General features: G+C 54.6%; 6 protein-coding genes across 6 annotated transcripts; all 6 read left to right on the top strand.

Annotated features, from left to right (window-relative positions):
- Window positions 1-280: 280 nt before the first annotated feature.
- On the top strand, window positions 281-4,944 carry KRT19 (keratin 19). Its single transcript, XM_045888050.2, has 6 exons — window positions 281-724; window positions 2,793-2,875; window positions 3,104-3,260; window positions 4,043-4,204; window positions 4,313-4,438; window positions 4,568-4,944. Exons 1-6 carry the CDS (start codon window positions 284-286, stop codon window positions 4,820-4,822), a joined length of 1,224 nt encoding a protein of 407 aa, XP_045744006.1. The 5' UTR covers window positions 281-283; the 3' UTR covers window positions 4,823-4,944.
- Window positions 4,945-10,090: 5,146 nt separating this feature from the next.
- KRT15 (keratin 15) lies at window positions 10,091-14,065 on the top strand. The gene is made up of 8 exons (XM_045888049.2): window positions 10,091-10,621; window positions 11,515-11,597; window positions 11,724-11,880; window positions 12,335-12,496; window positions 12,583-12,708; window positions 12,908-13,128; window positions 13,438-13,463; window positions 13,974-14,065. Exons 1-8 carry the CDS (start codon window positions 10,091-10,093, stop codon window positions 14,063-14,065), a joined length of 1,398 nt encoding a protein of 465 aa, XP_045744005.1.
- A 7,519-nt stretch (window positions 14,066-21,584) lies between these two features.
- On the top strand, window positions 21,585-25,621 carry KRT13 (keratin 13). Its single transcript, XM_045890220.1, has 9 exons — window positions 21,585-22,055; window positions 23,136-23,218; window positions 23,411-23,567; window positions 23,759-23,920; window positions 24,009-24,134; window positions 24,226-24,446; window positions 25,118-25,143; window positions 25,496-25,558; window positions 25,602-25,621. Exons 1-9 carry the CDS (start codon window positions 21,585-21,587, stop codon window positions 25,619-25,621), a joined length of 1,329 nt encoding a protein of 442 aa, XP_045746176.1.
- A 12,286-nt stretch (window positions 25,622-37,907) lies between these two features.
- On the top strand, window positions 37,908-41,350 carry KRT36 (keratin 36). The gene is made up of 7 exons (XM_045888051.2): window positions 37,908-38,366; window positions 39,032-39,114; window positions 39,278-39,434; window positions 39,975-40,136; window positions 40,240-40,365; window positions 40,541-40,761; window positions 41,155-41,350. The coding sequence occupies exons 1-7, from the start codon at window positions 37,908-37,910 to the stop codon at window positions 41,348-41,350; spliced, it is 1,404 nt and encodes a 467-aa protein (XP_045744007.1).
- Window positions 41,351-46,683: 5,333 nt separating this feature from the next.
- On the top strand, window positions 46,684-50,313 carry KRT35 (keratin 35). Its single transcript, XM_045888052.1, has 7 exons — window positions 46,684-47,154; window positions 47,961-48,043; window positions 48,239-48,395; window positions 48,593-48,754; window positions 49,047-49,172; window positions 49,655-49,875; window positions 50,166-50,313. The coding sequence occupies exons 1-7, from the start codon at window positions 46,684-46,686 to the stop codon at window positions 50,311-50,313; spliced, it is 1,368 nt and encodes a 455-aa protein (XP_045744008.1).
- Window positions 50,314-57,553: 7,240 nt separating this feature from the next.
- KRT32 (keratin 32) lies at window positions 57,554-63,938 on the top strand. Its single transcript, XM_045888054.1, has 7 exons — window positions 57,554-58,018; window positions 58,699-58,781; window positions 58,927-59,083; window positions 60,368-60,529; window positions 60,612-60,737; window positions 61,411-61,631; window positions 63,809-63,938. The coding sequence occupies exons 1-7, from the start codon at window positions 57,554-57,556 to the stop codon at window positions 63,936-63,938; spliced, it is 1,344 nt and encodes a 447-aa protein (XP_045744010.1).
- The last annotated feature ends 3,222 nt before the right edge of the window (window positions 63,939-67,160 follow it).

Genomic DNA, 67,160 nt, shown 5'->3' with positions numbered 1-67,160 from the left:
CCCGACTGGGCTGGGGTGGGGCAGTTCCCCGCAGGGCCGCAGCAAGGAAGAGCTGGAGGTAGAGCCACCAGGAACTGACCAATGGGGACAGTGCCCGTATTTGCACCCAGGAGCCTGCAAATTCCTCGGGGCTCAGATATCCGCCCCATCTCCTCCCACCTCTCCCCTTCTCCCTCCCCCTCCCCCGCCCGCCCCAGGCATAAAAGGCGCCAGGTGAGGCTCTCGCCACTCCTGTCGCCCACCGCTGCTCCTCTGACCAGTGTCGTCCGAGTCCTCCTTCGCCATGACTTCCTACAGCTATCTTCATTCGTCCGCCACCTCGTCCTTCGGGGCCCTGGGCGGCGGCTCCCTGCGCCTCGGGGCGGGAGGTGCCTTCCGCGCGCCCAGCATCCATGGGGGCTCGGGCGGCCGCGGCGTGTCTGTGTCCTCCGCCCGCTTCGTGTCCTCGTCCTCCGGGGGCTACGGCGGGGGCTACGGCGGGGGCTACGGCGGCAGCGTTGCCGGCGGCCTGGCCGGGTCCGACGGGCTGCTGGCGGGCAATGAGAAGCTCACCATGCAGAACCTCAACGACCGCCTGGCCTCCTACCTGGACAAGGTGCGCGCCCTGGAGGAGGCCAACGGCGACCTGGAGGTGAAGATCCGCGACTGGTACCAGAAGCAGGGGCCCGGGCCCGCCCGCAACTACAGCCACTACTTCAAGACCATCGAGGAGCTGCGGGACAAGGTGCGCGGCGGCCCAGCTGCGGGAGGTGCACCTGCCGCGCAAACCCAGAGTAAACCCAGGCCCGCGGGCCGGGCGAGGCCGGGGGAGGGACGGCAGCCACCCGAGCCACCACTTGGCGGGGCGGGAGCTAGCCCGTTAGGACGTGGGAGGGCCGCAGCGTGGGGCAGAGAGCTGTGGGCAGGTGAGGAGGGGCAGGGCGGTGGGGCAGGAAGTGGATGCCCGGGTATCGGGAAGGGGGCAGGCTAGTGGGTGGGGTGTGCAGAGGCGGCCGGGGCGGGGCTGGTGGGCGGGGAGGCCTGGGAGAGGGAGTCCGAAGGAGTGGGAGGAGATGGGACAAGGCTGTGGGCTGCCCAGAGGCCTTGGCCCGGGGCCGCGGTGGCAGCAGGGAGACAAGCAAGAATTTGGCCTGAGAGGAATGCAGTCCACCCCGGGCCAAACCTACCCTCCGCTGCCCCCAGCATGGGCCCCTCCGCATTCCTTTTCTCTGGTGGGGCAGGTCTGGTTTCCATCACGCTCAGGCTGAAACCCCTCCTGCCTGCCACACCGTACTTAGGAACTTCTAGGAAGAATGAGAAGGGACATATGCTAATGGCCTAAGGACCTGGTAAAGGCGGGACATAGACGCAGAGGACCGGCCCCCCGCCCCCCCCCCCCCCCCCCCCGTCCTTTTCGGCAATAGTTCTCTGTGGGTGGAGAGTCCTGGGGTTGGGGGTGCTGGAGCCATAGGTCTAACAGGGAGCCCCTAAGGGCATGCAGGGTGGGGCTTGGTCTCCACCCTCAGGGAAAAGCTGGGAGCTCTGCCGGGAAGAAATGTTATCGGAAGCCAGTGGGACATTTAACACGCAGCTCCCCACAACGTTGCCCAGTGCCTGCCATGTGGCCCGCACGGTGCTGGGTGCCAGGGGCATAGAGTAGAAAGACCAGACCTGTGGACAAGGAGGGACAGCTAGAGTTGTAAACAACAAAATAGAATACTGCTTACACACTTTTAAAAAAATTGTAACCTAACAAGAAATACATTTTACCATGTACCTTCACCCATTCTCTTTCTGTTATATACACACCCAAAACGGAAGCAAAACTTTATTTATTTATTTAAAGATTTATTTATTTATTTGAGAGAGAGAGAGAGAGAGAGAGAGAGAGAGAGAGTGCAGGGTGGGGGGAGGGAGAGAGGGAGAGGGAGAGAGAGAATCAGTCCTCAAGCAGATTCCCGCTGAGTGTGAAGCCCTATGCAGGGCTCCATCCCAGGACCCTGAGATTGTGACCTGAGCAAAAAATCAAGAGTCAGCCATTTAACCAACTGAGCCGTCCAGGCGCCCCACCAAAACTTTCTTGAAATAATTCTTACCGTACTGTGGGTGATCTCTTCTCATATTTTATATTCTGTTCAGGTTCATTAAAAAACTATGCAAATTATCTCCCAGTACAATGACTAATGAGTCATGACTTGCTCTTTGAAAAACATAAACCCAAGTACCTTAATCAATGGTGTGAATATGCCCGTCACAGCAGAGGGACCTCAGATGGGGGTGAACTTGGACAAGAAATCCTGAGCTTCATTTCCCGCCTCTATAAAATAGGCATACCCACTGACCTGGCATGAAAGATGAGGGGCAAAGTGCTTGTCACATAATTGATGCTCAAAAATGGGAATTCCCTGTCCTGAGGCAAAATGTGCTTTGAATGGGGCTACGGACAAAAGTACCCCAACACGTCATCTGGTTTGCAGATCACTAGAGTCTGCCTCCCCTAAGACCATTTAGAGTTTCCCTGGGTACAGGTCTCAGACACTTTCCTTCCAGACTTACCTCCATGCCCTCCCACACCCATGCCCTACCCCCTGTCTCAGCGTCCCTGACGATGGTTTCTCCTGCTCCAGCTCCTGGGCATGGACTGATTCCAAGACCTCCCAGAGAGCAGGCCAATGGACAGCTGAGACATGGCTGGGGCTTTGGTCTCTAGGGGGTAGAGGCATACTCATTTGCTCTCCTCTCTCTTCTAGGAAGAAAGGGGGTGGGCAGTGCCAAACTAAACTGGTGCCAACTTCCTGCCTCTTATCTTCCAGATTCTTGGTGCCACCATCGAGAACTCCAAGATTGTCCTGCAGATCGACAATGCCCGTCTGGCTGCAGATGACTTCCGAACTAAGTGAGTATGTGTTTGCCTCAGAGGGCTGCGGAAGCCAGGACAGGGAAGGAGGGGCAATCCCAGACCCTTTGGGGGCTCAGTGCAGTGGGGGGACTAGACTCTGTCCTCACTTACCCCAGCTGGCCCGAAGCAACCCCCTCATGGACTCCTGAACCCTGGGGGAGATGGGGGAAGTCTTCAGGGGTTCAGAGGAAATTCTGGTCTGACTACACCTATTTCCTCTGAAAGGTTTGAGACGGAGCAGGCCCTGCGCCAGAGCGTGGAGGCCGACATCAACGGCCTGCGCCGGGTGCTGGATGAGCTGACCCTGGCCAGGACCGACCTGGAGATGCAGATCGAGGGCCTGAAGGAGGAACTGGCCTACCTGAAGAAGAACCATGAAGAGGTGGGTTTCAGGCTGGGCCTTCTGTTCATCCCACCCCAACTTCCCAGGGCTAAGGACACTTTTAATTTTTTTTTTTTATTCTTATGTTAATCCCCATACATTACATCATTAGTTTTAGATGAAGTGTTCCATGATTCATTGTTTGTGCATAACACTCAGTGCTCCATGCAGAATGTGCCCTCCTCAATACCCACCACCAGGCTAACCCATCCTCCCACCCCCCTCCCCTCTAGAACCCTCAGTTTGTTTTTCAGAGTCCATCGTCTCTCATGGTTCATCTATCCCTCTGATTTCCCCCGCTTAAGGACACTTTTATTTTTTTTATTTTTTATTTTTTTTAAAGATTTTATTTATTTATTTGACAGAGAGAGACACAGCGAGAGAGGGAACACAAGCAGGGGGAGTGGGAGAGGGAGAAGCAGGCTTCCCGCAGAGCAGGGAGCCCGATGCGGGACTCGATCCCAGGACCCCGGGACCATGACCTGAGCCCAAGGCAGTCGCCCAACCAACTGAGCCACCCAGGCGCCCTTAAGGACACTTTTATATCCTGTATCCTCTTGACTGTGACCACACTTGCTGTACCCTTGATATGGCCCTGGGTGTGGAGCAGGGCTCCCAGGGCTCCAGCAGGGGATGGTGGCCACCTGGTCTATCTCTCGGTGCTGGCTCCGAGGTCTGCACCTGAACCAGCCCCTTTCCCGTCTGGGGGGTGGGGGAGTGACCTGGCCCAGGCCCAGCAGGCTCTGGGCTCTGACATGCCCATCTCTGCTGTGTCTTTCCAGGAAATCAGTGCCCTGAGGGGCCAGGTGGGTGGCCAGGTCAGTGTGGAGGTGGATTCCGCTCCGGGCGTCGACCTTGCCAAGATCCTGGGTGACATGAGAAGCCAATATGAGGTCATGGCTGAGAAGAACCGAAAGGATGCTGAAGCCTGGTTCACCAGCCGGGTACGTAGGGGGAAGTCCTTTGGAGAGGTGGCAGGGAGAGAGAGCTTCATGCCCTCAGGCAGAGGTCTGCCTCACTGCTTATTCCTTCTGCCTGCTCTCTTCTTGCAGACCGAGGAGCTGAATCGGGAGGTGGCTGGCCACACAGAACAGCTGCAGATGAGCAAGTCGGAAGTCACTGACCTGCGGCGCACCCTCCAGGGTCTGGAGATCGAGCTGCAGTCTCAGCTAAGCATGGTCTGTACCCCCGCCCTGTGGGGCGCACCCTGGTGCCCTCGCAACCTTGCGCAGCCTGGGCCGTGGCTGTGCCCTTGCCCTCTCAGGAACCAGTCTCCACTGAGTCTCTTTCCCTCTCCCTGCCCTCAGAAAGCTGCCCTGGAAGGCACATTGGCGGAAACAGAGGCCCGCTTTGGAGCCCAGCTGGCCCAGATCCAGGCTCTGATCAGCAGCATGGAAGCCCAGCTGAGCGAGGTGCGTGCCGACACTGAGCGGCAGAACCAGGAGTACCAGCAGCTCATGGACATCAAGTCACGGCTGGAGCAGGAGATTGCCACTTACCGCAGCCTGCTGGAGGGCCAGGATGCCCACTACAACAACCTGCCCACCGCCAAGGCTCTCTGAGTCCAGCAGCCTCCTGGGCTTCCTGCTCTCCTGCAGAGGGAATCCCCTGGGTAGGGCCATGGAGGGGAGGGACCCTACCCCTGTCTCTTCCCCCTGACCTGCCAATAAAGTTTTATGGCTCGAGGAAGGATGTTGGGTTTGTTTTTTCGGCCCATAGAGATGGTTCTGTTTGGGTTTTATTTGGATCAGAGTGCACCCTGTCCCAGGAGAAGGAAGAGAGGGTGCTCCCCACTCCTACTGGTAGGCTAATTCCTGTTTGCAGAACTCTTCGTTTATCTAACCTCTTCCTTAAAATAAGCTTGTGAAACAAGCATTGCTCCCCCCTCCTTTCTTTTAAAGATTTATTTATTTATTTGAATGAGAGAGAGGGAGAGCTCGAGAACAAGCGTGCACAAGTGGGGGGAGGGGCAGAGGGAGAGAATCCCCAAGCAGACGCCCCGCTGAGCGTGGAGCCCAACGCAGGGCCAGATCCCAGGACCCATGAGATCATGACCTGAGCTGAAACCAAGAATCGGAAGCTGTTGAGCCACCCAGGCGCCCCGCATTGCTCCCTTTTTACCGAGGGGTAAACTAAGGGTCAGACAGGTGAGGTGGTTTGTTGTAGATTTAACTCTTCTAACATGGCAAGGATGGGATTTGAAACTGTGGGTTTTTATTTTTTTTTCAGATTTAGTTTTCTCTCCACTTTACTCCCTCAAGGGTTGAAGTGTATTTGTGTGTCCGAAATTAATGTTTACTTGAGCACCTAGTATGCACCATTTGATCAAACAACCTTAAAAGCTAGTTAGTGTGAGTAACATCTTATAGAGCAAGAAACAGGTTCAGAGAGGTTGAGTAACTTGTCCGAGGTCACACAGTGACTTCATGGCAGAGCCAGGACCAGAAACTAGGTTTCCTGAAGGTGCCACCCTGTATGTACCCCATTCTCCTGGGATTGCTGCTTCTTTTTTTTTTTTTTAAGATTTTATTTATTTATTTGACAGAGAGAGACCCAGCGAGAGAGGGAACACAAGCAGGGGGAGTGGGAGAGGGAGAAGCAGGCTTCCCGCTGAGCAGGGAGCCCGATGCAGGGCTTGATCCCAGGACCCTGGGATCATGATCCGAGCTGAAGGCAGTCGCTTAATGACCGAGCCACCCAGGCACCCCAGGATTGATGCTTCTTATGCCAGGTCCTCAGTACCTGTCAGTCTTGCTCCAGGTGAGGGCTCAGGACTAGGATCCCCTGCGGCAGTTCCTTTCGATGCATTTCTCCACCTAACTGAAGGAGAGCCTGGGGCTTTGGGGGTCAGAGCCTGAGTAATGGGGGCAGGCATCCCACTCAGAAGGCTGAAGAGGGTATACCGGTCATTGTCAGTGTGTGTGCATGCACTAACACATTCATCCATCCCCGGGCAGCCCCACATAAGCCCCTTACGCCCACCAGCTCATACCTGGGCCCAGAGCCTGGAATGGGACCCAGCGGTGACCTGGACCTCCCGTACGGACCCCCAACCTGGCTTACCAGAGGCTGGTCCTAGGCCAGCAAAGGAATGTAAGTCCCAGCTTCCTGGTCTAACTCTGCCCTTGTGTGGGTATGGTCTTGCCCCTGTGGTTTACAGTTCAGCTGCCAAGAACTGAGGCCAATTAAAGATAAATAAGTAGTCCCACTTCCCCTTGGCTGAGAGGTGCAGGCTGAGTGGGTCTGTTAGGTCCCACGGATCTGCCTGATCCTGTGCTGGAGGGGGGCCAGCGAGGAGCACTCTACCCTGTGCCCCCAGAAGGACTGGAGGGGAACACGTGGCCGCCATGAGTGCCCAGCGCTGTGTGAAGGAGGCTGTGACCCAGTCATACCCTGTGCTAAGAATCCTGAAGGAGGTGCTCTTTCTGCCAGTTTCCTGTGGGTCTTAGAAACCTTCCTTAACTTGCTTCAGGTCACAGAACTGGGGAGCCCAGAGCACAGCGCTTCCTCCTCTCCCTGGGCTGGGAGCCCCTTCTGCCACCTCCCGAGCTATTCTGCTGTGGCCTCCAGCACCCACAGCCCCCCTCTCCCACTTAAATTTAGAGGCCTGGCTCACCCTCAGGCTGAGACTGCCCAGGGATTTTTGTCCCCTGTTCATGAAAGCCTCTGTTGTCACAGCTGAAACCCTCCCCTATGCCCCAGAGGCCCCTGGAAATGTGGCCATGGGGTGGGGTCTGGGCCCAAACAGGTGGGGCAGGTGATTGGGTCGCAGGTCTGGGTGTCAGGAAGGGAGCCTTCCTTTGTGTGTGTGTGTGTGGCATGGGGAGGCAAGGGCAGGGACAATTTTCTGTCTCAGGGAGCTGAAACCAGGGGTACTGTGTTAACAGAGAGGCTGGGATGGAGGAGAGGGAGAGGGAGGGAAGGAGAGAGAAGGGGAGAGGATTCACGGGGTGAGTCTTACCCTCCCTGCTGGTCCTTGTGACCACTTCAGTTCGCAGAGCATTTCCTGTCAGTCATAGGCACAGCTCCATCCCTGGGCGGCAGGCTGGGCAGGGGTTATTTCCATTTTCCGGATTGGTAGACTGAGGCTGAGAGAGGCGGCTGGATTACTAAGAGAGCCACATACCTAATAGAGGAGGAATTATCCAGGCCCCAGGGCTTGTGCTCGCTCCGCTCTGTCCCTAGCATCTCCCTGGGGAGCGGGGAGGTGAGGGGTGGATGTAGGGAGACCACACCCCCATGTGTCATCGGATGCTGTCCGGGACCCTGTAACAGGACTCAGTGTTAATGGCTCCATTTTTTTCTTTTTGTGTCTTCTGGTAAAATACACACATAATTTACCATCTTAGCCGTGTTTAAGTGGACCGTTCTGTGGCATTAATTCCGTTCACCTTATGGTGCCATGAGCATCACCACGCGTGCTCAGGACTGTTTCCATCTTGTAAAACCGAGACTCTAAATCTGTTAAACGGTAACTCCTTCTGTGATTCTGACTACTCTAAGTACCTCATGTGAGTGGAAAAATGGCCCAATGTTAAGTTGGGAACCTGGCTCAGAGAGGTCGAGTCACATCCAGAGGTGGAGTCCAGCCCAGGCTTTTCCACTGGGCCGCACATCCCATCCCATCCCAAGGAGAGAAGGCCCCGGGGACAGCCTGTCTGCAGCAGGCAAAGGACAGAAAATGGCACAGCGTCATGGGTGTGCTGCCCGGGGCAGGGCCCTGGGCTGCAGCCTGGGCCGGAGCCAAACAGAGCTGGGTCCCCCCCCTTGCCCTGCCTCCCCACCTGGTGCTAATGAGCAGGCACCAAGTGGCCCAGACCTTGAGCTCACAGGAGCTGTTTGCACTTGAGCTCACAGGAGCTGTTTGCTCACAGGAGCAGGGATTTGTGACTGGGGCAGCTGCTGCGCCTGCATGGGCCTGATAGCATATGAAAGCCACCCCTCGAGGGGCGCTGCAGGGGAGTCAGGGTGCAGAAGAGGGGCTGGCTGGGGCCCAGGCCTCCCTCAGCCTGGGGTGATGGCGTGCGATTGTTCCCCTGTTAACTGCTGGGGCCGTGATGTCTGCAGAGATTTTAATGAGCTGTGGCTGATCTGAGTTTGATTATTTTTCTTTCGGAAGAAAAGACAATACCCTCCTACCCACGAGCCGATCCCGCACTGTCTGTGCCCAGCACTCAGAGGCCCGGCTCATCCACCCCCATCCACCTAGGCCTTTGGTCCTTCTCGCACCACCCTGGCTCAGTGGGGAACCTCAGGTACTGAGCCCCACTGTCTGCTTCCTTAGAAGATGGGGAGGCAGGAGGAAGCAGGCTGGGGGCTCTCGGGCCTCGGGTGGAAGCTGAAAGTGCCCCTCGCCACGGGAACACGTCCAGGGTTTCATAGGCAGTAATTGACGGAGCCAGGATTTGAACCCGAGCCTGAGGGACTCCGGAGCTCCATTACCTCACTGTGATTCAGCCCTGGACTAGATATCCTTCTGACTCTCCAGATTGGCCTTGCTTCCCTTCCCAACCCCCCCGCTCTCCCGAAACCCTGGAGCCGGGGCGGAGGGCCAGTCTGTGTCTCCAAATGGCACTGCCTGCATGTATTACGTATCCCCAGAAGCCGGCCCCTGGGTTGGCGGCTGAGAGAAGGGCTCTCCTGAGTGTTCAGCTCCCCTCTCTGGCCTCAGCATCCTGCTCGAGAAGAGGTGTCTTCCCGTCTGTCTGCCAGGCCTCCCTGAATCCTCCTTCCCAACACTCGGGCTTGGGTCCCTCCCCGGCCCCAAAGCACTTGACAGGACAAATCGAGTTACTCTGGCCCTGCTCTGCAGGGACATGCCCTCTCTCTGGAGAAGGCAGGGGCTTTCTGGACTGTGCTCTGTTCTTATCTGCAGACGTTTGCCCCGACGTGTCCCAGGAGCAAGCAAAGGTCCAGTGACATGTGCATTCGGCGGCTGGTGGGATTATCAATCAGCCCCTTGTCAGCCCAGAGCCTCCTGGCCTTTGTGAGAGCGCCAGTGCAATGGGGCTGGGGGCTGGGAGGGAGCTGGGGGGAGGGGACAGTTGGGGGGACGGGGAGGCATGGAGGAGGAGGGTCCTGCCGCGTCAGGGAAGAGACAGACGTAGGCTTCTCTGATCACCTTAGCTGGAACTTGACTCATGACCCCCCTCTCCTGTCTTCAGCCTGTCCCCTGTGGGCCCTGCATGCCTCCCTGTGCCTCCGCCCCCTCCCCTCCCCTCCCCCCTGCCGAGCCATGGCTCTCCCCGGGCCCTGCAGGCTCACACGTGGGGTCTGTGAGTGGGACAACACAGAGCAGTGATGGGGAGTGGACTCTCAAACTGAGAGTGGGGAGCAGGCCGCCTTGGGGTGAGGGCCCTGGGCCGGTGGCAGCAGAGAAGTCCAGCGAGGGCAGATCTGTCTCGAGCTGCGCCCACCCTGCAGGCGGAGGCCTGGGAGCTGCGGAGTGATTGGGGTTTGCTCCCTGCTACTCTTGGTATTCTCCCAGAGCCAGAGATGAGCCTGCATTGGAAGTGTTAAAACCATGGCCCTGGGGCAAAACACCATTCATTCGGAATCATCTCTTTTGTTGCACTGAAAAAAAAAAAGAAAGAAAAGAGAAACTCCACACCAACCACGCAGAGGTGTGCAGGCAGTTGCGTTTGAACACAGGAGTTGGCTTCCCTGGTGGGGGGGGGGGTGGGGAGGAGGAGACGTGGTCCCACAACACCCTCGGAGGGGTATATAAGGAGCCCCAGGCTGGGGGATGACCGGCGTGCTAAGCGCTCAGCCCAGCCTGCGCTGCCCACCAGCACCTCTGTGCTTGCGGAGAACTCACCCGCTGCCCGGCCATGAGCACCACGTTTCTGCAGACCTCTTCCTCCACCTTTGGGGGTGGCTCTACCCGGGGGGGTTCCCTCCGGGTTGGAGGAGGCGGCTTTGGTGGGGGGAGTCTCTGTGGGGGCGGTGGAAGCCGCAGTAGTTTGGCTTCTTCTGCTAGGTTTGTGTCCTCCGGGTCAGGAGGGGGCTATGGGGGCGGCATGAGCTGCAGCTTCGGTGGAGGGGCTGGTAGTGGTTTCAGCGGTGGGGGCTTTGGAGGTGGCTTTGGAGGTGGCCTTGGAAGTGGCTTTGGTGGGGGTTTCGGCGGTGGCTTTGGTGACCACAGTGGTGGCGATGGCAGCCTCCTCTCCGGCAACGAGAAGCTCACCATGCAGAACCTCAACGACCGCCTGGCCTCCTACCTGGACAAGGTGCGCGCCCTGGAGGAGGCCAACGGCGACCTGGAGGTGAAGATCCACGACTGGTACCAGAAGCAGAGGGCCAGCAGCCCCGAGCGGGACTACAGCCCCTACTTCAAGACCATCGAGGAGCTGCGGGACAAGGTGAGTCCTCGGGTGTCAGAGAGACGGAGCAGGCGGCTGGTCCTGCACACGTCTGTAACATCAGTGCTCCAGCTGCCGCAAGGAGACCCTTTCCTGCCCCGGGCCGCGACTGCCGGTGTGTAGCTCGGAGAGCAGGGAATGCTTTCCAGGTGTGATGCCAGCACATATCCGGTCAACTTGGCAGTGTGGGAGGATCCTGAGATTCTGGTCAGGACGGGGCGGGGGGGGGGCGGGGAGGCGGGGGTTCCGAGGTGGGGGCAGTGACACACGCCTTGCAGGGCTCTGCATCAGGTGCCCCTTTGCTTCTTTTGCAAGAACGGTAAGTGTCACCTCAGGAGCCCTGAGTGCCAGGACCACCTGCCTCACCCTTTGAGGGTATCTTTGGTGCCAAAAGCAGTATTGGGACTCAGGACACCTCGAACTCATGATGTGCTCTGCCAGCCACTTACCCTCTCAACTTACCTGGACCGCTTTCCTCAGCCGTAGCGTGCCTTCCTGACCGGCCCTCCAGGTTCCTCCTGGCTGTAGGAGGTTCTGTGGGTCCATGGCTGTGTCCAGGTGTGCTGGAGGCCAGTGACCAGGGCAGGCTGGTGGACTATCCCCGGGAGGGCTGTTGACAGAGTTCACCAAACCCCAGCCCAACCCCTTCTGGCAATTCCCACAGGGGAGTCCAGGCACTCCGGGCTCCTTGGTCTTTCACGCCCTGGAGCCAGGAAGGGTGGCATGGGGGCAGACCTCACGTGGGCACTTGAGGGGGCGCTGAACTCTGCCCTGGGGAGCCTACAGGCTTCTGTTGCTGGTGTCAGCCAGGGGTCTGACCTGGGGCACAGGGTGGGGAGAGTAGCAGGGAGGACGGAACACTGCTCTAGGGGCTGACTCCCTGACTCCTGCAGATCCTGGCGGCCACCATCGACAACTCCCGTGTCATCCTGGAGATTGACAACGCCCGGCTGGCGGTGGACGACCTCAGACTCAAGTGCGCTCCTGCCTCCCTCTCCCCTTCTGGATTCCCCACCTTTTCTGGGCCTTTCTCTCCCTCCTCCATCTCCAACAGACCAGACCTCTTGCCCGTCCTTACTCTGGGCTCCCTCTCTCTTCCCAGGTATGAGAACGAGCTGGCCCTGCGCCAGAGCGTGGAGGCCGACATCAACGGCCTGCGCCGGGTGCTGGACGAGCTGACCCTGGCCAAGACTGACCTGGAGATGCAGATCGAGAGCCTGAAGGAGGAGCTGGCCTACCTGAAGAAGAACCACGAGGAGGTGAGGGCCGGCAGGGGCTGCTGGTGGCGGGAGGCAGAATAGGGCCACTGGCACCTCCTCCTAGTTGGCTGAAGGGCTTAGTGGTTCAGATATGCTCCCCTCCACCAAAACAGGGGTCCCCATGGAGAGCAAGGGGTACTATCCTTTGGGGACCCAGACTCCTTTCCTTCTCAGATCCATAGCCAGGCCAGGTGGTCAGTGTGACCTGCTGTCCTGATTTGTTTCATGAGCTCAGACAAGGCCCTACTGTCTTGAAGTCCTCCTGTAGCACCTGGCAAGGAAGAGAGGCCCTCAGAGCCAAGGGGCCCATGTGATTGAACCTCTTCATGTTCAGTGGGGAACAGAGGCTGGGGTGGGTGTGCAGGAACGTGAAGCCAGGATGGGCCTGTGGGAGCCCAGGCTCTCAGCTCTCTCTTCTGCCCTCTGTCCCTAAATGGGCCTGCCCACCCTGCAGGAGATGAAGGAGTATGGCAGCCAGCTGGCAGGCCAGGTCAACGTGGAGATGGACGCGGCACCAGGCGTGGACCTGACCCGCGTGCTGGCCGAGATGAGGGAGCAGTACGAGGCCATGGCGGAGAAGAACCGGCGGGACGCCGAGGCCTGGTTCTTCAGCAAGGTGGGCCTGACCTCGCAGCCCCGCCCCAGCTCCCCAGGTTTCCCAGGACGCCTGTGGGCCTCACTTGCCTTGTGTGTGACCTACAGACAGAGGAGCTGAACAAGGAGGTGGCCTCCAACACAGAGATGATCCAGACCAGCAAGACGGAGATCACAGACCTGAGGCGCACGATGCAGGGGCTGGAGATCGAGCTGCAGTCCCAGCTCAGCATGGTAGGGCCACCTGCCCCCCAGCCCACCCCAGCCCACCCCAGCGTGGCCCGGCCTTTCCCACCAACCAGGGCTGGTTAAGTCTTGGGTTCCCAAGCCCCGTCCGAGGGGTTCTCTGCCCTCCATTCAACGTCGGTCCGCATGCCCGCGACAGCTTCCTTCCTGGCCTGACGGGGTGTCTCTTGATCTGTTGCCCCTCCAGAAAGCAGGGCTGGAGGGTTCACTGGCGGAGACTGAGTGCCGCTACGCCATGCAGCTGCAGCAGATCCAGGGGCTCATCAGCGGCCTGGAGGCTCAGCTGAGCGAGCTCCGTAGTGAGATGGAGCGTCGGAACCAGGAGTACAAGACTCTGCTGGACATCAAGACGCGGCTGGAGCAGGAGATCGCCACCTACCGCAGCCTGCTGGAGGGCCAGGACGCCAGGCAGGGGCGAGGGTGCAGGGGGAGGAATGAGGGAGGGGCCGGTTGGGGTTGGGGTGGAGAGTCATCTTACCCGGACAGCAGTGGGACAGCATAAAGGAAGCAGATGGGGTGTTACTGTGTATCAGAATCTGTCTGCTTAGGGGTGGCAGGTCTGGACAGGCTCTCAGGATGTCCCAGCCTCTAGAGAAATCAGATGTGCGGCTGGTGGTGGGGGGCTCTGGAGAGGATTGCTTAGCCAGCCACCGGGGCCTCCCTTAAGGAGCTCTGGGCTCACGCCCTTCTCTTATATCTGCTTCCCCTCTCTTTTAGGGTGGCTGGCATGGGCACCAGAGGAGGTAAGAAGGCTTCACTCTTCCTTCGTGGGGTGGCAAGGGGAGCTATTGATGCCACCATTCCCCCGGAATGGGCTGGAAGGAGAAAGATGCCAAACAAGCCAGTAGGGAGGGGACACACCCATTCTAGGCAATACCTCTTTCGCAGGGACCCTCTATCAGCCCCCGTAGAGTGGGGGCTGAAGATTTATTGAGAACCTTCCAGGTTGAGCAGGCTTTGTCCGGGGAATAGCTTACCCCAGGCCCCACCTTCCTGCACTTAATGGTAAGGAGCCCCCCATCACTTCCCGTTCACCTGCCGTTAAATCCCTGACTCTCTTGCTTGCTGCGGGGCGTAACTGTTGCTACCACCGCCCACCTCTATGATGAGTGATTCAGCACCAGACCTCCTGGCCAGTGGCCATTCTCAGGGGTGCTGTCCAGTTCTCCCCGAGCTCAGCCAAGGTCCTGGCTGCCTTGGGAGGGAGAACAGCGAGGGCCCCCCGCTCTAAAGTCTGCTCCTTCTTTCTACAGCTTCCCTGGGAGGTGGTGGTGGCAAAGTTCGAATCAACGTCGAGGAGGCAGTGGAGGGGAAGGTGGTTTCTTCTCGCAAGAGAGAGGTCTGAGTGCCCGGTGCAGGAGAGACGTCCCTCGTCTCCTCCTCTCTCCCCAGGCTGGGTGGAGGACTGGCCAGAGGGGCCAGAAGAGCAAACCCCAGTCCCTGCTTTCAGAGGATCCAGATCTCCTTGTTGGGTGCTTGGCATGCTCCCCTTCGTGCTCCCCTCCAGCTCTCCCCATCCGCTTTTGAGCAGGGACGGGCAAGAAGCTGCTGGATCGTGTAACAAGCTCGTTTGTACCGTGTCTGTCTGTGCAATAAAGAATTGCTTTTCCTTTTGCAAATATCTCTTGGTAGTATGTCCAGTTTTTCTTGTTGGGGGCCTCTGTAGGCCTAGGACCCACAGGTTGGCATCTCTTCTTACTTTGGCCCTTTTCTCTGCTTTCTCTTTGGGGTGCCCAGGGCACTGAGGACCAACTCAAGCTGCTCAGGTAACTTGCTGTTCTGGCTTATTCCATTCAGTGATCATGGAAGCAGGAGATGGGGATCTTCCTCAGAGCATTTTGTGTGCACCCAGCACAGTACTTGTCGCATTGAACAGTTATTTACCCAACAATTGACTGTATAGATATTATTGGTTCACCCTTGTGTGGCTTGGCACTGTGCTAGGCAACCCCACCCATGGGTCTTGTTTAATGTGACTGTGGGCGGTCAGGATTTATGATTCCCATCTGAGAGATGAGGAAGTCAGGGAGGTGAATGACTTGCCAGGGATAGGTAATGAACAACAGGGCTGGGACTGGGCCCCACATCTGCATGATTCAAAGTCCAGTGCTTGTTCCGGGAGCCCAGGCCCTGGCCCTTCACAGCTCATTGCCAGGACCTTCCTCCTTATTTCTGGTCCTCCCATATGTGTCCCTAGAACTTCCCCTTTTTTCCAGTCCGGCACACCTGACCTCCAGAGTGGCTGAGCCAGGTAACATCTCGGCCTCCTGCAAAGAGGGACCTTATCCACCCCCTTATCCCCTGAAGCCACCATCTCCTTTCCAGAAGGCAATTAAAGTGCTCAGAGGGACAGACACCAACTCCAGGAAGCCCTCCCTGATTTCTGTAAGCTTAAATCCAAAGAAACATCAACCCCTGTTGCCCTCCTCACTCTAAACCCTGCTCCTGCTCCCCTGTCCCCAGCATCTCTGCCCTTGGGCTCATTAGGGCAGAAATATCCACACACACTTAATTTGTTGCCTCTGCTCTGAGGCTGGTTCTTCTGGGATTCATAACCCCAGACAGAGGGCAAGGAATGAGGAAGCAGAGAACTCTGGGTTCTGTGGCTGGACTGGGCTCTGGTGAGGCCTGGGGGGAGAGGGAAAACCGGTTTCTTAGTCCTGCTGGGAAGAGGAGGTTGGAGGTGCCTCTGTTCTCCTGAGAATCAGATCATTTGCGGGGGGAGAATCAAGCCCCCTTGAGGCACCTCCATGAGTCTTGCTGGATGAAGCTCCTTGCCCAGCAATCCTGGTTGGACAGAGGGTGGCGCCTGTTTTTTCTGAGGGAGATTTAATCTAGAATGTGTCTCCTGAGTACACACTTTGAAGCCAGACTTCTCTGGGGCTGGAGGAATGAAACAGAATTTATTAAGTGTCTATACTTTGCAGGGCTCTGGGCAGGGCATTCAGTGGATGGTCTCTCATTTACTCTCCCAGAGGCTTTGTAAAGGTGGGATCAGCCTACAGCATCAGTTTTCAGAGAGGAAACTGAGGCTCAGGAAAGTTCAGTAACTTGAATGGAGTCGCCAGCCGGGAAGCAGTGAGGTTGGGCCCGGGACTGGTCTCTCTGGTTTCAGACCCTTGCTTTTCCCTTGATGTCTCGAGGGTGACGGAAACCAGCAACACCTTTCTGAAGAGGGTGTGTTAATCTGAAACCCCTTTCTTAACCTCTGTGGGAAACCTGTTCAAATGGCATCCAGCCATTACTGTCAGCAAGAGTATTCTCATGTCTAACCATAGTCGCTCATACCAGGGCTTGAGCTCATGCTGAAGCCCAGGGCACAGGGACATCCTGAGAACAGCCAGGCCCCTTCCTCAGTCTCCCAGGCCCAACGGCCTGACTGCCACTCTTGCTTCACTGGCCTCCGGGTCTCTGTCGAGGAGTCTCAGGTCTTCAGAGCAACCCACAAAGGGTTTTCTCAGCCCACAGTTTGTCACAGTAATGTCTGCAAAGGTGCAGAGAAGTAAGGTGGGGCCCCCTCCTCATCCAGTGGGCCTTCTCTCAGGGCCAGACCCTGGGCTGGAGAGGGAATGAGCCCATTTCTGCTCTCCTGGAATTCTGGGGTCCGAGAGAGGTCCTTGGACTTGCCAAATCCTGTTTCCTGCCTGACCCTAGAGTGAGAAGCTCACACCCAGGGATCACTTGTTCCGGGCTCTGAGCCCTTTAAATAGTCTTTGGGCAGAGATGGCCCACCTTCTGCCTGCCCCTGGGCTGAGGCGGGGCTTGGTTTCCAACCAATCTGGGAGGCAGGCAGCAGGCCTCCCTTATCCTTTAGAGACAGGCTAGCTTTGGGACCAGGGATTAGGGACTTGGGCTAGTCTTGGGTGAGGCTGGGCTTCCCAGAGCAGGCACGGGGCATGCCTACCCATCTCCCTGAGGACTTTGGCTGGACCCTGTCCCTCTCTGGGTCTCAGTGTCCTCACCTTTAAACTGGGGAACCTGGCTGGACCAGACTCAAGGTTCTCTATGAGTTCATCTGTATCCTGGGACTTCAGAGGGGAACCTGGCCTGTGAGATCGGTGACACCACGGGCTGTGTCTCCTCCTTGAACTGCTGAGCCCTCAGAGTGGGAGCTACATAAATATTCATTGAATTAATGCATGACCTTGCTTCTCCTTTGCTTTCCCCCGCCTTAGACATGGCTCCGGACATTCACTAGTACTTTGGGTGAGTATGCGCCTGGTGGTCACCTGTCCCTTGGCGGGCAGCAGGCAGCAGAGGGGGAGATCTGGAGCTGGAAGCTTTTCCCGTGAGATTTGCAGCTGGGATGACCCCATTGGATACTCCTCCTGGTCGTCATCCCCTCTCGCCTAAAGCCAGCAGACAGAGCATCCCTGAAACTGCTTCTCAGGCATTTGACAGCGTGCCAGGAGTAGTACTTGGGGGTACTCAAAGGCCTTTTCCTCAGGGAATGTAGAGCTGAGTTGGGGAAATAAGATAGGAATGCCACCGGGCGCCTGGGTGGCTCAGTCGGTTAAGCGACTGCCTTCGGCTCAGGTCATGATCCCAGGGTCCTGGGATCAAGTCCCACATCGGGCTCCCTGCTCTGCGGGGAGCCTGCTTCTCCTTCTCCTCCTCCCCCTGCTGGCGTTCCCTCTCTCGCTGTGTCTCTCTCTGTCAAATAAATAAATAAAATCTTTAAAAAAAAAAAAAAGATAGGAATGCCACCAACTGTCACTTGTCTGGTCCTTGTGGGTACCATGCTGGCTGCAGGGACCAGAGATGGAAGCACAACAAACTGGCACAGAATGGAGGCCCAGGACAGGTCAGACCCAAGGATGAGCTTGAATTTCCTCATTTGTAAAAGGGAGGGCCTAGCAACCTCCTGCTTGCCAAGTTTTCCCGCATATCAGGCGCTTTTCACATGCTAACTCATCTAATGCCTGGTGTTCAGTTGTGGCCACCAAACCACTGAAATGCTGAGTAACTTTCCCGGGGTCACAGAGCCAGTCGATGGCAGATAGGGGGTTGAAACTCAGTTCCACCTAATTCAAAGCCTTTGCCGACCTCCCTGGGTTTCTGTGAAGCCCGGGCGGTATAAAGGATTTTAGAAAGCTGGGGACTATAGCCATGTAAGGACTCGGGGCATTGACACTGGGCAGAAGAAGGCTCCTGACTACTGCTTATGTGAAGCAGGGGTCTCTGAGGGTGAGGGGGGCTGACCAGACAGCCCAGGTCCACTGTCTGGGGAAGGTCTGCTTTTCATGAGAGGCTCCTTCCCCGTGGGGGAGCCTCAAAACCCTTTGGGAGGTGGGTCAGCTGTCCTGGGCTCCAGCCCCCATGTGGTCCAGGGAAAGAGAGAAGGAGAGAGGAGCCTGATCCAAGAGCCAAGCGAGGATCCCTGAATTCGGAGCTGGGGGACAGGATTTACGCCTCAGCTGTGCAGGCGAACAATCTGGCAACTCTGGACAAATCCTTGAGAATCAGAGCCTCAGAAAGGCATTGCTGAAGGAAACTCAGAAGTCACTCAACGTAAGGCCTACAGTGAGTTGGTGGTAGAGCGGGAAAACCATGCATTTCTCTTTGCTTCCCACTGCCTTGGGCCTTGGCATTCTGGGTCTCATTTTCGCCACATGTGAATGAGGGCGTTGGATGGGAAAGTTCCTAGGACAACTCTGGCTTTGACATTCTGCACTGAGCACCCTCGCAAGTTTCCAAGCTTTGGTGCTCACACCAGGACAGACAGCAACCAGGCTGTGCCGTCAGACCATCAGCTGCACAGGCCCAGCCGCTGTTGGAAACAGGACCATCTACCGGCTGGGTCTGCAGTGGTGGGGAGCCTGGGAGCATGGAGGGCAACCGAGGACGCCCGTGCTTGGGCAGGGTGGTGCTGACACTGGCCTAAAGGGGCTTTGGCAGGCAGTAGCCAGGGTGCTGATCCTGGAGCCAGAGGTTTGGATCTTGGGCAAGGAATTTAACTTTTCTGGGCTTCAGTGTCCTCAGGTGAAAAGGGGATGTGACCAAAAGAGTAGTTCTTTTGCAGTGACACACGCAGAGTGTTTAACACTGCGTTCAAGAAATGTTAGCTCGTGTTAATATATTATCTTTAATAAATACAGAATGGAACACTCAGAGATCATATACTGAGCTCATGGTGAGACTCCAAGGCATCATCAGTTGGGGTAGAGAGAGCCAGAGATGAGGTTTGAATCTTGCCTTCATGGTGACCTTGAGCAAGTAACTCAGCCTCCCTGAACCTCAGCTGTAAAATGGGGCCAAGAAAACCCCTCTCCCGTTGTCGTGGGCACTCAGTGACAGTGTGTGAAGCCCAGCCTTGTTTGCGGGGGCTACTCAGAAATGTGGCTTTCCCTCCCCTTACTGAAGTCGGTGTGATTTTGTCAGAAAGCAAAGAAGGAAGCTGAAGACGTGTGAGCCGTAGAGCCTCCGCCCCAGCACTCTGTCCTGCCCCATCAGGAGCAAGGCCAGGAGAGGTGAAACTGGGGCCCCAGGATGGGTCTCTGCCCAGCTTCCTCAAGGAGGGCCCTGGGGTTCACCATGGGTCAGGGGAAGGCATTCCTGTGTTAAGGCACCATAAGCACCTGCTCAGGGAGGGGAGGGGCGTGGAGGGGACGGGCCGGGCCCTGACCCTGCGAGGGGAGGCATGTCATGGCCACCCTGTGTTTGTACTCCTGGGACTTTGGAGGATCTGTGGCATTGTTCTTCTAAGAGGCGTTGGTCTCAACCTGCTGTCAGCCCTGGGGGGGGGTGGGGGGTGGGGGGAGGATCGTCACTCCAGGCTTGGCAGGTTTTATTAATCACCTTTTTGTCAGTTTTGATCCTCTACTGAGAGAGAGAAGAGAAAGAGAGCTTGAGAGCTCTTGCTTTGGGCTGAATCACACAGCTTTTCAGAGAGAGAGAGAGAGCAAGAGCGCTGAGCTATCAATTTGGGGCAGGAGGGCTGGGCAGGGTCGGAAGTCAGCCTGAACCCCTGGCCTCCCCATGAGACCTCAAGCACACCCTGGCTCTCTCCCTGGTGCTGACACCCACTGGGTGAAACACAGGCCTCCTTCCCAACCTGCAGAAAACGAAGGGCAGGAAAGCCCTGACTCAGAGCCCTCTTTCCTGGCTTGCTGAGTCTGCGAAGGGGTTCTCAGGATAACCTCAAGTCTGGGTCACCCCACCCTAGTCCTTAGCTTGGTCCAACCCCCCTGGCTGCTGTGGGCCAGCAGGCTCACCCTGAGAGGCCCCTCATGGTAACCCTGGCCCCCTTGGTGAGTGGGAGTCAGAGCCTAAGTCCCGAGTCCTCCATTCTTAGCCCTGGAAACTTCTCCTTCTGCCTTGGGCTCTGAGGGGCCACCTCTAGGCCCTTTGATTCTGGCCTGAGGCCTTCTCTGGCAGGGTGACTAAGCAGTCCCCGAGTTTTAGCTATGTCCCAGGCTGCTCGGCAGAGACCCTAGCCCCAGGCCCTGGGTCCCATCCTCCTATGTGGCCTCTTGGTCAAACGCTCACAAGCTGAGACAGGCATCCTGTGACCGGGGGTGCTAGAAGGAGCCATCAGGCCTTGAAGGCAGCTGGTATGATGGTATGATTGACCACAGGGGTCAGGCGGATCCAGCGCTTCTCAACCTCTACACTATTGACCTTTTGGGCTGGAGAGTTCTTTGTTGTGGGGGCTGTCCTGTGCATGCTAGGGTGTTTAGCAGCATCCCTGCTCTCTGTCCTCTCTCTCTGCAGCATCCCCCTGTTGTGACAACCAAAATGTCTCCAGATATTGTCAAATGTTCTCTAGGGAGAAAAAGAGCCCCTAGCTGAGATCTCTGAATCAATCTAGGGGGACAGAAGTGGGAATCGTGGTCTCGTTCGGGGCATAGGGTGTGGGTAATTGACTGGGAAAAGGTACGGAGCTTTATGGAGTGCTGGTAATGCTCTGGGTGCTGGGTGCACAGGCGAACACGTGCTTGAAGCTTCCTACATAGGTAAACATGCATTAAGCTGTTCACTAATAGCTTGTACAATTTACTGTACGAATTACATACCTACCAGACTTGGGTTTCAGTCCTGACTACCCTCAAGCCTCAGTTTCTCCGTGTGTAAAGTGGGGTGACTAGTAGGACCTACCTCACTGGGCGGCTGCAAAGATTGAGTGACACAGGGCGTATACTTACAGCGAGGGATCTGAGTGTGTTAGCTATTATGATGTGCAGGGTTGTTTGTTTCCATATTCTGTGCCTCAGTTTCCCCAGCTGTGTTAGATGGTCCCCAAGGTCCCCGCCACTGTGACTTTATCTGATGGTCTTGGAGCTTCCCCACCCCAACTCCCCAGCCTATACACTTTCAGGGTGGTCGATTCTACAGGACCAAGCCAAGTTTCTCATCAGAGTCGCTGGGAGCACTAGAGTAGGGGAAATGCTAACAAGGATGCAGAACATTCTAGTCCGAGGTTTTAGAAATAGAAAGAAGGGAGCTGAGGTCTGCGGTGACTTTGCAAAGCACAGGGCCACCTTGCAGCTCCGTCCCCCTTCTGGTACTGGGTGGAGCTGAGAGCCTGTGGAGTGAGCTCCCTAAGTGCAGAGCTGAAATGGAATTCAGCTGTCAAAAGGGCAGAACACTGTGCCCTCTGAATCATCCCTTTTGTTAAGGATTAAAAAAAAAAGCCACCCCCAAAGGCACAACCCACCTTGGAGAGCAGAGGTAACTGGGCTTGTGGGAAACAGCAGCGCAGTTGGCACCAGTCGGAGGGTGGGGTGGGGAGGAGAGAAGATGGGGCGATTGTCCGACCTCGTGGAGGGCAGTATAAAAGGGCACCGCTGTGGGGAAGAGCCGCAGTCTTCGGCCCAGGCCAAGCCCAGCTCCTGTGCACACCTGCTCCTCACCTTGCTCTCACCATGAGCTGTCGCCTGCAGAGCTCCTCCGCCAGCTATGGAGGTGGTTTTGGGGGTGGCTCCTGCCAGCTGGGAGGAGGCCGCAGTATCTCTGCCTGTTCAACCCGCTTTGTCTCTGGGGCATCAGCTGGGGGCTACGGGGGCAGCATGAGCTACGGCTTCGGTGGAGGGGCTGGTAGTGGTTTTGGGGGCGGCTTTGGAGGTGGCTTTGGAGGTGGCTTTGGTGGGGGTTTCGGCGGTGGCTTTGGTGACCACAGTGGTGGCGATGGCAGCCTCCTCTCCGGCAACGAGAAGTTCACCATGCAGAACCTCAACGACCGCCTGGCCTCCTACCTGGACAAGGTGCGCGCCCTGGAGGAGGCCAATACTGAGCTGGAGGTGAAGATCCGAGACTGGCACCTGAAGCAGAGCCCCAGCAGCCCCGAGCGGGACTACAGCCCCTACTTCAAGACCATCGAGGAGCTGCGGGACAAGGTGAGTCCTCGGGTGTTGGCGAGCTCTCTTTGGTGCAGGGCAGAGCTAGCTGCAAAGGCCAGGGAGCACGGTATCCCAAAGGACCAGAAGATGCAGCGTGGTGGAACCCTCACCCCGCCTGCAGAGGGAAATTCTCGTCTTTTACTACCAAGCAACTCTACTTCTGATAAGCTTTCTTATGCCACTGCTCCCCAAACACGTTCTTTCTCGCTATCCACTTTTACTGTTCTTACTACTCACGTCAACATTTTTACTGCTTCCCAAACAGTTATGTTATTAATGACTTGATCCCTAGAATTCCAATCCATGGAGCTGTTTGGAAACCATGACAGTTTTAAAAGCCGCTAAGAATGATTAAAATCAGCCGAGAAAGGGATACATGTTCATACACTGGTCTGGGAATACTAGTTGATTTTGTAGGGGTCCCATTTAAACTGTTATTCTCAACTGGCTATGACGTGCGGGAGGAAGCTCAGGCAGTGCTAAGCTGAGCTGAGACTCCTTCTTCAAGGCCTGTCTGTCATGCTGGGGTCCCAGCTTGTTGGAACAGAAATCCACCTGCCTGGGCTGGGTCCCAGCTATGTGGGGTGGATTTTAACTGCTTCGGAATATGAGAGTTTAGATGAGAAGTTCAAATGGATGGGAATATTTATTGGCTCTTCCTTCTGCTCAGCCAGGAGGCCAGCTCCAGTGAGGTTACTATGAGCTACGTGGACCCAGGCTGACCCCCTCCTGACCTTAAGGAGAAGGCTGTCACGACGGTGACCTAGAGAGGTTGCTAGTCTGAGGCCGTGAAGACATGACTAACCAAAGATGTCCTGGGCAGGGTCATTCCCCTGAAATGTACATTCCGATCTTCCCCATCACAACCAGGCACAGATAGGATGCCAGGGAGACAGAACCAGAGGAAGGACCTGCCCTGCCCCTCACTTCACCGAGGCCCGGAGAGCAGGGCCTTATCTGCTCACAGGGACAGTGTGGAGGCAGCCTGATGTCTAATGACAACAGTCCAGCCCATGTTTTCTCTTCCTCCTCCCCAAGCTCGTGGACCCTCCAGTGGTTACCCTTTGTATTTTGCAGATCCTGGCGGCCACCATCGACAACAACCAGGTCATTCTGGAGATTGACAACGCCCGGCTGGCTGCGGACGACTTCAGGCTCAAGTGAGTTCATTGTCCTCACTGGCCTTTCCAAACCGTCTTATATTTGAGAGCAATGCTCATCTGAACAGTGAAATCGGAGCATCCCAGGAGTGAAGGTCTTGGAGAAGTAGCAGAGTCCAGTGCAGAAGTAGGGGAGGGTCTAATATCATTTCTGTGTTGCTTCTCCAATAATAATAATAAAAAAACCTTTAGGTATGAGAATGAGCTGACCCTGCGCCAGAGCGTGGAGGCCGACATCAACGGCCTGCGCCGGGTGCTGGACGAGCTGACCCTGTCCAAGGCCGACCTGGAGATGCAGATCGAGAGCCTGAAGGAGGAGCTGGCCTACCTGAAGAAGAACCATGAGGAGGTGAGGGCCGGCAGGGGCCTGCCAGGGCTGAATCACCTCCAGCGAGAAAGGGGAGCAGCCAGACCCAGCCCTCTGCTGTGGGACCTGGAAGCGCTTCCCAGAACATGCTCGTGGCCCTCAGAGCCAAGGCGGGGGTGGGGTGCGGGGGGAGGATGAGGAGCATCACACATCTTCCTCTTCCATCCTTATAGGAGATGAAGGAGTTCAGCAGCCAGGTGGTAGGTCAGGTCAACGTGGAGATGGACGCAACCCCCGGCATTGACCTGACCCGCGTGCTGGCCGAGATGAGGGAACAGTACGAGGCTATGGCGGAGAAGAACCGGCGGGACGCCGAGGAATGGTTCCACGGCAAGGTGTCCGGCCTTCTTACCCCGTGGAGCTGGGGGCTGCCAGGGCCTTCCACGGGGCTCCTCCATAACCTTCTTCCTCCTCTAATTTCAGAGTGCAGAGCTGAGCAAGGAGGTGTCCTCTAGCACCGCCATGATCCAGACCAGCAAGACGGAGATCACGGAGCTGAGGCACACGCTCCAGGCCCTGGAGATCGAGCTGCAGTCCCAGCTCAGCATGGTACACCCGCTGCCCTCTGCCCGGCGGCCCCACCACCCCTAGGCCTCTGCCTGGCCTGGCTCCCTTCATCACTTCTTTGTTGCCCCACCAGAAAGCCGGGCTGGAGAGCACGGTGGCGGAGACTGAGTGCCGCTACGCCATGCAGCTGCAGCAGATCCAGGGGCTCATCAGCGGCCTGGAGGCTCAGCTGAGCGAGCTCCGTAGTGAGATGGAGTGCCAGAACCAGGAGTACAAGACTCTGCTGGACATCAAGACGCGGCTGGAGCAGGAGATCGCCACCTACCGCAGCCTGCTGGAGGGCCAGGATGCCAGGTAAGGCCTCTCAAGTCTCTTGGGAAAGTGACCACAGGACCCTTGGACAGCCGAGCAGGTGGGGCCTTAGGGATCAGGTCCTCATGGCCCACACGGAAGGGGACCTTCTGAGCTTAAACAGACTGGATGCAGATCCAGGATCAGAGCTCCCTGTTTTCTAGAATCAGATTGTGGGGGCATTTCCTCAAGCAGGCTGCAGAGTCCGTCCCTTTAAGCTTTCTGGTTTGGGCCTCTGGATTAGACGGGCAGGAATCGGGGCCATGGACAGAACATCTCATATTGGAAAAACTATTACCTTGGGTTCAGGTCAGCTGACCAAAGCTATAAACGTGGTGATTTAACTCCCTTCAGACCATTTGCAGGGACCAGGCCACCCTTGTGGGCTCAGGGGGAGTAGAGGTGGCGGGGGAGAGTACCAAATGGACCAGAGGGAGGACAAAACTTCTGGCAAACGTCCTGGATTTGGGGCGAATATTATCTCCTCCTGAGGCCTCACAGACAGCAGACAGACCTGGCAGGCACCAGGTGCTGCCCCTTGGGCTTGGGGCAGAGTTGGTAAAAAACCCAACTCAGGGGCTCTGAGTGATGATCTGAGTAGCTCCCTCCGCAGACAGGTGAGCAACTGTCCTCAGGGGGCCTTCTGCTCACATGACCTCTCTTCTCTCTCCCAGGATGACTGACATACCCTCCTCGGGAGGTAAGGAAACAACCTGGGGAGAGGGGCGAGTCCGGCTCCTGTTTGGCGCCCTGGGGGGCTGGGAGAGAGACTGTGCTGGACTCCCCAGTGTAGGGAGGGAGGGAGGGGGCTCTGGTGGACGTGGTCATTTGCTCGTCTGTTTTCTTTGCAAAATAGCTGGCTCTGTCCCACTGAGCCACTGGGATACTTTGGAGAGAGAGAGCCACCTTTGGGGACAATAACCTGAGTCCTTATCAACTAACCTCCAACCTGCGCCGTGGGGGCGAGGGGCGTGGGGCCCTCCCAGGGGACCCTGACCTGCCGAGGTTGGTCTTCTCCAGCTTGAGTATGTCTTGCCCCATCCATTTCTCAGGAAGCACCAGCACCGCGGTCACCACCACCACCTCCACTTTGGGTCGCCGCACTTCAGACACCCGTAGGCTTTAAATCCACTCAGCATCCTCTTCCTCTGTCTTCAGCATCCAGAGGAGAGAGCTGATGGGTCCCCGCAGGAGAGGGAGAGACCACAGGATGCTCCCCCGCCCCACGCTTTCCAGAGGGCGGGCGCTCCGTGCTTCTTTCCTTGTGCGCTTCCTCTTCTCCCTTACCTGGCTACTCTGCCTTCCCAGCTTCTCTACTAACAAGAAAAGATAATTCAATAAAGTTTCCTGCCTTTTTGCAAATGTATTTTTGATTCTGGCCTGGTTTCTGAGGGCAGCACCTGCCAAGACCCTGATTTGGGACGGTGGGAGAATGGGTGCCATTGGGTCAAGTGGCTCCCCCTGACAAGGTCTGGCCCAGGGAGCTCCCAGCTGGGAAGGACACAAGGCACCTGGGTCAACCATCAGGGCACAGACATGGGTGGCTCATGGATGAGGGTGCTCAGCAAACACGGACAAATGGAGCAAACTGGAGACGTGGGGGGACGCATGAGCCAGTTCAACACCCTGTAGGATGTATGGCAGCAACAGGGTTCTTGTAGCATCAGGTGATGGAAAGAGGTACAGAGGGCTCTGGGGCAGGCTTTGAGGGGTCAGTGCAGGGCTGGTTTAAGGGGGAGACCCAGGACAATTACCCCAGGCCCAACCTGCTGCCTCCCTGCTTTCTGCAGAGCACCCCCCCTTTTTTTTTTGCGAATGTCTTTTTTTAAATTTTTAAATTTTTTTATTCTTATGTTAATCCCCATACATTACATCATTAGTTTTAGATGTAGTGTTCCATGATTCATTGTTTGTGCATAACACCCAGTGCTCCATGCAGAACGTGCCCTCTTTAATACCCATCAGCAGGCTAACCCATCCCCCCACCCCCCTCCCCTCTAGAACTCTCAGTTTGTTTTTCAGAGTCCATCGTCTCTCATGGTTCGTCTACCCCTCCGATTTCCCCCCCTTCATTCTTCCCCTCCTGCTACCTTCTTCTTCTTCTTTTTTTTTTTCTTAACATATATTGCATTATTTGTTTCAGAGGTACAGATCTGAGATTCAATAGTCTGGCACAATTCACAGCGCTTACCAGAGCACATACCCTGCCCAGTGTCTATCACCCAGTCACCCCATCCCTCCCACCCCACCCCCCACTCCAGCAACCTTCAGTTTGTTTCCTGCGATTAAGAATTCCTCATATCAGTGAGATCATATGATACATGTCTTTCTCTGTTTGACTTATTTCGCTCAACATAATACCCTCCAGTTCCATCCACGTTGTTGCAAATGGCAAGATCTCCTTCCTTTTGATGGCTGCATAATATTCCATTGTATATATATACCACATCTTCTTTATCCATTCATCTGTCGATGGACATCTTGGCTCTTTCCACAGTTTGGCTATTGTGGACAATGCGCTATAAACATCGGGAGCACCCCCTTTTTTTAAAAAAGATTTTTTATTTACTTATTTGACAGAGAGAGACACAGCGAGAGAGGGAACACAAGCAGGGGGAGCGGGAGAGGGAGAATCAGGCCTCCCGCTGAGCAAGGAGCCCGACGTGAGGCCCGATCCCAGGACCCTGAGATCATGACCTGAGCCGAAGGCAGATGCTTAACCGACCGAGCCACCCAGGCGCCCCCAGAGCCTTTCCTTTCAAGATGATGGACATCCAGACCTTCAGTTGCCCCTAGCCCCCGGCCTACCCTAAGATCCTGCCATTCCAACCCACTCAAAGTGAGCTGACCTTCTTCCCCAATTCCCCTCTGCACCCCTGTGCCCCCTGCCTCTCTCTGTGTCCCAGCTCAGACTTACAACCTCCTCTTGCTTGGCTCGCTCCTTCCATGGAGTCTGGCACAGGCACACTTCTCTTTCTCCTTTTTACAACCCCCTTGGCTCGTCTGGGACATGTCCTTGTTCACAAGTGCCAATACATTCTGATGACACTCCAGGGAGGCCCCTCTCCTCCACACCAGACTCTCGTGCCCAAATGCACTGGCCATTGCCTCCTCAAATCTACTTGTCGGAAGGAGTGCCCCTCATTCTCCCAGATCTGTGCCTTCCTGACTCCCCATTCCAGAGGACCTGGAAACCCAAGCCAGGAGCCCAGGAGTCCCCTTGGCCTGCTCACTCCCTACTCCCCTTCCCGTCTATCCCATGGATGCTGTTAGCTATAATGTCCTCACAGCCTCCCTGGCCTTCCTGCCTCCAGTTTGAGCTTCCTCTGCATCCTTGCTCCACACTCCAGTGGGGACGATTGCTGGGAATGGAAAGTCTTCCTCCTGGCCTAGCGATGCTTTCAAAGCTACCCCCGGCCACTGAGGAAAACACCGACTCCTCCCTGGCAGAGGGGACCCTGGGCCTCTTCCTGCCTCTCTCCAGCCCTGAATTCTATAATCACTTCCTCTCACCCCCTGCAGTCTTGCCACTGCAAACCACTCTCGGTGACCCAGCCATGTGGCCGGGAACCTCCGGCCTTTGTTCAGTGAGCGACCTCAGTCTGACCTTCCTCCTCTCTTTCTCTCTGCACCCCCATCTTTGTGTTATTGCAGACTACCAGGTTTTAGTTCAACATTCAGACTGAGATGAACACGCCCCCTCTGTGGCCCTCGGGTAGTGTGGGTGTGTTCATGTGTGTGCAGGTCCGCGCCGCACAGCATTGACCATGTGCTTGGAGGGCGGGGCTGTCTTTCTGTCTCCGGGCCAGCCTGCCCCTGGGCTCAGCCCCGCGTACCGGAGGCAGAGATGGATGAATGAACTGGGCAGTGCCTGTCTGATGCTATCTAGTTTCTGCCACGGGGTTTAGGCCAGAGCATAGGTGGGCTCTGCCGCCCCTGCCAGCTTCCCTCTTTTCTGCCTCCTCATTTTCCCCCTCTCCCCCTCCCCAGGCCCCTGCACAGTTTGTTCCCCTCATTCTTTGTCCTCCTTCTCCTCCTCCAATCACAAGCCTGCTGTGGGCTCAGCTGGCTGGCTTAGTCCCACAGGGGTCACTCAGACATGGCCCACCTGGCTGACTAAGCCAGATGGTTCCAGATCACACCCCACGGCAGAATAGGCGGGGCTGGGTTCTAGCTCCCGCGCCCAGAACTGTGCTCGAGCTGAGGCGTCAAAGGGAAACAGGACCTGGCCTCCTCTCCCGAAAGCTTTGTACCTGTCTGTGGTTTGGTTTTGTCAGCAGCTGTTTGTTGAGTGCCCGCTGTGTGACAGGCATTGTGTGGGGGACCTGGACAGAAGGGCAAAAGGTGGCGTCTGTCTTCAAGGCGCTCACGGATGGACTGACGGACGGGGCAGAGGGAGGAGACACCCCCAACAATAAGTGATTGCAACCTTCAAAGCTCAGCTCATGCTTCACCCTCTCTGGTCTCCCCCCACCACTCCCAGCATTCCCAATCTGTCCCCAAAGCCTCCAGTGCCTCCATCTGTCCCCATGTGTTGATGACCATCACAGCAATTATTGGAGAGCAGGGCGTGAGGGCCCCATGCTCTGGAGCAACATCTGTGTGTCCGGCTCTGCCACATGCTCTGTTCCTAACCCTGGCCAAGAGACTTAGCTCCTGGGCTCACTTTTGTCACCTGCCCAGCCCTGCCTCCCTGGGAGGCTAGAAAAGCAGTCCTCGGCATATAGCAAGGACTCAGTAAGAGAGCTTTCTGACTCTCTTCCCTAACCGTGAGTTCTTGCAGGGCAGTTCTTTGTAGTCCTCATCCTCATACCCAGAATGTTCTAGGAGCTCAATAAACCTGCTGGATGGAGGACGAGAGAGTGGATAAAGGCCAGCCATGGGGCTGAAAGAAGTAAGGAGGCACATTGCACTGAGATCACCCAGAGAAGGGGTGTCCCCCAGGCTGAGGGAGGGACCCGGGCCAGAGGAGCTCCTCAGAGCTGAGCCCTGTGGCCGGTCCAAGGCTTCCAGGGTCCATATCCCAGGCTTGCTGGGCCAGGAGCAGCTCCTCTCCCAGAGACCCAGGCCAAGGCTCTTTAGGGGGCAGCCCCCTCCTTTTCTGAGCTTGTGTTGAAGAGCCTAGTGGGGTTTGAGGTTAGTGGTCCATGTGGAGCAGTGAAACGAGCTGGACCCTGGGACCAGTGGGGGCTCTGGTCTGGGACCCTTTCACCCAGACCCCAGGGAGGACACTGAGAAAGCTGGGCTCCACCCAAGGGCTTCTGTGGCCCTATTGGGTGTCCCAGGGAAGCTGGGAGGGAAGCCCAGGAGGGGCTGCGCAAGCCAACCCAGGAGCCTTCCCGAACTGGGAGCAGGTGGTCACCTCAGTAGTGCTGTCTGAGGGGTGGGACTTTCCATCCGGGACTCAATTTTCTCCCCTGTCATCTGCAGGGGGTGGCCACTGGAGGGGGGACAGCTTTATCAGGGCTGCTGGGTCCATATTTCCCTCCCTGGTTCGCTAGGTGCCCCCCCCCCCCCCCCGGCTCACACCCCTGCTTCCCAGCGCTGCGGCTACGAGCGTCCGGCTAGGCTCTCTGTCATGATTGCCACTGAGCACACGTGAAGGCAAGAGATGCCACACAGAGGGGGTAAAAATAAAGGGGGGAGGAACAATATGGCTAGCACTTGACTCTTTACAGAGCTCCTTTTCATTCTTTATTTCATCTTTCTAACAAGCCCATGAGTTGGCACCGTTGTGTCCATTTTACACATCTGAAGACTGAGGACCAGACTGGTGAAGTGGCCTATCGTGAGAGCGGGGATCCGTGTGCCAGTGTGCTTTCCAAGACTGTGGTTGGCCTTCTTTCAAAGTCAGGCAATCAGCCCTGGGAATCTAGGGAAAGAAATGAGGCTCTCTTCTAAGCCCCGATGCTCAGGGGACAAAGGCATCAACCTTGGAATGTTCCTGTGGCGTCCCAATGCCCCAGAGCTGCTCAGGCTCTGGAGGCAAGCACCACCACACGGTAGGAGCTGCACAAGGGTGGCTAATTGCTGTGTTGCCTCTGTGGTTCCAGGGTCCCTGGGCCACCTTGCTCCTTACCTGCAGCAAGAGGTGCCTCCCTCTCCCTCAGGCTCCACCCCTTGGATGCGGCAGTGAACTTCTGCCCCTCCCTGATGGGGTTGCATGTCCTGCCTGGGCCCTGCAGGGGGCAGGCTCACCCCAGGAAGCAGATCAGCTCGTCTTCGGCCGCCTGCTGGGACCCACGGTGGAGGAACAGAGCCCCAGACCTGATCCTATCTGGGCTTGGTCTTGACACATGGCCCTGGCCAGTCCCCAGCCTCATGTTGGGCAGGTGGGCACTCTGGTGAACAGGGCATAGCTCAGGCTAGAACTGTAGCCCCGAGGCCCCTTGGAGGCCTCTTGTCTCTCTGCTTTGGGTGGCAACCTTTGAGGGTCCACAAAAGACCCAGAGTGTGAGACTAAGTGCCTGGGGCTTTCTGGGAAGGGGAATCTCAAGGTCCCTCCCAAGGGAAGCTTGAGGGAAGAGAAGGAAGGGGTGTCACAGGAAGGCTGTGGTCAAGGACGTGTGAATATGCACAGTTTCATCTTTCCCATGTCAGCCGCTGGGGCCCTTCTTGTTTCTCTGCCTGGGTCAGCACATCTCAGGGCTGCCGGGGGACCTGGCTCCTATTGGATGGTGTTCCTGGGCTGTTAGTGGCTGGAGTGGAGCAGGGTATGTGGGTGGCATCCCTTTGAGCAGTTCCTCTGGGAGGTTCTGCAAGAGCCGAGCACGCATCAGACTCCATCCTCCATCCTACAGAGGTTGGGAGGGATCAGGTTGGTGGGCGGGTGCTGAGACCCATACAGGCACCTGTCGGGAGTGCGAATAGGGGGCAGTTGGCAAAGAGCTGGTATTCACTCTTCTGGCCCATTTTTATGAACAGCCATAACGACTCTGTGGCTTCTTTCATCCAAGGATCTCAGACTAGTTTGAAAGTGGAATCCACAGTATAAAGCATAGTTAATTACAACCTGGAGCCCACTGTCTGGTTTGCAGACGTGCTGTCGTGAGGAGGAGATACTGAGACCAAGTGCACACCAGGCCCTGTAAATTCGGACAATGGAATCCAATTAAAGAGGGTGTTTGGGAAATTTGCTTTGTAGTTCAGTTAAGTGGCACCTGAACCAAGGGGACACGGAGACTGAGGTACCACTTCCTTCTCTCAGTGGGCTTGGCTGCGCATCTCCCACAAACCACAGGTTTCCTAGGCACATCGGGGAGAGCAGTGACAGCGCTGGAATTTTCCATAAAAGCTGGGTGGGGGGAGTTAGGGGCTGAGTGGATCTGAGCAGGAGGCCCTGGACTCTTTCAGATGGGAGCCGTCAGCCGACGCAGCTGTGCAGGAAAAGCTGGCTCCAGGTGAGGGAAGTGGGCCCTGGGATGCAAGAGGCAGAGCCTGGCGAGAGAGAACTGGAGAGGTATGGCTGAAGATGGGGGTCAGGGTGGCTCTCTGGGCCTCCTCCAAGGCCGCAGCCATTTGGAGCAGAATCCTGACGCCCCGGGCAATTGCCAACATTATACCCCAGGGGGAGAGAAAGTACCTTTGTATCTTGGGGGGGAATGAGAGTTTTGGAAGCATTCTAGGGCTGGTGAAGTGGGAATTTCAAGGCCTAATCTGGGTGAGGTCAGGGCCATGCAAAGAGCAGCAGGCTGGGAAGCCACATCCCCAGGAACCCTGGCAAGCCCTTGAGTCTCTGGAGGAGCTACCGCTCATCAGCTCTCCCGAGGCCTCTGAGCATGGGCTCTGGGCCCTTTAGAGGGCAGTCAGGGAGTGGGGAAAGACCCCCTTGATCACTTAGGGTGTGTCCAGACTGTCCTGAGCCTGGTGAGGGTAGGCAGCTGCAGAGGGTAGGTGGAGGTTTGGGACTCAGGCCGGGGGAGTGGAAATGAGCAGGGAGGGACTTGCCAAATCTTGCCTAAGAAGATCTGAGTCACCTTGCTCAAGGCAGCTGCTCTGAGGGTGGAATGTCACTGAGGTGGCCAGGACGAGAGAGAGGACAACCCAGCAGGATACATTTGAGTCCTGCTCGCTGTTGCCTGTGAGGACAAAAATGGCAGCCCTGCCCAGTTAATTTGGAATTGCAGATAGACGATGAATAATTTTTTTTTTAAAGATTTATTTATTTATTTGAGAGAGCGAGAATGAGAGAGAGAGTACATGAGAGGGGGGAGGGTTAGAGGGAGAAGCAGGCTCCTCGCCGAGCAGGGAGCCCGATGCGGGACTCGATCCCGGGACTCCAGGATCATGACCTGAGCCGAAGGCAGTCGCTCAACCAACTGAGCCACCCAGGCGCCCCACGATGAATAATTTTTAGTACAAGTATGTCCCAATATTTTTATGCATTTTTATTTGCTAAATCTGGCAAAGATATCCTTAGCAGGTCTGGAAAAAGCTCTGAGTCTCCTATCATCAAGACTAAAGAAGCGAGACCTTTCTCTGATTCTTTGGACAAGTCAAATTGGTGGCTCAAAATGTCTTAATTGAAGTTTTTTTTTTTTTTTTTCCCTCCCATAATGCTGCCTTCAACTTTGTGTACCTGTTACTGCATGTCTGCCCTAGAACCCAACAGCTGGAGGCAGATTTGGCATGAGCTTTTGATCTGGTTATTAGACACAGAATATATAGTAACTGTGCTTTTCGGGGGTGGGGGCAGGAATCCCAGGCACTTCGTTGCTTGAATAAATGGAAAAAGCAGTTGTGTGGGGGGAAGATATGAAGATCAGTGTGGGTCTCCCCATTTCTGGGTGGGTGGGTGCTGTTGTAGGGTCTAAAGAGTTGAAGCCTTGGGATCAGTATTTTTTTTAAAATTATTTTTATTGAAAATTTTTTCTTTAGAAATTTTTATTTATTTAAGTCATCTCTAAACCCAACGTGGGGCTCGAACTCACGACCCCGAGGTCAAGAGTCACGTGCTCTTCTGACTGAGCCAGCCAGGTGCTCTTAGATGCCTCTTATAGTGGGAAATTCTGCAGGACCTGTGTGTATGTGCATCAGAGATCAAGTAGGTACCAGGAGAAAGCCAGGAAGCTCAAGCTTAAGCCAGTAGGCCAGTCAGAGAAAGAGAGAGAGAGAGTGAGACATTGTGCTTCTGGAATGATCTTATTCCTTTGGGCGCCTATTTGTAGGTGACCTGGCTGCCCCATGGTCCATTGTCTTCTTCCCCTGATGTCTTTGGGGCACTGTGTGGTGGTGGCGATGGGCACCTTTTAACCACAGCCCCGAGAAGCAGGAAAAGAGGGACTCTGCTTTTGTCCTTGGGCACACTGTGATGGGCTGTGCCTGGTCCCTTCCGTTCTGAAAGGACTGGTCCACCGGGAAGGAGACTCAGGCTTGATTTCTTGGGTTGTTGCCCACGGAGAACCCTGGCTTTCAGATGGAAGCTCATTTGGGAATGGAAAAACGTCTTTTTACCAAAAAAGGACCCACAAACTCAGTGGTTGATTTTGAGCTTGGTGGCCTTCCAAGGTGGGCTTGGGAAAAGCCAGGGTGTTTTATGCTCCTGCAGCAGCATCTCCACTTCTCCTCTTGCCCCTGAAGCTGGGGCCACGGTGGGCAGAGAGCATCTTGTCAGCTCTGTAGCTCTAAAACCAGCACTTTGTGCCAGCAGGAAGTGGGGGTGGCTTTGGAAGCTGCTAGAATAAGGGTCAGAGGCCTCATCTGGGGGGGGGTCCCTGCTGCTCTGGACATAGTCCCAGCCACTGTCTTTCCTTGCACGACTGGGCTAGGCCAGTGTCCCATGAAACCAGGGCGAGTGGTTTGTGCCCTTGGTTATCGCATTTGACTGGGGCTGGACTAGATGGGTTCTTTTTTTTTTTTTTTTTTTTTTTTAAAGATTTTATTTATTTATTTGACAGATAGAGAGACAGCGAGAGCAGGAACACAAGCAGGGGGAGTGGGAGAGGGAGAAGCAGGCTTCCTGCCGAGCAGGGAGCCTGATGTGGGACTCGATCCCAGGACCCTGGGATCATGACCTGAGCCGAAGGCAGACGCTTAACGACTGAGCCACCCAGGCGCCCTCGACTAGATGGGTTCTAAGAACAGTTTTGATCTCTTAAATCCATGACACCCATTCCTATTTATCAAGCATGTGTCCATTTACTTCTTACGATCCCGTAAATGTGGTGCCTCTTGGGGAAATCTGAGGCTCAGAGTGACTGAGTAGCTTGAACTGAGGTCTGGCTGAATTCAGGCCCAGGACCCCCACTGTCCAGTCTGACACTATCCAAGCCCCTTCTTTTGCAAAGCGATGTCCTGGCTCAGTTGGCCAGAGATGTCGTTTCAGCTTGGACATGCTGGGATGCCCGCTCAACATCCTGGTGATGCTGTACCTCTGAATGGGGGCTTCTGGGGAACAGCCCCGGGAGGTGACTTAATGTGGCTTCTGCCTATGAGGGAAGGTCAGAAGGAAGCCCATGCCATAGCTCTTGTGGTGTGTAGGTGTGGAGGCAAACGGTGACCTGGGGTCCAAGGGAGTTTGCAGAGACAAAACAACAACGAGAAAAGAAACTGTGTAATGACTTGACAATCTGTAACTCTTCTTTACTCCTTTATTCTGTAGGTCAGTGGCAAAGAAGGGATGGTGGCTGTGGGGGATGATGAATGAGTCACAGACATGTCCAGGTGACTCCTGGCTCCCTGCACAGGAAATGCGTATAATGTCTGAGATGGAAGGACCTCAAGCTGGCCTTGTCTAGGCCCTTCCTGTTCAGACTGGGGCTCTGGAGCCCAGAGTGGACAGGGCTCACTCAGGGAGTTTGGGGCTGAGTTAGCCTGGAGTCCAGGCCCTCCATCCTTAGCCCAGTGTATTTTAGATTAACCTTAGAAAGAATGGTCTCGGAATAGGGACTCTATTTTGAAATAAAACCTGATGAGTGGGCACTCCTAGTTTCCTTAACACTGAACAGGTGGATTTTCTCCAGGGTTGGGCCACCAGGGGGAGTGGGGTGGGCAGATCCTTGGACCTATGCTGGGAGAGGAGCAGCTCTGTGAGTCCCGGCTTCTCTTCCCTGATACAGGTAGAGCATCTGTTCATCCTGTGGGCCTCACTTCATCCTGCGATGGTCCCGGCTCCTGTGTGGAAGAAAGTAGAGGAATTCCTCCCATGAGGCCCCCTTCACTTTTCCCTCTGAGAGAGTGGCCTTGCAGTCTACACCATGGAGAAAAGGCAGGGGACCAAGAGGGACCAAAAGCCCTTCTCTGGCCCTCTTGTCACCTGCTCCAGGAGAGGTATGTGCCTCTCTTCATAGCTTGGAAGACCCCTGCCTGGACTCTGATCCATGGTGGTCCTCCTGATGCACAGGCTGAGAGTGATGGGACATCCAGAGCAGCAGTTGCCCTGAAAGAAAACTAGCCTCATCTTCAGATATGGATGGCACAGTGGAAGGGCTTAAGAAGCCCAGAAAATGAGAACATTCATTTCCGATGCCCAGCAGCTCGACACCCCAGAGAAGAGCTGCGCCAGGGCTTAGTGATGGCAGCCCTAAGAATGAGCACCCTGTGTCATCAATGAGGTAAATCGAAGCCTGGGCGCCTTAAGGACTTGCCCAAGGGGGCCCCGGAAGGACAGGCAGACTCAGTACTAGTTTTCCTAGAAAGTAAAGGGGGTGTCTCTAGGAGGTCTGGTCAGAGCCCCATTCCCTGTCCTGATGGTCCAGTGGTTCTTAAGCGAGGGTGGTTTTGCCTCCCAGACATTTGGCAATGTCTGGAGACAGTTTGGGGTTCACACCTGGGGGAGGAGGTTGCTACTGGCATCCGGTGGTGGAATCCAGAGATGTTGAAAACATCTTACAATGCACACAAAGCCCCCACCACAAAGAATTCTGTAGTCTACGATGTTAACAGTGCTGAGGTTGAGAAACCTGGAGGCTCTGCTGGGAGAGCAGGGATGATGGGGCTGCTCTAAGAGCCTGAGGTCCCCGCTCTCGCTCCCAGGAGGGGCTGCTCTCAGGCACCCCGTCGAGGTGTCCCCTGCACTGGGCGAGGCGTGTGCATCACCGCCAACCCTCCTGAGTAATTCCAGAGAGAAGCTTATAAAGAGTTTTAAGAGGTTGCTAAATTACAACTTCAGAAGCACATAAATGCTTCCATAAACGCCAGCCTTGCAAACCAAGTCTGTGTGGGAGAAGAGCGAGCAGGTTGCCCGAGCCTTGGGAAATCCCACTTTGTGAGGCGGAAGAAGGAATTTACCTGTGGTGGTGAATTCTCAGGTGCTCCTCCCAGCTTGCTTAACTACAGTGCTTCGTTTGTTCTTATTCCTTCCCTGTCCAAAGAGTCTGCATGAGCCATCTCTGGTCTTCTGCATCGACCCATTTCTCAGGGACTGGGGGGTCAGTGTAGGCTGCCTCAGGATCCTGATTCTACTCTCCTAGGCTCAGAGACCTGCAGGTCACAAAGGAAACCACCCTCCAAAGCAGCCCCTTTGGGGGCTCACATTCATGATCCTCTGCTGGCCACAACCATAAACCATCATCAAAGACTGTCCCGTGTAAGCAGTATAGTGCACAATGGCTTTCAAAAACACTTTGACTTCTATTCTGTTTGATTCTCCTCGTATCTGTGTGAGGCAGGCAGGGTAGGCTGATGACCTCCGCTGTCCTGATGAGGACACTGAGGCATGCCAGAGAGTGACATATACTCACATCACAGGGCAGATGAGCCACAGAGCCACCATTTGGACCTAGGTCTCGGGTCCCTAAATTCTGTGTGCCTGCACTTGCCCTTGGTTTTATGAGAGAAGCGGTGGGACAAGAGTGTAGGATTTGGGGTCTGAGAGCCCTGGTCTCAGTTCCAGGCTCTGTCACTCAACTGCCTGTTCACCTTGAGCAAGCTTGTTTTTAGCCATTCGGCGTCTCTGTTTCCATGTCGGTGGAATGGAGACAGATTGGCCACCTCCCAGGATTACTGTGAGGTGTAAAGGACGTAACCAGGACTCTGGCACACAGTAGCCCCATGAATCGTAGCCCTCTTTGCTCCCTTTTAACCATCCCAGGGGCCCAGGCGTCCCTGAGCACCTGTGAGCACTGGGGAAGTGGATGGGGGTGACAAGTGGATGGGGGTGACAAGTGGGCAGACCGGGATGCTCAGGGGAAGGCACAGCAGAGAGAGCAGGAACCAAATGTCATTTGTGAGGCCACTCCCGATTTATGGGATCTGGTGCAAGGACTTTGAAGAGGCAATAAAATTCATATTCTGCCAGGAAATGACAATAGACAAGAGTCCTGACTTAGCAAACAAAATTAAAAAAAATTTTTAATAAGGTAAGAAATTCTGGATAGGTACCAAAAATCACATTCTAATGAGATTAGCTTTCCCAAGAGTAACATGCCAACACCCCATGGAGAGTGTATATAAATACTCCAGAGAGGCCTTGAGAGCCTAGAACCTGAGCTCCTTGCTAAGCTGCAACCTTCCTCTGCTAGGATCATGGCCACCCAGGTCTGCTCCCCCGTCTTCTCCTCTGGATCTGCCAAAGGCCTGTGCGGCCCAGCAGGTGGCCTCTCTTGGGTGTCCTCCGTCCGCTCTGTGGGCTCCTGCAGGGTACCCAGTCTTGCTGGTACTATGGGGTCCGCCTCCTCCGTCAGGCTGGGCCTGTCCAGCCACGGGAGCTGCTTCCCTGGCTCCTACCTGTCCGCTGGGTGCCACCCCTCTGGCTTTGTTGGGAGTGGGGGCTGGTTCTGTGAGGGCTCCTTCAATGGCAGCGAGAAGGAGACCATGCAGTTCCTGAACGACCGCCTGGCCAACTACCTGGAGAAGGTGCGCCAGCTGGAGCGCGAGAACGCGGAGCTGGAGAAACGCATCCGGGAGTGGTACGAGTCTCAGATCCCATACATCTGCCCAGACTACCAGTCCTATTTCAAAACCATCGAGGAGCTCCAGCAGAAGGTAACGGGGACCCGGCCCCTCTCCAGCATCCCCAGCCCTGGGTGGGGGGGTTGTCATCCCAAGGGACTACCCACTGATGGTAGCTCTTGGGGAATTCTCTGTCCAGGGCAAGCTCTTCTGTCTGGGGTTCTGGTTTCCTGGGGGACCCAGACCTCTGTGTGAGTCTTTTGCTTGCTTATAACTATGCCAGCCATCCTTCTCCTCCCCTCACTGTCTCAGCTGTAGGAAGAGCAATAACCTATACTCAGCCCCTACTGGATGCAGGCACTGTGCCTGATGCTTTGTATCCATTGGATTATTTATTCCTCATCTTGGAGAGATGGGTATTACTGGACCCATTCAACAGATACAGAAGTTAAATATCAGGGAGATTCAGCCACTTGCCCAAGATTGCACAGCCTCTGAGTGCTAGATGCAGAATCTGAATCCGGGTTGACCTGTTCTTTCCGCCTTGCTCTGAGACAGCCCACTGTGTCACTCTGGGGCCTACTTCTAGGGATGCCCCTCCTGGACTGATGCTCCCTCCATACCTGGGCTCAGGGCTGGGGCTGCTGAGGGTACTGGTGGTTCTTAGATACATGGCCTCTGTGAGCTGGGTGATTCCCTCCCACCCACTCCACACTGCTGGGCCTTTCCTAGCTCATGGGTTGCCCCTTGTTCCTCAGATCCTGCTGACCAAGGCTGAGAACACCAGGCTAGTCCTGCAGATCGACAACGCCAAGCTGGCTGCTGACGACTTTCGGACCAAGTGAGTTTGGCCGGGGGATGCGGGCGCCTCCTCTCCCTGCACATCTTTGGGGGCAGCTCTCCGTTAGTTTCAGAGAGGCCTGGAGAAGCCCCCGCATTTCCAGGGCTTCCCCGATTTCTGTGCTCAGCACCAGCGCTCAGCTGCTGACCGTGCCCTTGCACAGGTATGAGATGGAGCTGTCCATGCGGCAGCTGGTGGAGGCCGACATGAGTGGCCTGCGCCGGATCCTGGACGAGCTGACCCTGTGCAAGGCTGACCTGGAGGCCCAGGTGGAGTCCCTGAAGGAGGAGCTGCTGTGCCTCCAGAAGAACCACGAGCAGGTGAGGCTGGTGCCGTGCGACCTTCCAGTGTTTCGCATCCAGCAGGGAGCCCCTGGTGACCCTTGGGCACAATGACGGTGACCACTGCTCCCGCAGGAACTCCAGCTGGCATTTGTTGACGATGGCGTACTGCATGCCAGGAGCTATCTGAAACACTTTGCATTTTGTTCTCACTTCATTTCATCCTCACACCCGTCCCATTTCACAGATGAGAAAAATGAGGCACAGAGAAGTTAAGTCACTTGCCTAAGGTCACACAGATCCCACACTCCTGCCCATGACACTAAATCTCCCTCTGGATGCTAGTGCCTGATAACACTTATTCTATTTGCCTGACATTTGCATCATCTCATTTTACTCTCCTGAATCTGCAGAGGAGGTAGGTATATGTCCATGAGGGGACCGAGGCTCAGAGAAGTTAAGATCCTGTCTGAGGTTACACAGCCGGCCCCTGAGGGAGGAGGATTTGAACCCAGCCACCTGAACCCTCAATCCAGCTTCCTTTCCACAACCTTATGCCATCGTGCCTCCTCTCTGCAGGAAGTCAACGTACTCCGTTGCCAACTCGGGGATCGACTGAATGTGGAGGTGGATGCCGCCCCCCCAGTGGATCTCAACAAGATTCTAGATGATATGAGATGCCAGTATGAGGCCCTGGTGGAGAATAACCGTAGAGACGTGGAGGCTTGGTTCAACACCCAGGTGGGGCTGGGGCCACTCGGGACCACAGGCTCCTGGAGCAGGGGCTCTCCTTGAAAGGAGCTTCACTCGGTCTGACCGTGCTCTGGGCCCTCTTGTGTTTCAGACCGAGGAGCTGAACCAGCAGGTGGTGTCCAGCTCGGAGCAGCTGCAGTCCTGCCAGGCGGAGATCATCGAGCTGAGACGCACGGTCAACGCCCTGGAGATCGAGCTGCAGGCCCAGCACAGCATGGTGAGTCGCCTCTGCCTGAGGGACCGGCCACAGCCCCTGGCAAGCCCTGACCCACCAGCCTCAGCACAGGGCTTATCCTGGGGCGTGATCACGAGGGATATGCAGACACCCAGAGCTACCGGGCTCTGGGTGGGACTCCTTCCCATGAACAGCTCTTCCTCTTTTCCCCTTACAGAGGAATTCCCTGGAATCCACCCTGGCAGAGACCGAGGCCCGCTACGGCTCCCAGCTGGGCCAGATGCAGTGCTTGATCAGCAACGTGGAGGCCCAGCTGGCTGAGATCAGGTGTGACCTGGAGCGGCAGAACCAGGAGTACCAGGTGCTGCTGGACGTCAAGGCCCGGCTGGAGTCAGAGATCGCCACCTACCGCCGCCTGCTGGAGAGTGAGGACTGCAAGTGAGTGGCTGTGCGCCCCGGAGAGCGAGGTGTGGGGACAGGGCTTCCTGGACCAGCCCTTGGGGCCTCGGAGAGGGTGTCAGTCCCTGCAGAGGCTTTTGCGCAGATGACAGGGATTGATCCAAAGCCTTTCTCTAGAGATCCTTTCTTGTCCCAGCTTGGTCATCACAGGGTCACAAGCCACCCCCCCCCCCCATAGTGTTTCCCCAACCATCGTGCTTGGCTGGGGGTTCCTCGTCCTCCTCCCTGCAGCCCTTGGGGGTTTCAGAGGCACTGAAGCCATTCGTTGTTGTCACCCACCTGTAATCACTCTATCCCCTAAATCTGTTGAACAGGAATCTCAGTCCCATGCCCCGATGCCAGATGCACTCTGATCTGATTTCATTTCCTCAGGCTGCCTGTGCACCCTTGTGCCACGGAATGCAAGCCTTTGGTTAGGGGACCTTACGTCTCAACTGGGCCCTGTGCTCCAGCTGGGCCCAGCGGCCCGGCTCCCCAGGTCAGCACCCAGATCCGCACCATCACCGAGGAAATCAGAGACGGGAAAGTCATTTCCTCCAGGGAGCACCTGCAGCCCTGCCCGCTGTAGCCAGCACACTGCAAGGACATGCCTATGGCTCTCGGCTCTAAACGACCCTCCATTCCCTAGAGGGGCTCCCCGCTCAGCAGATTTTTTTCTACCAAAATACTTCTTATATTGTGTTTCTGGACTTAACTGCTTTTATGCTATGCAAAACTAGGTTCCCCTGGACATAGACCCAATAAAGTGTGTTCTCTTGGTATTGCAAACTTGACTGTCTATTCTCGTGAGGTTAGTTAGTGGGGATGTTTGATCAAGCGTCACAGTAAAGCTACGGGTTTGGGTTTCAGGTCTGTCTTCTTTGGGTCTGAGTGGTAGGAAGTGACAGGATGATAACATATTTAAAAATAGGGATACCTTGGGCCCTGGCCCTCAGGAAGAGATGGACATTGTCATTACCCACAGGCTCAGCCCTGCCCATGGGTACCCACCTGGGGCGGCCCCGCAAGGGGCAAAGGCTCCCAAGCCAGGCCTCCTTCGTTGCCCTGCCTGGATCTGGGGGTTCCCTCTCCTTCCCTTCAGCTTCTCCTCCTTTGTCCCGCTTCCACCACCCTGCTGCCTCACCCCCAGGCCTGACACTGGTGACAGTTCAGGAGAGGGGTTTCCAGGACCAACCAGGGAGAGGCAAACCGCAGGCTGCCAGCCTGGGCTGACCACCTCTGGGAGGGGAGCTGGGCAATGAAGGCAGGAGGGCCAGGTGACTCCCTGTCCCCAGTGCCGGGTACAGGGCTGAAGTGAAGGGCGGCAGGGACAATGACGTGTGGGGGGGGTCAGACATGGAGCAGGGGGAGGGAAGCTCACTGTAGGGCAGAGGTCAGAGTGCCCCGAATTCTACTGGCCGAGCTGTGACCTTCCAGGCGTCCAGCCTAACTGCGCCGGGCCCCGGACACCCCTCTGAGCAGAGAACCATGGCCTGTGAGAAGTCTGAGGGCCCCACGCCTTCTTTGTCCCCCTGATTTATTCTTTAGTGGAGACCACAGACCCAGAGAGGACAGCAGCTTGCTCCAGGCCATACAGCAGTGAGTGGCAGAGAAGAGGCCATTGTCCGGCCATTCTGATTCTGACGCTGGTGCTCTTCCCAGCACATCATGTCTCACCCCACCCCGCCAACCCGAATCATTACTACCTGCTGGACAAAGTCAGAGGGGCAGCCCTACCCGGCCCTGCTTCTCTCTGTGCTCCACACTCCTGCTCTGGGGCTTGAGGTCTGCCTCTCCCCATTCTGGCCTGAGGCTCCGGAGGGGAGGGGTGGGCGGCCGGGGCTGCACAGAGCGCGTCCCACCCGTTTGCTGGTGCATGGAGACCAGCCAGGGATGGGGCCGTGACTGAGCCTTCCGACTACCACTCAAGCTGCCCTCCTCCTGCTGTTGTAGGCAGACAGACCGCGCAGGGTTGTGTCCCGACAAATAGTCACAGTCAACTCCTCCCACTGCCCAGCGCGTTCCCTTTGTGGGCGCACTCGACAGTGTATGGGGTGCCTCATCTCTGCCCCGTGGGATTGTGGGTGCTTTCTTTATGCAGCTTTGTCTAGGTTTTTATGAAATTTTTAGAGTATCTGCGCTGGTTAAGGAAGCCCTCCTATTCTCAACCTCGCACCCACCCTTGACTGGGTTCCAGCTTAAATCGCTCACTGCTGTGCAGACCAGACCTTAGCGCTGCTGGGGGCCTGCACTTGGCACCGTGAGTGGCAGGCTTAGGACGCCCTCTCAAGCCTTTTGATGCCCATGTCATTGCTCTTTTCTTGAAGGCAAGAGAGAGATGATATAAAACATTACATTTTATCAAATTTCTCCAGAGTGAACATAATCCTTTCTTTCAAGGTGGTTCTGATCTTGTTTATATACTTTGCCAAGATGCCATCTGGCTCATTGACACACACTCAGATCAATTAGTCAGTCAACAGATATGTACCGAGCACCCCATGCATGAAAAACCCTGTGCTAACGCAGGGGCACGTCTAGGGAGAAGTGGGGGTGCCCGGGAAGCAGCTGGACCCAATGTGGGATCACAGGACTTGTCCTCAAGAAACTGATGGCCCAGCTGGCCCAGGCATGGCAGGTGTGGGTATGGCGCAGGCTCTCAGGTTCTCAGGACAGGGAAAGGTCACTGAGAGCTAGGGATTTCGGGGAGATTTGGAATTAATGGGGGCCTTGAAGGATGGGCAGAGCAGGAAGGAGGAAGGCAAAGGGTATTTTAGAGCATGGCCATGGCATGTTCTGGGGACAGTGCAGACCCCATCTCAGCAGAGTGCACAGGTCCTGGAGGGAAAGTAATTCGGATACTTACTAAGCAAGATTGGTTCCTGCCGATAAGGGGTTCCAGGTAATTATTTCATCCTAATAAAAAGAGTGCTAAGGAAGAATGGAAATAGCCCAGAATGATTTAGAGGCTACTTCATAGCTTTAAAAATATTACTTATATGTTTTTTTAAAAGATTTTTTTATGAGAGAGAGAGCACGAGCAGGGGGATGAGCAGAGGGAGAGGGAGCAGAGAGAGAATCTCCAGCAGACTCCCCGCTGAGCACGGATTCAGATATGGGGTTCGATCTCAGGACCCTGAGATCATGACCTGAGCTGAAACCGTGAGTTGGATGCTCAACTGACTGAGCCACCCAAGTGCCCCTAAAAATATTACTTATATGTTTTATAAAATTACCTAAAAAAACTTACCAAGAATTTTTACCTATGCCCTCAGCATAGAATCGGCTTATGGGCCTCTCTCCCTCTGGCAGAATTGCTTTTGGCCCAGAGAACAGTTTGTTAGTGTTAGTGTGGTTGGGCACCGCTCCCCTACACAGAGCTGCCTAATCTCTTTCCATCTCTGAGCCTCAGTTTCCGCATCTATAGCAGTAGGGATAGTAAGACTGACTTTGGAAGTGTCTTTCTCTTCCAGCTCCCTACCCACTTTTTTTCTCCTTCCTTCCTTATTCCCTTGTTTTTTAAATATGTTTCCCTTCTCTGAAAATCCTTTCTTTGCTTTCTTACTTAGCACAATTCACCACAGGTGAGGCATTCATTCATTTGCCCTTTCCTTCTGAGACATCTGGAAGCCAGAACTGTGCTTGAATGATAGAGATTTCCAGAGAAATAGGAGGTCTGTCCTTGCCCCCAAGAATGTACAAGTCTTCCTGGGAAGATAGGGCTCAAACACCAGACAATCTGAGGACATCAGTGAAGGGAGGGCCAACAGATCAACCACCAGTCATTGCCATGGGCGTTCAGAGCCAGGAGGGCAAAGCAGGCCTGGAGCAGGGGTAGGCTCCAGAAACATTCCAAGCCTCAGTTTACTCATCTACTAAATGGGGCTATTGGCAATGCTAGTCTCATGAGATTGTTGTGAGCAGTGAATGAGAGAATGCCTAGAGAGAGCTCAGCTCGGGGCCTGGCAGTCCTAAGTACTTAGTGACTGATGGCTAGTACCATTAGCCTTGTCCTTAATTGGGCTGTGTAGGGGAGAAAATACCGTTCTGGTCAGCACAGGTGTGGAGCCCTGCCTAGGAACCCATGTGACCCCCCAGGGCTGTATAAACAGCATGAGGCTTCCCAGGCCCTGGCTGCTGTGGCTTTTCTGGGTCCTATGGATCCAGGGTAGCCCTCACTGAGCCCAGAGCACAGGAGGCTGCGACTTAGCAGGGCTTGGGTGGAGCCCTGTACTCGTATGGATGGGAAACATGAACACCAAAGGAGGCTCATCCAGGCTCTCAGCTCAGCTGCGTCCTTTGCACTGGGGCATGGGTTTCCAGAGAGAAGGTGAGGCAGCCAGTGGGCCCTGGGATTGTGTTGGGTGGGTGCTGGTCACACCAGGCTCCCGGGTATGGGAAGGGCATGGTGACTCATGAGAGCTCTAGATCTGAGGGCCCCCAAACACAGGCACCTGGCCTGGGGGATGGTGGCCTAGGTGCTCAGAGCCCATCTACGCTCCCCAGTGACAGCTGCTTAGCCTTGTCAGCTTGAGTACGGCTACATTCCGCCCATGTGGGGACTGGTAATCCTAGTTGTTGCCGTTCCTGAGCACTCACCATGAGCAGGTGCTGTTCTAGACGTTTCCTCAGCTCTGAGGTGGGGGTGACAAGCCTGGGCTCACAGGGCAACATGAAGGTGAAGAGACCATGCATGGCAGAGCAGTGAGGCCCACACCGGGAAGGTTGCTGGCACTCAGCTCACAGCTGTTCTCCTGACGGGAAGGTAAAACCCGTCTCTAGAAGAGTAAGCAGGACCCCAAACGGCAGGGCTGACTGGAAAGCAAGTCGCACGGGGCTCCAGCTGATGAGGCCCCATCTGCAGCACCACCTGCCCTCTGGCTCAGCTCTCGGCCCTTCTCCCAGGCCTCCTCCCTTGGCACATTGGGTTTTCAGGAAAAATAACCCACCCTTGTCAAGCTTTCTGGACATCAGCCCGGACAACTCTGGTAGCAGAGATGAAACGGAAGTTCAGACTGTGTCTTCTGAGGAGGCCTGTGATCATGCCCCCATACTCGGCCTCAGCCCCCAGGCAGCCGGCAGGAAGGGCTGCCCCACTTCTCAGCCAGGGCCTGGGGAGACATACCTTCCTACACATGGTACGTGTCACCACGGGCAGGTGCTCAGGTAGCTGACCTCTAGTCGTTTTGGCTGATGTTGGGGCTATACAACCAGCTAGATTTCCTGGTGAGGGAGGGAGTTGGGGGAGGTCTGTCCACCAGGGCTCTGCTCTGTCTGGGGCAACCAACTTTCCCATTTTGTGTGGGACTGAGAGGTTCCCAGGGTTAGGGGGCTTTTGCCACTAACACCAGAGCAGTACTGCAGAAACTGGGATCGTTGGCCACCATGGCCCTATTTCCAGGGCCATTCTAGAGCCTTCTGTGTCTCCTTGGGCATGAGGTCTCTGCTTCTTGCAACAACCGGGCTTGCTCTTCCATCGCCCAGGGGCCAACCTGGAGGCCTCCTCTACTCCCCTGAGCCCATAAAAGGAGATGATGCTAGAGAACGTCAAGACTGGGGCTGTGGGTTCCCACACCTCCTAAGGCGGAGGCTGAGATCTGGGCTTGGATGACAAGCCCCTTTGAAGAACTGATGGATACTTGGTCTTCTCGGCAACACGGGGCGGAGGAGACGTCTCGATGTAGCCATCAGTTCAACGGGGCTCCTGTTTTACGAGGCCAGGAAATGTTCATGGGAAGCTAAATAACAGGGTAATGAGGGGTTCCTATAGAAAGCGGTATTAACTTTAATGAGGAGAAAACCCTTTGTAAAGGGCAACGCCCACTGGGGCAGAGATATAAACCCGGGGTGAAGAGCTGCTTCTCCGCATTGGGGGGCGCCTAGCCTCGAAGACCCATCACTTGTGTCTGGGCTGCCGAGGCCATGGCTTCCAAGGGCCTCAAGGCCAGCTTCTCTTCGGGGTCTCTCAAGGGCCTGGGAGGGGCCGGTGGGGGCTCTGCTCGAGGGTCCATGATGTACTCCAGCAGCTCTTGCAAGCTCCCGAGCCTCTCCCGCGGGGCCCGGAGTTTCTCTGCGTCCTCCGTCGGGCTGGGCAGGAGCAGCTGCAGGGCGGCCAGCTGCCTTCCTGCTCTCTGCCTCCCGTCCGGAGGCTTTGCCACCAGCTACAGCCTGGGCGGGGGCTGGTTTGGGGAGGGCATCCTCACCGGCAGCGAGAAGGAGACCATGCAGTCCCTGAACGACCGCCTGGCCAGCTACCTGGAGAAGGTGCGCCAGCTGGAGCGCGAGAACGCCAGCCTGGAGTGCCGCATCCAGGAGTGGTGTGAGCAGCAGGTGCCCTACCTGTGCCCCGACTACCAGTCCTACTTCCGGACCATCGAGGAGCTCCAGAAGAAGGTAGGAGGTTCGGAGAGGCTCTGGCTGCCCAGGAGTCTGATGCCATGAGCCCTGGACTGGAAGCTGGAATACCTGTGCCAGAAGGCCTGCTCCCATGGGGCACGTCAGAGGTCATGGAGCGTGTTCACATCTCTGGCCTCGTCTGCTCCTCCCAACGAGGGAGATATCGTTAGCCCATTTCACAGATGAGAACACCGAAGCTCAGGCTGGTTAAGTGACTTATTCTAGCTGGTCCAGCTGGCAGCTGCGGGAGCCAGAGCCGGGCTCTATGAACTCACTGGCTGCTAGCATGGTCTATCTCTATGAGTTTTAATTTCTTCATTTCTTTTTTTAAGGTGAGGGGATTGAGCTTGACTTGTTTGGTGCAGATCAGGTTTTCTGTAAAGAACTCAGGGAAGGAGAAGCCCATAGCCCACATCCCCTGAGGGTCCCTGCTGGTTCCTGGGAGGGACCATTTGCGACCAAGGAATCACAGAGTACTCTTGTTCATGACCTGCCCTGAGCCCCCAGTGGCCTGGGAGACGGGAAGACAAGAGTTAGCCACCATGCCAGTTTTTGCTACAGCATTTCCACACTCCCCCATTCTATGCCAGGTTACGGGTCCCAGAGGCACTGCACTGGGAGGGGCTATAGAGGCTTCCTGGTCTGATCCCTACTTTGTGCCCGTAAGCCTCATGGAGCCTCAGATGCCAGGAATCCAGGGATGGTTGACTCCCTCTCTCAGGAGGTGGCCCTTGCCAGCTTTGGGGAGCTCCAGCCAGCAGATTGTCCTTCCTTTCACTGATGTCACTTCTTTATTTCCCCAGACCCTGTGCACCAAGGCAGAGAATGCCAGCCTGGTGGTGCAGATCGACAACGCCAAGCTGGCCGCAGATGACTTCAGAACTAAGTGAGTGTCCTGCTCGCTCCTTGGTTAGGGGCTGGTAGAACTGGACATTGGTGATGCCAGGACGCAGGGTTTTGGCTGCACTAAGTCCCTGAGGTATTAAGGTGGGACACACAGAACCAGGGCAGCCTGGGGTGGGATCTGACTTGGATGTAAAAAGGAAACGGAGCTTCAAGCATCCTGTTATGTACCTGCCAGATACGAGATGGAGCTGTCCATGCGGCAGCTGGTGGAGTCGGACATGAACGGCCTGCGCAGGATCCTGGATGATCTGACCCTGTGCAAGTCCGACCTGGAGGCCCAGGTGGAGTCCCTGAAGGAGGAGCTGCTATGCCTCAAGAAGAACCATGAGGAGGTGAGCATGGGAAGGAGGTGAACATGGGGAAGGAGGTGAACATGGGGAAGGAGGTGAGCATGGCGAAGAAGGTGAGCATGGGGGAACAGGTGCACATGGGGGAGCAGGTGGACATGGGGAGCAGGTAGGCATAGGGGAGGAGGGTGAGTGAGGCAGCCAGCTGGGACAGTTAGCGCTGACCCTGATCTGTGCCACAGGAAGTGAACTCGCTGCGCTCCCAGCTTGGTGACCGGCTCAATGTTGAGGTGGACGCTGCCCCACCTGTTGACCTGAACCGTGTTCTGGATGAGATGAGGTGTCAATATGAGACCCTGGTGGAGAATAACCGCCGGGATGCTGAAGAATGGTTCAACACTCAGGTAGGTAGCTGGAGAGAGTCAGTGTAATAGAGACACAGGGTGGGTCAGACAGAATTGACCTTGGGGCTCTGAATCAGGAAACTGAGTTTGAGCCTCAGCTCTGTTTTGACCTTGCTGCGCACCTTGGGCAGGTTGCTGTCCTCTAAGCAATAATGTCCTCAAAGATGAAATGAATGGGTTGGACTGGGTGTTCTGGAAGGTCCTTCTTGGCTCATGATTCTGTGCGGCCTCTGTAGACCTCTGAAGCTGAATCCCGGTGTTCCTGACCAGGTCCTGTGTGTGTATGTTTCAGACCGAGGAGCTGAACCAGCAGGTGGTATCCAGCTCAGAGCAACTGCAGTCCTGCCAGGCGGAGATCATCGAGCTGAGACGCACGGTCAATGCCCTGGAGATCGAGCTGCAGGCCCAGCAGAGCATGGTGAGCCCGAGGCTTGAGGAGGGCTCCTGGGGGACCAAACCCAGCAGCACATGAGCCCCCTGGGCCTCCATGCTCTGACCACACAGGCAGGCTTCAGGGGTTCAAGTTCTTGAGCATCAGGGACTTTTTGTGTAGGGTGGAATGAGGTCCCAGCCCCCATTCACAAGTGTCCCAGGGGTAAAAGACAGGAGACCTGTGGCAACCGACATGTCCCAGGGCAGCAGCTCTGTGTACTTGTGTAAGTACATTCATTCTGAGTAATTATCACGTCCTCAGGGATATCCTTAGTAGGGGAGATACTCTCTAGATCAGGGAGGCTATAGGGGCTAATTGGCTATCTCAAATGAGATGTCCGATTGTGGTTCATCTGGGTTCAAAGTGATTCTCTGAGCTTCTGTTCTTGGATTCTGAGGACTCGCTGCAACCCAGATGGATTAAGTGCATCTTCTCCGACTTCTCACCTTCATCTTTTGCTGTCACAGCGAGATGCTTTGGAATCTACCCTGGCGGAGACTGAGGCCCGCTACGGCTCCCAGCTGGGCCAGATGCAGTGCCTGATCAGCAACGTGGAGTCCCAGCTGGCTGAGATCAGGAGTGACCTGGAGCGGCAGAACCAGGAGTACCAGGTGCTGCTGGACGTGCGGGCCCGGCTGGAGTGCGAGATCAACACGTACCGAGGCCTGCTGGAGAGCGAGGAGGGCAAGTGAGTGGCATTGCACGCTCGCTCGTCCTCCTGATGCAGTCTACAAAGTTCTGGGGAGACCCCATGGTGCCTGGGAAGAGCCCAGCATTTGGAGTCAGGAGCCCTGGGGTTTAAGTTCTGGTCTTATTACAAATTCATCATGCAACCCCAGCAAGTCCTTTTTCTCTCTGGACCTCTGTTTTCCCATTGGTAAAACAAGGGGGCAGGACTGGGTGATTTTTAAGGTGCTCTGAGTTATTGAAAACAGTAACTGGAAAATCACAGTAATCTGAACTTTCTCTTTCTCTTAGGCTTCCCTGTAACCCATGTGCTCCTGACCACTCGTCTGCCAAGTCGTGCCTCCCCTGCCTTCCTGCGGTCTCCTGCGGTCCTGGTGTGGTCCACACCACCTGCAGCCCCCGCCCTATGTGCGTGCCCTGCCCGGGGGGCCGGTTCTGAGAGTGACTGGCCCAGAAAGTCCAGGCCAGTATCCAGGGCCTGGACTTGGCCTCTATTCAACCCTAACCCTAGAGCCTGATCCCCTCTCTCTGTGCAGAGCGTGCTGGGGCCTGGCTCTGAGAGGGCTCACTGCAGATGCATCCCTCCAAGTCTCTCCAAGCCTGTCACGAAGGCTGGCCATCCCTGAAAGCCTTAACTCCTCATCATTTCAGTGGGTGCCAGCCAGACTCTCTGTTTTCAGGCTGCCTCTGGGGTCAGGTTTTCCTTCCAGGTGCTGTTTTAGTGGGTTCTGGAATGCAGTAGAAGTCTTCTGTGGGCAGAATAATAAAGTGCATTTGGCTTTGGCTCTCTATGCCTAATGGCACTGTTCTGGTGTCCCTGTTGTATGTCTCTGTTGGGTGAAGAGAGGGGTGACTCCTGGTCAGATGGATAGGGATGTTTGACTGCGTATGACAAGGGGATGACAGGGTCCCTGTGGCCCTGTTTGGGGTGACTAAGGGCCTCCAATGGGGCTTTTTGCTCAGCAGCTCAGCTTTCCTGATGAAGACGCTTCTCCAAGATTCCCATGTGGTGACCCGTATTACCAGACCTCTTCTACTTTGCTCCTTAGTCTATATGGCCACCCTGGGATCCCAGAGGAGGGTGGATAAAGCCAGGGCCAGTACAAGGTGAAGCATTTTAGGCTCCTTTTCAATTCATGCCTCTGGTTCTCATAAGAGAAGCAATGCGGACATCCCACACCGGGGTATTTTCATTTCATTCCTTCCACTGCGATACTTTCACACAGCCCTCCAACTCGGCAGATCTCCCCAAAACCTACACCCCTGCAGGTGCAAGAGTGAGCCCACCATTGTGACCTCCACCTACAATTCAGATATTCTTTTTTTTTTTTTTTTTTTTTAATTTTTTTATTCTTATGTTAATCCCCTTACATTACAACATTAGTTTTAGATGAAGTGTCAATTCAGATATTCTTGTCTGTAAGAGACTCATCATGTTCTCTGTGCCTTTGGCATCTGATGCTGCACACAGAGCCTTTGGGTACCAGAGCATTTCCGCATGGAAGTGGGAGCTCCCAGCCTCTTGGCCCAAAGATTCTGGTTTATGTCCAGACTGTCCTCCCCCAGTAGACCAGGAAAATGCCAAGCTCCATGGATTCCAATGGGAAATGGTGATGAAGATAAAACTTTCTCAGGTAGAAAGGAAGGCAGGTTGTCTCCAGATAGCCCTGTGCTCCTTATAAGATGCCAAGAGCACCACTATGGAATTTTAGTGATGTTAGGGGAGTTGTAACAGCACACAAGGTGGAGAACAGATTGGGGAAGGACAGGTGACCAAGTGGGCCTGAGACCCCCACCCCTTAAGGGGGCCTGGTATCATTCACCCTGATTCAACTTTAGAGTTGTCCCTTTAATAACCCCCCATAAAGGAGAGCCTGGGGCTTTGGTTTCTCCCAGCCCCCTTGCTCCTGGCATCCTGCACTGCCTTGGCTTTGGTCTTCTTGGAACACCTTGGCTGGTTTTGTTGAGGCTCAGTCACTGGAAGAAGATGATAGTCTCATGATCATTCACTTCATTCAACAAACCTTTGCCGAGCACCTTCCTGGGCCAGACAGTGTGTCAGGTGCCAGGAGCAGGATTGACCCTTGTCAGAGGGAGGCCTTGGGGTGGGAAAAGAAGGGCACCCACTCCCTGCCTCAGTGGTAGGAGGAGGCCTGCTGAAGGGGCCGTGGCGTTAGCGTGATGAAGACGGGCTCCGAATGTAGAGTCAGACTGACCTGGGTTCAAATCCTGTCCCCAGCACTTACCGCCTGTGGGAGCTTTAGCAGGGGGTGCCCCATTGCTGAGTCTCACTTTCCTCATCAGTAAAACAGAAGCCATGACACTAAACGTACTCTGAGGTCCGTACTGCTTTCCCGAGCATTTGCTGGGCCTTTGAAAATGGCTCAATATTGTTGACCGTCTATCCTAGCTGGAGGCCTGGATTGCCCTGAGGCTGGGCATCTGCCTCTTCCCTGTCCAGACTTTCATTTCTGAGCTTTCCTTCCAGACAGCAATGCCTAGCAGCCAAAGTAGAGATGCCGTTCTGTGGCTTATCTTTTCTGATTCGGAGAAAAGTCAGGCTTGGGGGACCTGCAGTCAGCAAGCCGTGCAAGGGTTGAGCACACAGCTCTAGTTAACTCCATGTCCCATCAGCCACACTTCCTCCTTATGACATCCTTTGTGGTCCAAACCCCTTCCAAACCCATCCTACTTCCCTCCAAGATGCAGCGAACCAGATCCTGCAGAGCCTTGCCTCTTACTATTATTTACGTCATCTGCTTGTGCTCTTTGAATGTAATGCTGTTCCCATTAAGTCAGAGATTCTCAACCTTGGCCGCACTTTGGAATGACGAGCATATAGATCACTGGTCTGACGCCCAGCAACCCTGACTTAGTTGGTCTCGGATATGGCCTGGGGTTGGGGGTTTAAAAAGCTCCCCAAGTGATTCCAGTGCACAGCCAGGGTTGGGGGTTCCTTTGTCGGTGGGGAGGACCTTCCGGCTTGGCAGCTGGGGCCTCAGGCAGCTCTGCCGTCGCCATCATGCTGGCGGATCCCTGACGGGTGCTTTTGACTATCTCTCAGCTCTGGCTTTTTTCTCTCCTTTAATCTCAAACATCCGCACTGAACTTGAAATTTCAGTTATCATATTTTTAATTCCAGGGAGTTATTTTTTTGTTCTCTGTTCCTCTTTTATAATATCTATCATGACTGCCGGTTCTTAACTCTGAGGTCATTATAAAATACACACACATGTATATATATTAGTGTATTAATAGATTGTTTTAGAGTCCGCGTTGTTTCCGTTTCCCCCAGTTTCCTCTTAACTGTTTTGTTTATTTGCTTGTTTTGTTGTGTCTCTGTCTGTGATGCTGGAAACTTCTCTCAAATGTCTGGGGATCCTTCTGCTTATGTTTGATGACACAACACTATGGACGGGTTGGCAAACTGGCTTTTGGATGGTAGAACTACCTAAATTCAGCTTTGATAAATCTTTTGTTTGGGGTCGGTCTGGTTTTTCAAAGAATGGAAGGAAGGAGACAGTCTGGGGCCAGGCCCCTGCTTGCAACCTACCTATCCTTGTTTATTTTTATTTTTTAAAAGGATTTTATTTATTTGAGAGAGAGAGAGCGCGGGAGAGAGAGCACAAGCAGGGGGAGCGGCAGGCAGAGGGAGAAGCAGGCTCCCTGCTGGGCAGGGAGCCCAACGCAGGACTTGATCCCAGGACCCTGAGATCATGACCTGAGCTGGAAGCAGACGCTTAACCGACTGAGCCACTCAGGCACCCCCTACCTACCCTTGTTTATTTTATTTTTATTATTATTATTTTTTAAAGATTTTATTTATTTATTTGAGAGAGAGAGACTGAGAGAGAGAGAGCATGAAAGGGGGGAGGGTCGGAGGGAGAAGCAGACTCCCTGCCAAGCAGGGAGCCCGATGCGGGACTCGATCCAGGGACTCCAGGATCATGACCTGAGCCGAAGGCAGTCGCTTAACCAACTGAGCCACCCAGGCGCCCCCTACCCTTGTTTAAATGGGCCCTCCACCCTGGACACAGTCAGCCCCCAGTTCTCACTGGTGTTTCTTCCGCGTTTGCTTCCACTTCCTTGCCCTTCTCTGAGTGACTTTCCCTTCTCTCCCTTTTTCAAATACACTTCTTTGCCCAGTAGCTGGCTTTGGCCTCAGAGGTGTTGGGGTACAGTGGATAGGCTTTGGACTCAGACAGAACTGAGTTTGAGAACAGGCTGCACATGCTCCTGCGCTGGGTCCACCTGTCCCTGTCCCCATCCTTCACCCGGCCGGGGCTTTGAACAATGCCGTTTTCCTTTTTCACACACACTCTCACGTGAGACCCAGTCCTTCCTCTGTCATGTGAACTGATGCTCATGCCAAGAGTTTGAATTTAGTGGATTTTGCTGAAGGTCTCGCAAACACCACAGAGTGGGACTGCACTCCACAGCATGGCCCCTCAGCTCCTTCCTGGTATCTGTCCTCCTCGCTCCTGCAACCCTCTCCCCTTCACCCCTTGCTTCCATGATTGTCCTGGGAACTTCCAATTCTTCTCCCTTTTCTCCCTCTGATGTCTTGTCAGCCAACATCCAGGCACTTGGGGTCCCATCTTCTACCCCAAGAACTTAGTGTATTTTTTCAAGTAAAGACAGCTCTGGGACGCCTGGGTGGCTCAGGTGGTTAAGTGTCTGCCTTCGGCTCAGGTCATGATCCCAGGGTCCTGGGATCGAGTCCCTGATCAGGCTCCTTGCTCAGCGGGAAGCCTGCTTCTCCCTCTCCCACTCCCTCTGCTTGTGCGTGTTCTCGCTCTCTCTCTCTCTGGCAAATAAATAAAATCTTTAAAAAAAAAGACCGCTCAAATAAGTCAAACAGAGAAAGACATGTATCATATGACCTCACTGATATGAGGAATTCTTAATCGCAGGAAACAAGCTGAGGGTTGCTGGAGTGGGGGGTGGGGTGGGAGGGAGGGGGTGACTGGGTGATACACACTGGGGAGGGTATGTGCTCTGGTAAGCACTGTGAATTGTGCAAGACTGTTGAATCTCAGATCTGTACCTCTGAAACAAATAATGCAATATATGTTAAGAAAAAAAAAAAAGAAGAAGAAGAAGGTAGCAGGAGGGGAAGAATGAAGGGGGGGAAATCGGAGGGGTAGACGAACCATGAGAGACGATGGACTCTGAAAAATAAACTGAGGGTTCTAGAGGGGAGAGGGGTGGGAGGATGGGTTAGCCTGGTGATGGGTATTGAGGAGGGCACATTCTGCATGGAGCACTGGGTGTTATGCACAAACAATGAATCATGGAACACTACATCTAAAACTAATGATGTAATGTATGGGGATTAACATAAGAATAATAAAAAAAAAAAAGACCGCTCTTTCTGCAAGAGGAATTCTGGTGGCAGGTATTAAGATCTAGATGCTCCTCCTATACCTTAGTGGTTCTCAAGCCCGCCTGGAGAACTCATTTAACACAGATGGCTGGGCCCCACCCTCAGAGTTTCTGACTCAGTTGGTCTGGGGTGGGCGTGAGGAATTTGCATTTCTAGCACGTTCCTGAGTGATGCTGCTTTCTGGAGGCCACACTTTGAGAACCACTGCTATACCTTCTTTTTTTTTTTTTTTTAAGATTTTATTTATTTGAGAGAGAGAATGAGAGACAGAGAGAGAGAGAGAGAGAGAGAGCACATGAGAGGGGGGAGGGTCAGAGGGAGAAGCAGACTCCCTGCCGAGCAGGGAGCCCGATGCGGGACTCGATCCCGGGACTCCAGGATCATGACCTGAGCCGAAGGCAGTCGCTTAACCAACTGAGCCACCCAGGCGCCCCTACTGCTATACCTTCTTATAGTAATAATTATTTTACGGTTTTTTGGGTGAGGATTAAGTGGGCAAATTAATGCCAAGCACCCAGCACGGTGCCTGGTACTTGTATAGATTCAATAAATGCTGGTTATGATTTTGTAGGCTGGTCCAGTGAGTCTCATTCCAACTAGTTGGTATCATCATCATAACCTCCTTCCATCTGATGCCACTGTCTTCTCTAAATAGTTAATCCAGACAAAAGAATTGGAATTTATGGTTGGTGCAACAAATTTCAGGGAACCGGGCTACATGGCATTTCCCCTTCCCTGGCCCTCTGCCAACCCTTCTAGAAATAGATGAAAAAATAATACAAGTACTTACACCCCAATATCATATTGAGAAGATTAATGAATAAAAAGTGGCTCTCTAACCCCACATATTAAACATGTGATATGTGAGCCCACAGGTATTGTAGGCAGGACTGAAAACCACTGGTCTTGCCTATTGCCAAATTTTTTTTTTTTTTGAGAGGGAGTGAGGACAAAGGGAGAGGGAGAGAGAGAATCCCAAGCAGCCTCCATGCCCAGTGTGGAGTCCAACTTGGGGCTCAATCTCACGACCCTGAGATCATGACCTGAGCCAAAATCAAGAGTCGGACGCTTAATCACCTGAACCATCCAGGTGCCCCTTGTCTGTTGCTCTCTTAAGAAATGCCCAAGGCTTCTCCTGGCTTAACTCACCCCAGGGCTGCAGAGGGTCGCTTCTTAAGGGAGCTGATTCACACTGCTCCCCGTCTTTGAAATCTAGATGCTCCTCCTATACCTTAGTGGTTCTCAAGCCTGCCTGGAGAACTCATTTAACACAGATGGCTGGGCCCCACCCTCAGAGTTTCTGACTCAGTTGGTCTGGGGTGGGCGTGAGGAATTTGCATTTCTAGCACATTCCTGAGTGATGCTGCTCTCTGAGGTCCCGAAATGAGCCCTGCATGGCAGAAAGTAAAAATAGAGCCTGCTGCAGCGGGTCCTCCCCTGTCCTTCAACAAACAATCCTCAGACTGTCGACGTCTGTATATGGAGCAGTGATAATGAAGGGAGGATTCAGAGATGGTCAAGATAGAGCGTCTGCCTCACGGGGATGGTCCTGAGACTGATTTCCTTTTCTGAGAGAGGGGTCCTCACGTCTCTCTTTCTGACTAGCATCCAGCTGACGAGATGCCCCTGATTCTTAGGCTTTCTGTCTGTGTCTTGAGTTTGTTCTCTCCTCCCTGACATCACTTCTTCCCCTGGGTAGGAGGATGATACAGGTGTAGAAGCCTCCGAGGTTCTGTTTCCTATCTCCCTGGATTTATACCACTGAACTATCCATGCAGCTTCTAGCACCCACAAACTTCCTCCTTGGGGGGCAGGCCTCTCCCCATAGGAAATGCTCTCATTAAAAGGAACAGCTGCTGCCCCACAGAACCACGGCCTTTCTCAGGCCCGAGCAGGCGGGGGTGCAGTGGGCAAGACCATTGGTGGCACAGGGCCAGGTGCTGTGGTCCTCTGGCAGCCCCGCCCCGGTAATGAGGCCCCGGACACCGAGCTGATCCTTTGAAGATGTGTTCTGAAGCTCTCCCCTGGTGGTCAATGACAGGAGCCCAGTGTCCTGCTTTAGCCAAATGACTAGCTTCGCCTCTTTTATGGGGAAAGGAACTCCTTATTGGAAACCAATTATGAATTAATTAGCAGCTTCCTCTGGGGCTGAGCAGCAACATCAACACCACCCCATGATGACTTCCTAGAGCGAACCCCCTCATTCCAGGGGTATAAAAAGTCCCAGGCAGGTTGGGGTCTGCAGACACTGGCAATCCAGGTGACTACTGCTGAGGAGAAGGACCTCCCCGACATGCCATCCAACTGTTCAGCTTCCATCAAGAGCTGCCCGAGGCCCTCCTCCGGCTGTTCCAGCAGCCTGAGCTGCCGGCCTGAGCTGTGCCTGGGTTATGTCTGCCAGCCTATGGCCTGCGTGCCTTCTGTCTGCATGCCCACCACCTACCGGCCCACCAGCTGCCTCTCCAAGACCTACCTCTCCGGCTCCTGCTGGCCCAGCAGCTGCCGGCCAACCAGTGGCATCTCCAGCTCTGTGGGCACCTGCAGCTGGTACTGTGAGGGCTCCTTCAATGGCAACGAGAAGGAGACCATGCAGGTCCTGAATGACCGCCTGGCCAGCTACCTGGGGAAGGTGCACCAGCTGGAGCAGGAGAACGCAGAGCTGGAGAGCAAGATCCAAGAGGCATGCCAGTCTCAAGTGGCCACCATGTGTCCCGACTACCAGTCTTATTTCAGGACCATTGAGGAGCTCCAGCAGAAGGTGAGGGCAAGTAGTGAATAGACTCACTGGGAAGGCAACCAGAAGAGCAGAAGAGCTAGCATTCCGGGTTTGAATCTTGTTAATTCATTAAGCCACATTCAGGGGAAAGAGATGTCCCTAGAGCATAGGATTAGCTCCTAATTTGAGCATTCAGCTAGAGCCCTTAACATGGAAGAAGTCTGGGATTTAGTCTCCATTCTACTGCTGCATGACTTTGGGAGGGCCCTGCCCTTCCCTAGACCTCAGTGTCCTCATCTGTAAACTGGGGATAATAAGAGTTCTCACCTGGTGGGGCTGTCACAGGATTCCACGAATCGAGGCAGGTGAAGTGTTTAACACAACCTCTGGTACATGGTGAGTTTTCAGTAAATGTTAGTGGTTGTTAAGGCCCCGTCTGTCCCATGAATGACTTCAGACTTAATGGGATTCTTTCCTTCCACATTGTTCATTGCAACCAAATGGGGCAGTTGGATTTATGAAGACCTAGGTGCTTAACAAATAAATCCCATGTTCTCCAAGGACTAGCAGTTCACCAACTATTCCCCAGGGCTCTAGGGAAGAGGGGCTTCTGCAAGGATGACTCCCAGGCTGCTGAACCCTCTCAGCTACTGGCTTCTCACTTGGGTTCTTTCTCCTTTTTCTTGTCCTGAATTAACCCCCTCTTGTGCATTGGCCCCCAGGTTCTGTGCACCAAGGCAGAGAATGCCAGGATGGTCGTGCACATTGATAACGCCAAGCTTGCTGTGGACGACTTCAGGACCAAGTGAGTTTGGCCGGGGGCCTGCACATCTTTGGGGGCAGCTCTCCGTTAGTTTCAGAGAGGCCTGGAGAAGCCCCCGCATTTCCAGGGCTTCCCCGATTTCTGTGTTCAGCACCAGCGCTCAGCTGCTGACCGTGCCCTTGCACAGGTATGAGACGGAGCTGTCCATGCGGCAGCTGGTGGAGGCCGACACGAGTGGCCTGCGCCGGATCCTGGACGAGCTGACCCTGTGCAAGGCCGACCTGGAGGCCCAGGTGGAGTCCCTGAAGGAGGAGCTGCTGTGCCTCCAGAAGAACCACGAGCAGGTGAGCCCTAAAGTCAAGCTGACGTGGCCCTGGGAAGCTGAGTGGGAAGAATGTGAGGTTTTGGGGTTGAAATTCCCAGGGGTGCCATGTCATGTTTCTGGGACTTGCCCAATTTACTGAACCTTTCTGAGGCTCCTCGTCTGTAAAACAGAGCAGCACTAGCACACAGGCTGCTGTGAGCTTTAAGGGAGTCCATGGGTGTGAAACCCCTGTCACTTGGTCCGTGCTCAGAGAGGCGAGCGACCTCCTCTTCTGCATCGTGGTCTTTTGTGACTGCCAGATGCTTGCGGTGACTGCACGTGTTTTTCTCATGCAAGCATTGAGAAAACATTCTGGGGGTGTAGTGGTCCCTGAGGGCCCGAGGGGGTTGTGTTCCAGAACTCGCAAGCAATGGCCTGTCCATCTCTGTCAGGCTCGGCTGTTGGGGTGACCCCCATCCTTCCAAGGGAGGGTCGAGTGCGGTGGTTTTCTTTTTTCGGTCCCCACCCTGTTCTTCCACTCTCCTGTTTGCATATAATATACTTGATATAAAAGTCACAGGTCTTTATTTTCTGATTTCCCCCCTCATCTCCTGCAGGTCCTCGGAGGGAGATTCCTCCACCCTGGGCACCCGAGTGCTGCAAAGCCCACCAGAGCTCTGGTGTCTCCCCGCCCACCCCCCCTCTCTCAGTTGACTCTCAACCCCTTGACTTGGGATTTGAAAGAACAAGGGTCTCTGAATCCTGGCTGGGTTTCCTTAGGCTTAAATGTAAAGTAACAATCAGTTACCGCATACTCACTCAGTGCCCTGAGGTAGCTGACTCATCCTATTTAAATCAGAGAGCTGGGAACCGCACTGGGAGGCCACTAATGAGGCATCCTCACACACCCCGGGGCAGCCTCCGAGACAACTTTCTCTCCTTGGCAGCCAAGCCTAGGGAGGCGCCTGCTCCACTCGGGCCTTGAACCAAGTAAAGCCAGACTCCTGCTGCCCTCCGTCCCGGATGAACACGGGCTGGGAGGGTGGCTGGGAATGCAGGCGCACGGGTTTCGCTTTGTAGCCCAAGGAGATCAAACAAATCCCGACGTTGCTCTCGGCTTCTGCCAAAGTGACAGGAAGAGCGATGGGGTGCTTCTGCCCTTATGGGAGTGTCCGGCCGGAGCTGGAAGACCACAGGGCACGCTGCAGAGTGGACTGCAATCCTCAAAGGGCCCCTCTGACATAGACATCTTAGCATTTTTGTTCCATCATTTTATGTCTCCCTGGGGTGGTGACCCTGTGACTTCATGCTTGTGCCTTTTCAGGAAGTCAGTGCCCTCCGATACCAGCTGGGGGACCGCCTTAACGTTGAGGTAGATGCTGCACCCCCCGTGGACCTGAACAGGATGCTGGAGGAGATGCGGTGTCAGTATGAGACTGTGGTGGAGACCAACCTCAGGGACGTGGAGGAATGGTTCAACACGCAGGTGGGCCTCTCACAGGTGGGGCCGGCCTCCCTAGTGTCCCTGAGAAGGTACTCCTGCCCTTCTTCTGTCTCCCCCATTGCAGATGGAGGAGCTTAATCAGCAGGTGGCCACGAGCTCCGAGCAGCTTCAGAGCTACCAGTCAGACATCATTGATCTGAGACGAACTGTCAACACGCTGGAGATCGAGCTGCAGGCCCAGCACAGCCTGGTGGGTACTGGATCCCAGGTGGCATTGCATTTAGGTGCAGGCATCCAGGAGGGAGGAGGAGGCCCAGATTCAGACACCATGGTTGCTTGCCCAGCTGATGTCTCCTAGAGGGAGTTTCTCCCCAGACCCAGCACAGAGATCAAAGGGGCATGTCTCACATCTGACATGGGGCAGGTGGCCACTTGTTCTCTGCTTGGTCTGTCCTTCCAAACCTATGCTGCCTATTGGAGTGATAACACATCCCATGCTCAGGTTCCTCTCCGGATGAGTGAAATCATAGTCTCTGGAGGTGGGGCCTGGGCGCCAGGATTTTCTAAAAGCTCCCATGTGACTTTAATGTGCAGCCAGGGCTGAAGACCATGGATCTAAATAATGCCATAGGGGATGAGCCTGGTGAACCTCAGATCCAACGTGTAAAGCTAGACTGAGGATGAAGAAGGAATAAGGGATTTAGGATCACATGGACCTGGGTTCAAATTCTAGACTTGTTACCGACCAGCTGCTTAAGTTTGAATAACTCACTCAGCCTTTTTGGGGTTAGTTTCCACAGTGACTTAGGTGGGGAGGGGTCATTCCCAACCCCAAAGAGAGAGGTGGCTCTTCTTGAGCTCTTCTTTATGAACCAGGAAAATACATCTACTCCTCCACTATTTTGTCTTTCCCTTTGTCTTAGAGGGACTCTCTGGAATCCACCCTGGCAGAGACTGAGGCCCGTTATGGCTCCCAGCTGGCCCAGATACAGTGCCTGATCAGCAACGTGGAGGCCCAGCTGGCTGAGATCAGGTGTGACCTGGAGCGGCAGAACCAGGAGTACAAGGTGCTACTGGACGTCAAGGCCCGGCTGGAGTCAGAGATCGCCACGTACCGGGGCCTGCTGGAGAGCGAGGACTGCAAGTGAGTGGGCCCCGCTGGGGCTGTATAGATGCGGGCAAGGGTTGGAGGAGGTCATGGGAAGCAACTGGGCCTACCCATGAGTTAGAGCCCTCTCATGATTAAGAAGCAGTTGGAAAGCTGCTATGACCCAAAGAAAGTCAGGCAGGTGTTCATGCTGCCATCCCAAACCTGGCCCATTGGGGAGACCATTGTGTTCCTTTCTGTGTCAGCAAACTCCTTCCAAGGGCTTCCCAGGTGCAGGGCATCATGGGGGACGTGGGGCTAGATGGTGACAAGGCCTCTGCTCTCAGGTTGTTTCCATCTGTTTAGGGAGATAGGCAAGCAACTGGAGCTCATACTTGGGGGGAAAGGTTTTCTGCACTTGGGAGGACACGGGTAGCTTTAGTGTGATCAAGTTGTGGTGGGAAGGAGGACAGGAAAGATTGGTGAGGCCCATCCCTGAAAACCATGAAGGCCATGCTGGGGAGGGAGGACCTTCTTTCTTTCTTTCTTTTTCTTTTTTTTTTTTTTTAAAGATTTTATTTATTTATTTAACAGAGACAGAGATAGCGAGAGCAGGAACACAAGCAGCGGGAGTGGGAGAGGGAGAGCAGGCTTCCCGCTGAGGAGGGAGCCTGATGCGGGGCTCGATCCCAGGACCCTGGGATCATGACCTGAGCCGAAGGCAGATGTTTAACGACTGAGCCACCCAGGCGCCCAGGAGGACCTTATTTCATAGGCAATTGAAAAGTCTAATTTTTTTGGTGGGGGGAGGAAATGATAAAATTTGCTCAACTGCCTATCTCCCCAGTGAGATGGTAAACACCTAGAACTCAGAGACATTATAAATTCTTTTTATCTCCTGCACCTGGCACATAGTAAATGCTCAGTAATGTTTCTTGACTGAGTCCGTGAAAGCTCAAAGCTGCTCTTTAGGAAGATGGTACGGATGGCTGCAGGATGGACAGAGTAGAGGGAAGAGGGTCCAGGCAAGGAACGTGTTCAGGAGGCCATGGCCATGGTCTGGGTAAGCAGTGGGGAGGGTTGGAAGCTGGGCAGTGCAGATAGGCTCAGTAGGGCCTGGTGGTCACCTGGGCGCAGGACACCTCAGGACAGTGGACACCTGGTGGGCTGATTGCTGTTGCAGGCTGTTTCTTATTCAGCATTCAGCCTTGCTTTTCTGTCATTTGCTCTCACCCTCCGGGGCAAGAGTTGCAAAGTTAAATACTCTTCAAGGAGCAGGCTGTTAACGTGCATGAGTGACACGGCTCACTGTGGGGCTGTGGAGGACCAGAGAGCTATGCCTAGTCCAATGAGGGCACTGCCCCCACCCCCCAAGGCTGTTTCTACCGTGTGAGTTGCAGATCCAGTATGGTTGGGTCTTTTGATTGTTCAAGAGAAGCTGGGGATCTGGACGTCTTTTAAATATTAAATTCTTCTGATTTTTAAGTATCTTCAACAAATTAAAAAAAATACAGTGCCGTCCATATGAAACATATTTCAGGCTGGATGTGGTCCCTGGGCACCTGTCCAGTTTCTGGGCTATTTGGCTCCCATCTACTGTCCAGGGTGTTTCTGGTTTTGAGCCCACACCTGTCGGTCTCTGAGCTCATCCTTTCTCCTTTTGCCATGTATTCCTTCTGTATGAATTACTTAGTTCCTCTTAGTCAACAACACTCTTATGACACGCCTGCTCCTGGCCGGGTTTGCAGGGTGCGCATTCATATGCGGCTGCTGACCTCACTGTTCAATGGGGAAACGGACCGTGACAGAATAACCACCAATCACTCTGGGAGGAGTCACAGGGTACCCCTGGGGGACTTGATACAGCGAGATCAGGGAGGGCCTCAAGGAGAATGTGACAGTTGAGTTGAAGTTCGAAGCTGTTCTTCATCATGGCCCATGTGGAGTCACTGAAGGTTTTAGGCAGGGAGGGGCATGCTTCTATTTGTGTTTGTAGAAGATGGCGCTGCCCTCGAAGTTGATAGTGGTTAGGAGGGGCAAGAGAGGGGCTGGGGAGACCAGTGAGGGGGCCACTGAGGTCTTACAGGCAAAGGTGATGGAGGTGGGACTAGGGAGGCTGAGTGGAGAAGGTGAGCAGTGGGTGAGTTTGAGAGGCATCTGGGGGGCAGAACCACGGCACGTGTTGCTGAGTTGGACTTTTTTCTAATCCTGCCCCACGTGCCTTTCTTCCACAGGTTGCCCTGTAACCCATGCTCCGCTCCCTCCTGTCCCCCTTGTGCACCTTCCCCCAGCATGCCTGGCACCATCTGTGTGCCCCGCACCGTCTGCGTGCCTTGTGTGCCCTGCCCTCCGGGCCGCTACTGAAGTCCCTCAGCATCGATGGATCCAGGAGAGACCCGAGCTGGGTGCCTGGAGCCTCCTCAGGCAGAGTCTGACCACGGTCAGGGGCCAGCAAGGAAGCCCTCCAGCAGCTGCCCTGGGAGGTGGGCTGCGTGCAACATGCTCTGATCTGCAGGGGGTGCCCTAGCCCCCACTTCTTAGAAGCTGCTTCTCACTTCCACCTGCCCATTACTCTCTTTGCTGATGTTTCTGGTTGTCTCTTCTGCCTCAAGAACATATTCTTTTAACTGGAAAATAAAGCCCCATCCAGTGGCCCTGCAAGCATATCTTTCTCTGTTTGTCGCTTTGTTGCTGTATCCACCAGCCAGTTCTACTCAGTTGGGCTCAAGAGGAATGTGCCCAAATTCTATATTTATTTTTATGCCCCGTCTGTTTCCACAGAGGCTTGGGAGGCACTCGCTAGAAAGTCCTACATGCCATAAACTAGTTAAAGCCAGGTAATTGGTCCAGAGCCAAGTAATAAAAGAATAAAGAGAAGAGGGAGATAATTATGCCAGAAACCTAGGCCAAACTACTGTAATTGAGAATAATACTGTTATAATCCCACCCCTCCACCTCATTACAACTGGTACAATGGGATCATTCATTCATTCATTCAAATAACCTTCACTAATGGCCTCCTACGTGCAGATTTGGCATTAGGGGCTGGCTAAGCCCTGGGTAGTCCTCCAGACATTTTGTTAATGCCCCATTTACACCTTGCGACAATCTGTGACAAAGATACCATTATTTTCTCTTTGTAAATGAGGAAGCTGAGACCCAGAGAGGTTAAGAAACTTGCCCAAGGTCACACAACTAGTAAGAAATAGACCCAGGACTCAGTATAGGCTGTTAGGCCCCAGGGAGATTCAAGCAATTCATAATTCTGAGTCCTCATATTTGCAAACTACAGCTGGGTGCAGGGGCTACAAAAAAATGCAAGGGATCCCCGCTGTCCAGATGCCGAGGATTGGAGAGGGGGCTGAGGCCAGTGTGTGTAAGACCCCACTCTTCCTCAATAAGGGCCAGATGATGATGATGATGATGATAATAATAATAATAACCATGACTACCACTTACTGAGCACTTATGATGCACCTGGTACTGTGCTGAGCATATTATATAAACCAGCCTAGAGCACCTTGCACAACCACCGTGTAAGGGAGACATCGTGTCCATTTTAGAAAAGAGACACTGAGGAGTGGAGGATGGGTTAGCCAGTTGCCCAAAGTTACATGCAAGGACAAAGATTTGAACCCAGGTCCATTTGCTTCCACTGAAGCATTTATTCGAACCACTCTGCTAGACGGTCACATTCCTACCTAGAAAGAGCACACACTAGCAAAGACTGGGAGAAAGTACTAGCGTGGGGAGAGCAGGAAGGGCCTCACGCAGCTGGTGGCATTTGAGAGGGGCCTGAATGTCTACAGAGCAAATGAGAGGTAGACGTGCATGGAGCCTGCATGGAAGCAGAGGTCCTGCTCAAGAGGCCTTGAGTGGCTAGAGCAGCAGGAATCCCTGTGGAAGCCTGGCTGGAATAAAGCTCATGTGGTAGGAAGGTATCAGACCATGGTGGGTGGTCGGGTACCCCACAAAGAGCCTGGACTCCATCCTGAAGACAGCAGGAGGGCTGCTGCGGGTTTTGAGCCCCAGGATGGCATGGCCGGAGTGATATTTTAGAATGTTTCACCAAGGAGTGTCAAAAGGATGGCTGAGGGGCAGGGGGAAAGCTGATAGGAGTGTGTGGAAGAAGCTAAGGAGACCTCAACTCAGGTTGTGACAGTGGGAAGGTCAGTGTGAGAGGCTCAGTAAAGGACCCGACTTGGCAAGGCTGGCCACGGCAGATGAAGAGGAGAGTGCCAGAAATGGGAATCTCGCACACCTTTCTGAACCTCAACTTCCAAACACACTGTTCTTCCTTAATGAGCTGCGGTGATGTTTCTATTAAAGATCTGCCCTCTGGACTTGCCAAGAAATGATGAGAGACGGATTGGCTCCTGCAGCTGCCTGGGGCTCTCGGGACATGATGCTGCACGCAGGCCTGGCAGGCAGGGTCGTGAGCCTGACAGGAGACACAAACACACTGCTTAGCCAGCTGTGGTTCCTGAGTGTGGAGGTGAGGGTAAAATTTCAGTGAGCTGGGATGCCAAGGGAGAAGAGCTTCTGGCCAGCTGGATATTCTCATAACTGAGTACCAACCAGCGGTCCTTCTTGATTTCAAGCCCTGCGTAAATTTGCCTAGAATGTGCTTAGCTTGATAAACACAGTAGACTGAACAGAACCAGATCTTGGGTTCTAAAATCCTAGGACTGTTCTGTCCAATATGGTAGCCACAAACTATAGGTGGCTATTGAATTTTAATTAAATAAAATGGAAAATTCAGTTCCTCAATTGTACAACCCACATTTCAAGTGCTCAATTACCTACATGAGGCTAAGGGTACCATACTATAGAGTACAGATGTAGAATATTTCCATTATTCCAGAAAGTTCTATTTGCCAGCACTGTCCTAAACTGTCAGAATCATAAGGAGCCTTCCAGATGATCTGGCCCAGCCTCTTCCATTTACAGATGGGGACTCTAAGGCCCAGAGAGCTGGAAAGATGTGCTCATAGACATACAACCAACAGGTGGGAATCGAAGTCTAGGGGGTCTCTCTGAGCCCTTTATGTTTTTTCCAAGCACCAAGGTTTATTTTTATTTCAGGCAAATAAATATTTTTCCTTTCTCCTCCTTCCATGTCCTTAAGAACAGAGGCATTTTCTCTGAGATGCTGGAACTCCATCCTGGGACTATATTTCCCCTTTAAAAAATAACTGGAAACCACCAAACTCAGAATCTCCTTATCCTTGGAGCATGTGGCTCAGTAAGAGCACAGGCCCCAGGCTGTGGCCAGAGCTGTAGCAATCAGACAGGGGTTGCAGGTCAGGAGTCCAGGCCCCTGGGTCCTTTGGGGACTTCTGCAGGCTCCTTTTCCCTCAGAGCATACTGTCCAATCCAACCGGGTCCCTCTTTCCACCCTTGTGTGTCATCTGACTTGCCAAGACCTGTCTGACCACCGAAATGCCTGTTAAATCTTTTTATATGATACCAAGCTCGGAGTGCTGCCCCCTCTGCTGGACATGGATGGCCACCATGTTCTGTGTTCGGATGGTGCTTCCAAGCGAGAGAGGTTTCGAGTTATCCTCCTGCCTAGCCCATCTCTTT

Source organism: Mirounga angustirostris, unplaced genomic scaffold, assembly GCF_029215605.1.
Source record: "Mirounga angustirostris isolate CCGP_5_RB_7025 unplaced genomic scaffold, mMirAng1.0.hap1 SCAF_17, whole genome shotgun sequence".
Classification (NCBI taxonomy): Eukaryota; Metazoa; Chordata; class Mammalia; order Carnivora; family Phocidae; genus Mirounga; species Mirounga angustirostris.
The sequence above is the reverse complement of the archived record's forward strand: the minus strand, read 5'-3'. Positions and strand labels throughout refer to the sequence as shown.

Excerpts from the sequence above, each read along its gene's own strand:
- KRT13 (XM_045890220.1), top strand. The coding sequence starts at position 21,585 with ATGAGCTGTCGCCTGCAGAGCTCCTCCGCCAGCTATGGAGGTGGTTTT. Across the intron at positions 25,144-25,495 it reads TGACATACCCTCCTCGGGAG|GAAGCACCAGCACCGCGGTC; the intron begins GTAAGGAAACAA and ends TCCATTTCTCAG. Across the intron at positions 25,559-25,601 it reads TCGCCGCACTTCAGACACCC|CATCCAGAGGAGAGAGCTGA; the intron begins GTAGGCTTTAAA and ends CTCTGTCTTCAG.
- KRT32 (XM_045888054.1), top strand. The coding sequence starts at position 57,554 with ATGCCATCCAACTGTTCAGCTTCCATCAAGAGCTGCCCGAGGCCCTCC. Across the intron at positions 58,782-58,926 it reads GTGGACGACTTCAGGACCAA|GTATGAGACGGAGCTGTCCA; the intron begins GTGAGTTTGGCC and ends GCCCTTGCACAG. Across the intron at positions 59,084-60,367 it reads TCCAGAAGAACCACGAGCAG|GAAGTCAGTGCCCTCCGATA; the intron begins GTGAGCCCTAAA and ends GTGCCTTTTCAG.
- KRT19 (XM_045888050.2), top strand. The coding sequence starts at position 284 with ATGACTTCCTACAGCTATCTTCATTCGTCCGCCACCTCGTCCTTCGGG. Across the intron at positions 4,205-4,312 it reads AAGCCTGGTTCACCAGCCGG|ACCGAGGAGCTGAATCGGGA; the intron begins GTACGTAGGGGG and ends CTCTTCTTGCAG. Across the intron at positions 4,439-4,567 it reads TGCAGTCTCAGCTAAGCATG|AAAGCTGCCCTGGAAGGCAC; the intron begins GTCTGTACCCCC and ends CCCTGCCCTCAG.
- KRT35 (XM_045888052.1), top strand. The coding sequence starts at position 46,684 with ATGGCTTCCAAGGGCCTCAAGGCCAGCTTCTCTTCGGGGTCTCTCAAG. Across the intron at positions 47,155-47,960 it reads TCGAGGAGCTCCAGAAGAAG|ACCCTGTGCACCAAGGCAGA; the intron begins GTAGGAGGTTCG and ends TTATTTCCCCAG. Across the intron at positions 49,876-50,165 it reads CTGGAGAGCGAGGAGGGCAA|GCTTCCCTGTAACCCATGTG; the intron begins GTGAGTGGCATT and ends TCTTTCTCTTAG.
- KRT15 (XM_045888049.2), top strand. The coding sequence starts at position 10,091 with ATGAGCACCACGTTTCTGCAGACCTCTTCCTCCACCTTTGGGGGTGGC. Across the intron at positions 10,622-11,514 it reads TCGAGGAGCTGCGGGACAAG|ATCCTGGCGGCCACCATCGA; the intron begins GTGAGTCCTCGG and ends TGACTCCTGCAG. Across the intron at positions 12,497-12,582 it reads AGGCCTGGTTCTTCAGCAAG|ACAGAGGAGCTGAACAAGGA; the intron begins GTGGGCCTGACC and ends TGTGACCTACAG.
- KRT36 (XM_045888051.2), top strand. The coding sequence starts at position 37,908 with ATGGCCACCCAGGTCTGCTCCCCCGTCTTCTCCTCTGGATCTGCCAAA. Across the intron at positions 39,435-39,974 it reads TCCAGAAGAACCACGAGCAG|GAAGTCAACGTACTCCGTTG; the intron begins GTGAGGCTGGTG and ends TCCTCTCTGCAG. Across the intron at positions 40,366-40,540 it reads TGCAGGCCCAGCACAGCATG|AGGAATTCCCTGGAATCCAC; the intron begins GTGAGTCGCCTC and ends TTCCCCTTACAG.